General features: G+C 41.7%; 1 protein-coding gene across 1 annotated transcript; it reads right to left on the bottom strand.

The window, feature by feature from the left end:
- Positions 1-19,247: 19,247 nt before the first annotated feature.
- On the bottom strand, positions 19,248-68,561 carry LOC124134374 (protein jagged-1-like). Its single transcript, XM_046499148.2, has 10 exons — positions 67,870-68,561; positions 45,474-45,527; positions 37,234-37,527; positions 26,971-27,031; positions 25,632-25,886; positions 25,126-25,186; positions 24,694-24,824; positions 24,073-24,236; positions 23,361-23,574; positions 19,248-22,136 (listed from the first exon to the last, which is right to left on the bottom strand). The coding sequence occupies exons 2-10, from the start codon at positions 45,525-45,527 to the stop codon at positions 21,544-21,546; spliced, it is 1,827 nt and encodes a 608-aa protein (XP_046355104.2). The 5' UTR covers positions 67,870-68,561; the 3' UTR covers positions 19,248-21,543.
- Between the last annotated feature and the right edge of the window lie 3,528 nt (positions 68,562-72,089).

Raw genomic sequence — 72,089 nt, 5'->3', positions numbered from 1 at the left:
TTTAGCAATATTCCAGCCATATTACGTCAGTCTACAAATAATCTAATTTGGACCAAGCAATCCAGTGACGCACGACATGAGCATCGATCCACGCATTTGAGATGTGATAGCATGTCCACCCGACCCATTTAGTCGCCAACGATAAGCATACGTTCCTGGGACCAGCTGTAACCCAGAAAACCAACGTGTATCAGTGCATTTGCAATATGCATTCTAAAAGAACAGAACAAGAAGCAACTCTCACGGCGCACTTAATTATGACTCTGTTTTCTTTGTTTGTCAATTTGAATGCCTATTTCATCTGCATGGGCGGATACAGGTGTATGTGTGTGTGTGTGGGGGGGGGGGGGGTGGGGTGGGGGGGGATGCGCACCCCCCCCCCCCCCTTTTTATTTCGAAAAAAATCTTTATTTCTGTATAAATTACCACCAAAGACAATAAAAAGATCTTAATTGTGCACCCCCCCCCCCCCCCCCCCCCTCCCCCTTTTCTAAAAAGCTGTATCCGCCCTTGATCTATCATATATTGGACTGTAAGGGGGAAGTTGGTTGCTCTCCGATAGCCTCCATATTGACAGCAATCTGATTAAATGAGCAAAACGTAAGTTCATCTGGGATATAGTAAAACAGTAAATAGTAAAACCTTTTCCAAATTCCCTTTGATGGCATTCACAAATTCTCATTTAATAAATACTCTCTCTTGATTAACATAACTCAAATGTGTTATTATTTGACGCTAATCATCTATTTTAGGAGAGGGCTCTGTAAGTTGTTAGGACTTGAGCCCATTCTTGTGGATAAGATATGTAAATTAAATTCCCCAAAATATAAATGTCACACTATGTTGGGTCAGAGGGCAAATTTCATGATTCTTGCAATGGTCGCGATGTTACCGGAAGTGTAACGAAGGTGTCACGTGACAGGAAGGCACCTGAGCCTGTGCTCGTCACTGAAGACGTCATTTCAAAGGCCGATAACTCATGTGTTGTTGTTTTAGAGTCTGGATCAACTGGAGTACGCTTTAACGTGGGTGTATAATGAACGTTCAATAATCATACAATCAAACGAGATTAAAGAAATTTAATATTAATGTTTTCAGCATATAACAACGGAAACCTGTTGCCTAACAAAGCAGTATTTCAGCAAAGTCACGCGTCAGTCAAATCACATGTGAGGTGAGGTGAAATGAGGTTTAAAGTCGCGTCCATGAGCGACGTGTGTGTGTGTGTGTGTGGCTGCTTGTACTTGTCCGGACAGATGCCGATTTTGTAGTGCTATCCCTTTGAGATACCATGCCGCAGTTAAACATTAATACCCCACTTAGACACAGTATACTGACTCCGAGGCGACCAGTCCTTGTTGTAGACCATTAACATGTATGCCGAGCAAAGCAGATAGCAAAGAATCCGGAAAGGGTCGCAACAAGTACCATCTTTTAACGTCTTTTGGTATGATGCGGCCGGGAATCGACCCCCGGAAATTCAGCTCTCCGGACGGACGCTCTACCACTAGACCACAGAGGCGGTCCAGAAGAATCGCAGAGTCTGACCACCCATCCTCCAAAGATGCCTTGTAAGGAAATGCACGGGATATTGGTGCCCTTTAACATTTTAAGCACATTACAACGGAAGCCTGTCGTCTAACATGGCAGTATTTCAGCTATGTCACGTGTCAGTCAAATCACCGCGCCTGACCATGTTTTCTATAAAGGCGCCTTGTAAGGAAATGCACGGGATATTGGATATATGCTTGTCGTAAGAGACGACTAACGGGATCGGGTGGTCAGGCTGCTAAGCTAGTTGATGCATGTCATCGTATCCCAATTGCGTGGATCGATGCCCATGATGTCAATCACTGGCTTGTCTGGTCCAGACTCGATTATTTACAGACCGACCTTATATAGCCGGAATATTGCTGAGTGCGGCGTCGTTAAACAACAAACAAACAAATTGTTTGAGGTGAGCAACTGATATCCTCGGGTGGCGGCAGCTTCCTTTACCAGGCTTAAAGCTCTCTCGTAAGTAGTCGTCTTCTTGTCTGGCAGTAAAATGATGACAAGCGGGAACATCGGGTCTCAAACCATGGCGTGTAGAGCTGAAAAATCAGTCTGTGAGTTACGTAAAATGCCCCAGAGGGAGCACAGGTGGCCCAGTGGTCTATGGCGTCGCATTTCGCACACAACTCACTCCCATCACCATAGACTGTTTCAGCAGCGCACAGATGTTCAAGCCTAGAATCCTGTCGTCACCATCATTGATGATCAGGAACTGTTGACCGGTAACAGTCGTCTGGTAGCTGTCGGGGATGACGAGGTCTCTACGTTGTAAATGAAGGCGTGGAAGGGTAGAATGCCTGGCATAGTACAGGAAGTCCTTCTTGGTATTCAATGTGGGCATGGCTTCTTCCACACTTCTGCTTTCGGGTGACCTATCGCCGTACTCGTAAGGATACGACTCCTTCATTGTAGAGTGTCAGCAGTGTTAGAGTTATAATAGCCTTGTTTTCAGTACTTATAGGGTCTCTCCACAACATTGTTTTTAGTTGGTTCTAGTGTTATATTTATATATCGTTACACAATATGCAGTGATTATTGGCTTGTAGCGTTTAATATTTGAAGCACGAAATCCTCTGCATTTTAAGATCAGTTTTTACATAACATAATCTCGTACTTTCATAACAGAAAAGTCCCTACCAAAACCGCTGCTTCAAAAGATTCAATAAAAATGAAACATTAAGGTGATGGCACACTTACCAGTTACAAGTTACTGAAAATTACGATAATGATTATTTACAGTGACATATGATCTCCTAGAACAATACAGCTATTGTATTAGATTAAACAACTATTGTATTGGCGTGCATTGATGCAGGGGATGGTCACACATGCAAATAAGGACCTTTTGAGTGGACTCTGATTGACTCGTGTTAATGTATTTTTTTAATTTTGACCCACCATGTCTCTTTCGCTAAGAAAGTGCGCAATCGATATAGGATTGCAATTATGTACGGACCTCGAAAAATGATTTCTTTCATTAAAATAATTATCACATGGTTAACACCTGTCTTTGTTTCTTTTTATGGAGCTACTGAACAAGGTGATACGCTTCTTTTGCCCGGTAGTTTACATTTAACGACATCTACTCCTACAAAGTCGTTCATGACATGCCGGAGGGTGTGTTTACGGTAAGCGGGTCATCAATCAAGGGCATCCATGCAGGTTATTCACACTGAGAATTTCGGAATATAGTTTCATCCATACCCATTTCCGTATGGGTTTACCTTATAATCGATATTTGTACTGTTTCCATATTTGTCGGGGTGTGTTCAATTCTGACTTGTGTGTTGTAAACTTCAAGAAGAATTCCTACTACCCATATCAAAGGCAATCGATGGAGGTATCAAGAATTCCTTCCCCTGTGGTTTATTTGATCTGAACAAGATGAGGAGACCCAAATCACGAGGAGGAGTAAGATGAGGCAAGAAGGCAGTATCTTCATGAAAGTGCGGGCCACACCGCCAAGTGGCATAAAGATGGCCTAATACATGACGGAAGATGCAACCTGGACCATTATGTTCCCTCTGAGAAACCCCAAGTATGATTACCTTCCATGAAGACTTCGACTTCCCTGTTATAAACATCCATTATATACTACAGGAAACTGGGTTCAGGACTTCATCACAAGCGTCACAGAGAATCAGTTAATAAATGAAGCGATCACAGGACGAAATCATTGATTCTGTTGCACATCTATTCGCACGGAACCAGCTTCTGAACTTCATATTTGAAAATACGTCATTCAGGAACCATGGCCGCCATCAGCAGTGGCTGTTCTTCCTGACATGTTTCCTGTTTTTGGGAGTGTATTGGTCAGACTACAACTTGGGTGTTAAAATCCTCGGAGTCAAACAAGTGTGTCATGTGGAAGTGTTCGCTTCTGTTCAATTCCAGCCCTGGGAAACATTATTATTCTAGAAGCTTTCAAGACGGTACATCGGTTGGGCGCGCTGAGGATGGTATCAGGTGCATTTTCTTCTGAGAATTACGGTCATGTGGGCTGATGCCCTTCTTGTGCCGTTATTCATATATCATTTATCACTTCTACCAGACGCATCATACATAACACGGCCTCCTGTAGGTAGTTTCGTCATTCACTGAACATGCATTTTGGTATACTCGTCACGATATGGCTGAAATATTGCGACGTTAAACATTAACTCACTTTTGGTATATATATTTGCTACTCATTGTTTTCTTCATTTTATTGTTAAAAGAACACCACGTGGACCCAAAACGACAAGTTGTCATAGGTGTTATTTGTTTCTATCTTTGCACGAGTACTTTACCTCTTCTGAAGTTGTCATTTTCCTGAATCGGAGGTAAACTGCGAGTTAGGGACCGATCATTTTGATGTCCTGGGGGTGCCTGGAGAAGAAATGCTGCTACAGCTGAAAACCCAGATTTTTTTTTAATAAGAACTATTGGCTTGAATATATTTTTATTTAATAAGCCTCTTGCATCATTGTATTTTTGTGGCAGACAAATTTGGAAACATAATTATATTTTTCAAGTATATATATATTTCAAGCAATTTCAAGTATACATACATATATTATCGATTAAATCCAAGGGCACTGAACTGAGTCGACTGATGGATTCGATCCAGATTCCATTCGTGAAACGGTCATTGCACACAACATTAGAAACAACACCAGGAACAGAGTTACCGCCCCTTAGCGATAACCTGAGCGTTTTTAGACCTTTTATGGGCGCTTAAAATATTTTGAGTGAGTTGCAATAATGACAACTATAAATGTAGTTTTCACAACGCTGAATAAACAGATAAACATATTTTTACACGTGGAAGTCAGATCTTTTATTAATACGATATAACCGTTGCATGTAGATGTGACGCGTGTGTTTAAAGCGATAAAATAATAAGAAAAATACATTTGGAATAGTAAGATAACGTGAACAGCAAACACACACATCCGATTCGTCTTGACAAAGAACTGAGTCATGAGTCGAAGTTCGATATCGATACATTGCTTGTATTCCATAATTAACACGAATTCGTCAGAGCGTACCAGTCTTTACAGTCATTTTGGATGGCCGGTAAATGATTTGTAATATAAGGGAGGTAACTCTGCTAAACCGTTTTTAAGAGCTTTGCTGAGCACAATGTCTTATTTCCTGTTTGTGAGCTTTCTTGTACTCATATGTGATCACAATAATGCAAACATTATTTACCAATCGGCGACATATATCCATAATTTTCATTAACAATAGTCTGTTTTACCCCCAAACTAACAAAACGTTAGCGCTATTAATCAGGTATTAATGTTCACATCAATTTCATTTCCTGACGTTATTGTAATATAATATATTATATTACATGTATATACATTTGGTCACTTGTCATTCTTGTGACATGCTAAAATGCATTATTAATCCAACCCATATCAGTGTACATTTTTTTTAAAGCGGACATGCATACTTTAAATCGAAGCGACAAAAGCTTTCCATATTCCTCAGAAATCTCTGCCACAAATCACAAGTGGACAGAATTGACAAACGGCAAATAACAATCTTTGAAAAAAACTTGTTTTATACTCAGTAAACTACTGATATCTACTCACCACGATACAGTGCTAACATTGGGTTCGAATCCCGGTTCGCCCCGATTATGTTTCTAGGTTTGTCAGCACCATACCCGTGCTCATGGGTTTCACCGAAGTGGTAAACGTCTGAGACCCGCATCACTTTGGTCTTTCCTCCCGCATTAAGCTGACACGCCGCGATATAACTGGAATATTGTTAAAAGCGGTGTTAACCCCAACTCACTCACTCCCTTAAATAAACTTCGACGAGTACCACAAATATTGATCCATACAGTCAAGGCATAAAGTGGATGAAATCTCTTCGAATTTCACGTTACATTATTATCTCAATTGTCTTTCGAAATTTCAGTTGAAGGATATTTTATGTCATGCCAAATATCCACCTGGCCCTTAACTCGAAACGTGTTGGTTACAATTTCCTGCGATTAAAAACTTTATTAAGAAGTTGGTTTAAAAAGAATACGTTTTAAAATCCCTTTCCCTTAAACGCACGAGTGACCAAGAGTAATAAGACGCCACAGCTGGTACGTTGATCGTAGGTTCGAATCTCATATTGTCCCTGATATGATACTTGGTTTGTCAGCACCCTACCCGTGCACGTCGGTATTATCAAAGTGGTAAACGTCTGCGAAGAGGGAAACTAAAAGCTTTCCTCCTACGAAAAACGTAATGGTCTGCTTATTTGAAATACAGTCAAACATCACTGTGTCGAATTTTGATGCGCCGAACTTACAGTTATTGCGAAGTAAAAGCTTTGTCCCTGCGTGTTCCCTCTTTATTCACCCTTTTCGGTTGTGGCGAACCTCGGATAATTCGAAGACTTTTCGTCAGTCCCTTCAACTTCGACACAACAGGGTTTGACTGCATTTCATTCCGTTTCCGTTTATACAAAGCTTATACAGTAAAATACGTTTATAACGAACACGCTTATAACGAACTGACGGATATTACGAATTCAATTTTTGGTCCTTGACATTAACTGTATAGATGTTGTATATATGCTAATAACGAACTACGGTTATAACGAACTAAAATTAGTGGTCCATTTGAGTTCGTTATAACCGTAGTTTACTGTATATACAAAGTTCACGTTGTAGTACACAATATAATATACACTGAAACGTATATAGTTGGTTGAAACACATTATTCACTCTCACAACAAAGCGAGAATTGATCATCCCCGCGCAGATTCGGGTTAGAACTGATCTTCAGCAACCAATGCTTGTCGTATGAGGTGACCGACTGGATCGGGTGATCGGGCTCGCTGACGTAGCTGAAGCATGTCATCGTATCCCAAACGGGAAGATCGTTGTTCATGATGTCAATCACTGGATTGTCTGATCAGACTCGACTATTTACAAGCCGCGGTCATATAGATGGAATATTGCCGAGGGCGGCGTTAAACAAGAAAGAAACGAAACATAATTCATAAATGAAAATACTGGTACAACATTTTTACGCGGAATACACTGAAATATTGTTTGTTGAACGCCATGCGTCATGTGATGATTAAAACAAATGTCCTGAATACGCCATTAAAACACACGCACTTCTTCAAACAACAAGCCCAACATCCCATCCTGATTAGTGAGAAAAATGTTGCTACTTTAATCGCTCTCATCTGCACGCACAATAATTCAAAACAGGCCAACACCATATTATTTCTTAAAGAACCCCGGGTTTGTTTAACAGAGCGATGTTTTACCTGAACTCCAAAACGGAACGCCTTTTGAAAAGAAGCAGACGACATTGTCGTCTGCGCAATATCACGTGCAGGCTGATTAAAGGGAACAGTAATTGTTTATTATGAAACAAAGATGTCCGGGAATTTAGTTTCCCATGATGCCACACACAGTGAGACGGATGTGAAGTGTTTCCGGGTGAAGTAGACTCGCATCAAAGAAATACTGTGTTGGTGAGTGTTCAGGAAAACCAATAAGTTTTTATCAACCTCAGAGCTGTGTGACAGTGGATATATCACACAGTGTACACTGAGTTGGGGTGTGGATAACGAGTCACGCTCTACACTCAGCACAGCCAGCCTCTAACTAAATATCACACGGAGTGAGTGATGGTTTGAATATGGCTGTCAGTAAATAGGAGAGCCTTCATGGTCTCGTGGATAGAGCGGCTGCCCAGGTCGAAGGTTCGATTCCCAGTAGCTCCATACCAAAAGACGTTAAAAGATGATACTTGTTACCCTGTCTTCTTGGCATTAAGTGGATAAAACAAGGACTGGTCGGCTTGGTGCCATTGTACTGTGTCTGAGTGGCTAGGACTATGATACCGGTATTATTCCGGTCTGATACAAGCAGCCACACACACACACACACACACACACACACACACACACACACACACACACACACACACACACACACAAACACACACACACACACACACAAACACACACACACACACACCATTTCACTGCACCCCACATTTTGGCGAGTGGCAATAACACGGGGCAGCATGAATGGACTTCACCACTTGTACCATTCAGGGAACAGAACTCAGGTCTTGTACATGACGGGCGACGCTCTACCCTCCAGGCTAACCCCATCTAACCCAGAAAATAAATGAGGACGTTACAATCTAAGGTCGCATGGGTCATTCCCAGCCCCAGGGAGGACTTTTGTCTCCCAAATATCGAATAATGGATTCACCTGAAACGATAGACCTCGAGATGGCATTGCGGAAGTAAAATATTGCCTCATGTCATAGCCGGACATGCCATCATTCTATAAATCTCAAACACCTGTCACCGTGTTCAAGGAAATGTTTGGTGTTCGATCACACTTTGGCCTATTGATTATATTGAGATCGTATTGCTTTTTGTCCGTTTTTCCTAAAGATGTGACTAACGGGTCGGGTGGTCAGGTTCGGTGGTTTGGTTGATACAGGTCATCGTATCCCAATTGCTTAGATCAATGCTCATGATGTCAATCACTGGATTGCCTCGTCCACATTCGATTATTTATATACCGCCGTCATATATTTGGAATATTGCAGTGCAGCGTTAAACAACTAACAAACACATAGACATAGTGACACCTCGGTTTGACAGTTCTTCCTTCTCAAACAAACGAAAAACACCAATTTTGTCAACATGCATGCAAACATGAACTATATGTATTCTTACTGAGTCACAAACGCCCAAGGATGTTTACACAGACGTGATAGAATGATATCAGGTGTCTGTTCTATGCAGGAATTAGTGTAGACAATTTCCGGTGTCGGCTCTGTAGTTGTGTTATTGTGTTGGAAGTTGAGTTGTAATAATAACCACAATAGACTCGGAAAAAACAGAAACGTGATATGATTTACGTTGCTACTTTGGAGAGGAAATGAGACAAAACTGACCCGGCCTTTTTTCTAAAACAACTTACAAATACACAGATGTGAATCAAACATGTCTGAACATGCAACTTGACAGATAGGGAATTTACTGAAAGAAATGTTGAAAATAAGAAAACGTAAAAATTAAAATTATTTCCTTATCAAAATGAAAAGCAAACAATTCCACATCACCACACTTGCAGCGATACCGTTGCTTGTATCATGTTTTAGGTCACTTGCACGCACACACTACTGCCAGGATTCGCGGTCTCGTAAGAGACAGGGGCGGTCGGGTAGCCTAGTGGTTAAAGCGTTCGCTCGTCACGCCGAAGACCCGGGTTCGATTCCCGACATGGGCACAATGTGTGAAGCCCATTTCTGGTGTCCCCCGCCGTGATATTGCTGGAATATTGCTAACAGTGGCGTAAAACCATAACTCACTCACTCGTAAGAGACAACTGAAATATGCATCGGATGGTTACAATGTGTGACCTAGCCACTCATTCGTCACCACTCGCCCCTTTCCGTAACCCGCTATTCGGATTGTCCCGGAATAACGCGAGCTGGACACGAATGCTAGCCACTGTCTGTCATCACATCCACTAGTTTCTAGTACCAAGCCACTGGTTTGTTAGATTTAGATTCGATCATTTTAATAAAGATATTACGTGCTTGTAAAACGGCTGACTTCAGCGTATTAAAACGTTCATCACCGACTGTTATAACGGTATCTCTTCTCTTGGTCTTGAAAGTCGATTTAAATAATCTTCAAACAAAATTTCAGTTGTGTATACATGTTCAACAAATGATTATACTGATGTAACACAATGCGACATGTGTAGATCATGAAGATCACGATTCTCACTGAAATCCTTGTTGATCAGGAATATACACATGACTGTAAAGAATCACCAAATGATGCTATCTTGTAGTAGTTCTAGATCAATACATAGTGACAACTCTGTTTGTGTGATGAATGAATCACTTCGTTCAAGTTCATATTCACAAGGCAAGACATTTAGGACCGACAGAGATCAAATATTTTTTGAGTGTACACTATTTTGTAAAAAAAAAATGATAAATTCGAGGCGTGCTTAAGTTTGCGTTTTGCGGGAATATACAAAATCAGAGTTTTCAAGGAATGGATCTAGAATTGCACATATTTTCTGAATTTGTGATCATACTATATACATTTTGTTTTCAGAAATAATATTTTAACATTAAGTTCTTTCTCTCTAAATCAGTTATCAGACACAGTATTCATGGCGGAGTGATCAACAGTTTACGTGGTATGAGCAATCTTTCGACTGTATAGCGACGAGAATATTATAGAAATGAGTTAAAACTTAACTTTCTAAAACACGGTCCAAACACTCTATTATAGGGTGTCCAGGCTCTGTGACAAGGGGTTGCTGACCGCCGTGCCTCGGTGGCTCCGGGTGTTACTCATGATAGTAACCACAAGGTTGCAAAAGCAGCTCTCACACTTTGCCGAGGTGGTTGCCGAGTTCTCCCGTGCCTAACTCGGTTAGGGCTCGGGAAGAGACTACATACATACGAGTATCATACGAGTACGCTACGAGTGTGTTACGAGCCCCATAGGAGTCCAATAGGAGTCTAATAGGAGTCTATTTAGAGGTGCATACGCGCACAACGATCTCGATACGAGCTGTACGAGTTTGGTACCACTTTGGAACGAGGTGGCTACGAACTGCTAAATAATTCGGCGGGAATCACACTCGTACAGATCGTATTAGACTCGGTCATCTCGGCAATAAATTTTGCAGACGATCCTCATACGGGATCTGTACGAACACCACGAGGTCGCCACGAGGGTACTACGAGTAGGAGTTTGTTACGAGTTTACTAGGAGTTGGCTGGCGGCACGGGTGTTTTGAGCAGTTCCAAAACTCTCGTAGAGCAGTACGAGGTATCCCGAGTTACCCCGAGTTTCATACGACCTCGCTACGAGCTCCATACGAGTACTCCCGAGTCAGCTCGGGTCCATACTCGGGACGCAACTCGGCAAAGTGTGAGAGCTGCTTAACACTCAATTATTTAGAGTCGGCTGTGCTGTAGCTGGAAAACACTGTGTATACGCCGAGACATTTCATCATGCAGGATGTCCAAGAAGCCATCATTGATTATATAATGTCTTGGGAGCCGGGGCGGTCGGGTAGCCTTGTGGTTCAAGCGTTCACTCGTCATGCCGAAGACCCGGGTGCGATTCCCCACATGGGTACAATGTGTGAAGCCCATTTCTGGTGTCCCCCACCCTGATATTGCTGGAATATTGCTAAGAGCGGCGTAAAACCATATTCACTGAATCATTCACTCTGGAAGACATGGTTGTTTGTTCCATGGCATAGACGCCAGGGTTGATTCTATGAGGACCTAGATGCCATGAAAGACTGTACGATGACGTATAGCGATGAGTGATTGTATAATGTTCTAGGTTCAGCTGATATAAAAAAAAACAGATATTGAAAACTGTAACATTCTAGTTAATAAAATTAAGATGTAGCGGCCATAACATTTCCGAGTCCCGTGATGGGATTCGAACCACGGACCTTCTGGCCGAGGTCGGACGTCTTGTCCACATGACCAAAGAGGTTAACCCCTTCAGCAAGCTGACAAGGTAAGGATGTCATCTGTGAGACGACTCCACGCTCTGCTACACTGACAAGGTAAGGATGTCATCTGTGAGACGACTCCACGCTCTGCTACACTGACAAGGTAAGGATGTCATCTGTGGGATGACTCCACGCTCTGCTCCACTGACAAGGTAAGGATGTCATCTGTGGTACGACTCCACGCTCTGCTACATGGACAGGAATGGAACAATATTAATTCAGGAACCTCGGCCCTGATATGCAGGGTGACTGAGAGAGAGACATTTTTCATGCAGGGAATATAAATATAATCATTATTTCCGGGATTATACATATTCGCGGAGTAAATCAGACTTTATCCGGAATTGTCCACGGATGACCCTTAGTCAAACCAAATCCAGAGCCCCGTTCCTCAAAACGATCTTAGCGCTAAGGTGATCGTAACTTCCATACTTCAGCATTGACTTTCGATCATCGAAGGGCAAAGACCGCTTTGTAGAAAGGGTCTCTGTTGACTTCCACGTTTTACGCTTTGGGAATCACGCTCCATACCAGTTTGTCATACAGACCCTAAAACAAATATATCCGATACAGCCCATGCAAGTCTATAATGTTTGGCAAGTCTAGATTACTACAGTATCTGAAAATGAAGAAAGTCTCTGGGCTCCTTTTTATTATATTTTATAACTAAAATTTAACAACCGTTTTTTTCTGCAAAATATGTTCATTTCAGAGACTTGATGTCAGTCTAGCTCCATACCTGTAATGTACATTAATATATTCTTGACACACTTTATAAGGTATTATTTCAACTGACCGTCTTGAAGCCTGCCATTGATACGATTTTACCTCCGATGTTTCTTCCCAGCCATACAAATACACGGAAACAGAAATGTTAAAGTCCTGCCGTACTGCATTATTTTCAGATGCATCTGCGTGACACTTCCTGCAGCAATTGTGTAAAAAACATGTTTGTTTTCAATGCACTCAAACACACATACTGTCGTAATCTGAAAAGAAATTAAAGTTTTCGCAACAATAAGTCAAGCACAGATCTCCAAGAATGACACGACAAGCAGAGCAGCTCGGAAACCAATCTCCCTGCTTGCAGATCTTTATAAAAACCACGACAGATCCTGTGTTTAAGAGATACGGTAAGAAACGTGACCAGGGCCAAAATGAAAGAAGGAGTGTTTTGTTTTTTCAATCAGCAAAACATATGTATTATACTCTTTTGGTTCGAAGACGCCAATGAAGAAGACCGGGTTTGTTCTTACACCTGGAATAATAATGAAGGCTTATTTAGCGCTTGCGCCTACGAGGATGATATGTATTTCCTTTGCGATAAGGCTTATCGTTAAATTGTCCATCATTTTCTATTTTATTGTTTCAATGCAAATAAATACATGTCTAGATTGACGATGGGTTTACCAGAGGTACAGAGGTGTTCGTATCATATACTTAGTGGCTGTGTTTTCTATGAGATGGGGAAAAACAACAAGACAGTTAATGCAGATGATGTCGATAACAATGTCATAAATAAATTAAAAACATTAAGAATTACACACCCCTCCCTTTACCAAAGCATCTTAAGATTATTTTCAACTGTACTTAAATTAGTATCAGATATTGTGTATTAATCAACTTTTTTTATCAGATGATTGAGTCGAAGACATCTGAATTTCTACCCTATACCTACTGAGTAGAACGATAGCTAACACGGATCGATCAGTGGGTGAGTTTCTACATAATAACATTATATATATACTATGTTGAAGACTAACACTTTGCAAACTTTTCTTCAAAATAATTGTATTTTTGTGTATTGAAAAGAACCTTTCCTCTTCTACTGTTTTCATGTGAAATCAAGTTACTAGACTTGGTTTAGTTTTAAGTAGACTTGCCGAGGCTAAATTTATGGCTGACGCTCTCTCACTAGAGCACGGAGCCGGTCAGTAGTAGTAGTAGTAGTAGTAGTAGTAGTGGTGAGCGTGACTCCTGGGAGTTTCTAGGGCTTCGGTCCTGCCCCACACTTAAGCACATGTAGCACATGTGCTGTCACCTTTGGCAAGTAACGTTTTTTGAAATGTGCCTCTGTTCACCCAGCAGTGAGTGGGTACCCGGTAGGATGAGATGGAAATATGACTGTAGTAGTATTAGTAGTCGTAGTAGTAGTAGCCATGGTAAAAGAAGCCCCTCGCATTAATCGAATCATTTGTGACCAACTCTTGTTATTCCGGGACAAGCCGAATAGCCACTCGTGCCCCTCTCGTGGCCATTTTCTTCCAACTAGGTTCCGTCTAAACACAAACGAGCATAGCTAAAAGAATTGTCAACTCGTTGCGTAATAATTCATGTATATTTTCCCCATATATATATTTCCCAGATGCTATTTAAAACACATCTGGACTTATGGTATTATACAGCTGTGAACACATTTAACTGTATGTTGGGTATATCTTTAGATGCAAGACATATGTAAATGCAAAAATTATTCCTGAGGGTTTCTTTGACTGAAGTACTTGAGTGAGTGAGTGAGTGAGTGAGTATGATTTTACGCCGATGTTAGCAATATTCCAGCAATATCAAGGCGGGGAACACCAGAAATAGGCTTCACACATTGTACCCATGACGGGAATCGAACCCGGGTCTTCAGCGTGACGAGCGAACGCTTTAACCACTAGGCTACCCGACCGCCCCCTGAAGTACTTGACATCATACGCTAATTTTCGCACATTACATTCAACGTTCGAGGGTGGGGATGGGGGGTGGTTAGCATGGGGCGAGTCTTCTTGCAGGTTGCGGAAAGGGGCGAGTGGTGACGAATGTGGAATTAAAATTTCTGAATAGATTGAATGTGTCTGCGGTAGTGTTTAGAATTGTCCCCCCTTTGACCAGTGTTCCCCTGAGCAATAATAAATGTAGAATTGGGCAACATTAATCGTAGGATATAAAACTCTCCCAGTTTCTCTATGAATTGACGCATGAATATAAAAGTATAGTTCAAGTCGACACGTGTACATTGCTTGAAAAACCATGAATACAGAGGATCCCACGAACACACGTCACTGCATGTAATGTGGGAAACAGACCAAGAACACCGGAACAGCTGCATAATGGATTAACAGTAAACATGCCGATATGTTGCGAGTCAGTGTGCTCAAAAAAGTCATTTGATATGGCTTGAATGCATTTATAGGTTATAAATCTGTCAATGGCCGTGCCATCAAAACCTGATTCACAATCATGATCAGGAGTTCATTCAAGACGGTAGCTGGATGTTGCGTACATTAGGAAATTGTAAGGGGCCAACCTGTTTTGGCGGGAGGGTGCAGGTGGCTGCTTGTATTTGTAAAGGAAATTATCCTTACATTTAAATACTGGGAAACTTAAACATACTCCATATTTTGAATAAACATGTTCACTGAAATGTATAAATATATCCTGAAAAAATGTGGCCAGTCCAAAACAGTTTGTGTGGCTTCAAGCAGAGCCCAGAATAATTCTTTTATTAACGGCAATCTAGACTTGAGTTGTACTTCTTTTTCAATTTTATTCTCTCGGGTCTGGGAGAGAGACTATCATAGATGAGCCAACTCGTAATTGTCAAACAAGGTTTATAGAGCGGACATGGAATATTTGGAAATATATTTTTCATTCACAACTATTGTCCATTGCATGCAACGAGTAGATAATTGTTTGCCGGTTGCGTGCATAGGGGAAGCTGTATTGCCCGTTGCGTGCATAGCAACAGGCAGTTGCACAGATTGCGTGTAACATATGTGTAACGTTTATGTCCGCGTATAGTGAATGTACGATGCAGGTTTGTGCGGAGAACATATAATAGATCTATTATATGGTCTCTGGTTTGTGTTGATGCCCGCCTATATGCCAGTAACATCGCTAACACAAGAGTGTACGCGGCCAATAGCTTGAACAAAATCGTGTTCCCTCAATACCCCAAAATAATTTCATGTATGGTTTTATGTGTGTCTGTGGGAATGCCATTAAAGTGAAATGTCTAAAGGTTTACGATTGACTTGCTATTTCCCAGATACGTTAACGTTTGTTTGCTTGTTTGTTTAATCAGATTGGTTCGTGATTGCAGTCTAACAGAGCAGCACGCATCTGCCCCCTTTCATTCTCATTATGCTAATTACTTTATAGTCGAACTGAAATAGAATTTCAAATTGACAAAACAAACAAAACAATTTAACTGGGGAGGAGTATTGTCCCTACATGTTTGTAAACATACCAGCCGGACGATTTCGAGTAAACTCAACGGAACCTGCCAAGCACGGTCGAGAGCTGTGAATGGTGGCAGCGATAGTAGAGAGAGCTCCACGAACGGACTATCGCTGTGAGGAGCTTGTTACAAGAGGTGTTAAACCCTACTCACTCACTCCAGCGTCCGACAACCGGTCGTGACTGCACCTGGGTCACTGTAACCTGCTCCAGTAGACATGGATCTAAATATACTGCTCGACTCTTTACTGTTCAGCTTCAATTATGAATGAGATATCATTACATCTCTTCAGACGTGTCTGTTGAATGAGCGGCATTTTGTTGATTCCAATGCCACCATTTCCTCAGCTAGGTGTGGGCATGTCGTGGAACCCGCTGTGATAAGTCTGTTTGGTTTACCCACGATCCGTGTTCTGGTTGTTGTCAAAACGGCCTCATGTCAGAACGGCCTCAAAACTCAAAAGTCAAAACGGCCAGAAAAAGTCATAACAGCCACAACAAAAAAGTCAAAACGGCCAAAATAAAAAAGTCAAAATGTCTATGATAATTATATATGAATATTCCATGTCAGCAGGATGGACCAAGGGTTAAATATGTGATAGTGCCGTGTTAGTGCTGAATTAGGATCTGTGTGCATATGGTTTTTTTTAATTGTTATACAAGGCATATAATGCATATTATGCAATTAATGTTACAAAAAAACATCTTGACTGTACCTTTTGAGGCCGTTCTGACATGATGCCACTTTAACCCGCTCCCCTGTATTCCCACATTGACTTATCGCTTTCTGGTAAATCATGATTCCTCGATATTTGCAGAGTTCGAAATACGCGCCTGCCCGTAGGCCCGTGCCAGGTAGACTTTGTGTCGGGTCCTTATAACTTAAAATAAATTTAGGTGTCGATTTATTTGTGACAATAAGCTGCAATTTTGTTTTTAAGTGAGGGCCTGGAGAGTGTAGTCAGGACCTGCGACTTCTAAATTCTGTGAGTCCTGATGGTAGCCTGGCAATTCTGTTTATTTCAAACACTGGACATGTGTAGAATAATTGTGGTTTGATAATCTGTCCAGGCAAGCAGCACAGGGAGTGATTGTATTTGGTGCAGCCAGATCAATACGAATTTTGTTGTACACTGTAACCTCGTTAGTGCGGACCATGTTTGCCCGGAACCCGGCTTCCGGGCGATCCTCGAGGGAACGCTGATGTACGAAGGTGGTTGAAAGATTCTATAATGGCCTGCGTTGATGGAGTTGGTTGCTAATTATTTTTCAACATAATCCCCTCCGAGGTGACCACAACTTCTGCCAAAGAGTGGAGTGCCTGGAGTGCCTGGAGTGCCACGGGTGTAAAAGGCTTCCTCCTGGTGGTGCAATACGTCCTCTACAGAAATAACGTCATCATCATTGGCATAACGCTTGCCGGACATTTCTTTCTTCAGACGGAGGGGGCACGGGTGGCCCAGCCGTCTGAGGATGTGCAGAGTTGCGTCCCTTGGGCACGCCAGAAACCTATGTTTGTGGGTTCGAATCCCGATTCGTCCCGATTATGTTTCTAGGTTTGTCAGCACCATACCTGTGCTCGTGGGTTTCACCGAAGTGGTAAACGTCTGAGACCTGCATCACTTCGGGCTTTCTTCCCACATTCAGCAGACACGACGCGATATAACTTGAATACTGTAACCGTTAAAAGCGGCGTTAAACCCAACTCACTCACTCACTTTCTTCAGACGGTGACGGTGCCTAATCTGGTGATTCCGGAGGATGTTCAGTGAGTTGAAAACCAGAGTCTTGCATTTCAGCCATGACACAGACTTGTGCACGGGGGCATTACCTGATGGAACAACACACCGGAAGCGAGTTTTTTTACGACGTTTAGCTTTGCTGGTCTCGTGTAGTTGCCTAGGCAGCTTTGTATAGTATTGACAGTAATTGTCTGACCTTTCGGAAGGTAGTGCACCAGTAGGATTCCCGTGGAATGCCAGAAAACCGAAGCCATCATCTTGTGCCCTTCGGGGAGGTAGATGTTAGATGTTTCCACTGCTTTATTGCTGGCTCATAGTCGTAAACAAGCGTTATTAAAACGTTACTAGTCTGAAAGCAGTCGCCGAAGCACAACAAACTATAATACCCGTTTCCTTTTTGCCACCACCAAACATGGACGAATACTTTGTTTCACCCTGCAGTATTCCGTAGGGCGGTCGGGTAGCCTAGTGGTTAAAGCGTTCGCTCGTCACGCCGAAGACCCGGGTTCGATTCCCGACATGGGTACAAAGGGTGAAGCCCATTTCGGGTGTCCCCCGCCGTGATATTGCTGGAATGTTGCTAAAAGCGGTGTAAAAACATACTCACTCACTCACTCACTCACTCACTCACTCAGTATTCCGGTTATGTAACGTTGTGTCAGTTGATGAGGGAGGAACGCCCGACATGATGCAGATCTCAGATTTTTACCACTTTGGGAACACCTTTTTTAGTTCTTTTATGAAATATTTTCCCTTTGAAATCTTGTGGTCAGAAATTCATATTTCTTAAGTTCTCTAACATTTGATTGAATATGCTGTATGGCGTGCAATGTCATCGTTGTATCGCAGTGTAACATGTCTTAACCTACTGTCTTGTACCTTAAACATATTTGTTGTGTTGTGGTGAAGAACGTCAGTTTGCATTCGGCTACGAAAATAGTGTAGTGCAAACAACATATATATATTCTTTAAAAAAAACACATACACAATTATAACTTTTACATAACATTTATTGAAAATACCATCATTTATTTACAGATACGTACAAAATTGACCAAAGTTCAATATTTTCAGCGCCAACACTAAATATAGCAATTCTCAGTTCGACATTTTCCATTCATGTATGGCTACCCAACAACCCTCGTGGCGTACCCGTCACTGGTCGTCGTGGTGAGACAATCACCAGTTCCACTTCACTGTCCCGTTGTAGCAGTGCTTTCTGATAACACTTCACCACGAATCGCCCATGGACACCTGTATATGCAGGCTGAGGCGACTGATATCGCCCATCGTATCACTATGAACATGACGTGTTACAAAACTATGTCGGCAGAGGTGGCAAACATATTCACAGCGATCAAACTAAACTAGTGAGTGAGTAAGGTTTTACGCCGCTTTTAGCAATATTCCAGCACTATCACGGAGGGGAACACCAGAAATGGGCTTCACACATTGTAGCCATGTCGGGAATTGAAACCGGGTCATCGGCGTGACAAGCGAACGCTTTAACCGCTAGGCTACCCGACCGCCCCTCAAACTAAACTAAGAAGCAAAAGAAACTATACCTCTCAGTTGATGTTTAACATGTTTGAAAATAACTGATAAGTTAGCGATATTATGTAAAAAATATCTGCACTGGCGCTTAGTCAGCACTGAAAGAATACTTCTACATGGTTTTAGTTTTTTTTAAATATAATCTGACTTCAAACTTTTCAAAAATGTTTAAAAATCGCATAATACATAACAGATGGGCAAATTCATTTCTTACCCCAGTCTTCATTGAACCGATTTACTTTTACACAAAATTACCCAGCCACAGATTCCTTTTTACAAAGTGTTGGAGAAAAAAGTTAAATAGGCATAATCAAATTTAACAACAGTTCCTTCAATTTTCAATTACATTAAAAACAAACTCGGTATACTTTCTTTTGTCCCTCAGTATATGTCAATGGGGAGTTTTAGAAGCAGAGGACCGCTATCACATCGTTCGAACGAACGAGACAACGGGGTGAGTGAGAGAGGTTTCATTCAATTGAAAGCATCATCTGTCATCAGTTCGGGAAAGAGTGTGTGTTGTTTGGTTGTTGTTTTTTGTTGTTTGTTCGTTGTTGTTTTGTTGGGGTCTTTTTGTTTTATATTGTTTTTTATTTGTTTGTTTGTTGTTGTTATTTTGTTTTGTTTTTTGTTTGTTTGTTTGTTTGTTTGTTTGTTGTTGTTTTGGGTTTTTTTTGGGGGGTCGCCAATCTTGGTGGTCTTCGCTGAGAGTGCAGAGAGTGCAAAGGAACCTGACATCAGCGTTACGAGCGAACATGGTCACCACAAGGCCAATTATGGGATGATCGATTGAGGTATTCGGCATTTAAATATCACGGTGATATGCCGTTGTTCTTGTCAAATCGTTGAACTATCCATACTAACATGTCATACTTTCATACCAGGAGTATATACGTCCCGTCATCCGACTTCCCACACATACCTCAGATGAACTGACCTACCAATCAGAAGCCTCGTCTTGTGGCGCGTCGTGGATGTACTGCCCGCTGTTATTGTCGACAGGGCTCAACATAAAACCGCAGAAAATATAACCAACTGCAGTACCAAACATGGCCGATAAATTAAAATTGTTGCCGGACAAAACATTCTTTCCTAAATATAAATGTATTTACTTGGGTAAAAGTCTAACTGAAGGTGTGCGGAACTGTACAGCCGTCTTATCCAGGTATAAGAGTTGAGCGAGAAGCGGAATAAATACATCCTGGTTCAAGTTGAGTTATGGTGTGACCTTTGACACACTCCCAAATACACAAGGGAGGAACTCGTAACGGCCACTAACTGTTCCCCGCATGGGTCTCGTCCCTCCGTTCAGACGTATATGAGAGGTTTAAACCCGTATTCAAAGGGAGACTACTTGCACACAGAAAGACTTAAATCTTTAATTTTCAGACGTTCGATCAAAGCAAATGTGATTTTGCTAATAATTCCACATATCAATTTTCACATTTTTTGTCTTGTAAACGCTCATGAAATTGACTATATTTCGGTGATTGAGAAATATGTACATCACATTTTAAAAAAAACAACATCTTCTAAATTCGAACTTCAAACAATATTTTATGGAACTAGGTTCCGACGTCGATACAGCTGTCAACGTTTTAATGTAATTCATTCCACTTTATAGTTTCGTTCGCACTGTTTCGAATCGAATGAATGGATGATTTTATCTATTACAAGATCCTTATTAAATAAATACTACACTAGATATAAAAAACAACAGTATATACATGTTAAATAACAGTCGTTTAAAGAGTATACGTTTATCACTGTACAAATTACATAGGTATTATGACGCATGCCTACGTCATAGTCAACAATGAGATATGTATTATGACGTAATGATGACGTCATCTGCAATGGGAAACAACAATGAACCTCTGCTGAATGAAATGAACAAAGAAAAGACGAAATATTACAAACGAGAACAACATTCGTAACACTATATCATTCTCTCACAACCACACAAGGAATCTTAACTATAATAGTTTTCCAAACTTAACAAGTTGATGGAGCTCTGCGGTTTCAATAACACTGCCAGTCAGGCGCAGAATACGATCACACAATATAACGTCAGAAACTTAAAATTTGGAATTGTACTGTTAGGTATATTCAAACCAAATATATAATACTACCATATTTTCATTAAGAAATTATATTTGAAATATAACACTCGGTAACACAAACGTAGGTCCAACTATGACCACTTGTATTGATCCCAGCTGCGGCTGTTACCGTATCCCCTCATCCCTAAGACAGACCGAAAATAAAAACCGGTATGGGGTTTAGAAAACAAGATGGCGGCCCCACCGCCTGTTTTCGTTTTCGATCTGGTATCATTATTCAAAGTCCTCTTTCAATGAAAGTTCAATGGAAAAACACCTCGCACGAACATTTACACAAGTCAATTTATAATCCTAATATTCCTCCTCCTCCTACCTTCTGGAAACCAGAATCAATGTCCTCGAAACCACCAACGATAACAATAGAGGAACACTTGTTGAAAGTCTGGAGGCACCATTTTCTAGAGCTTGTACGTTATTTGGGTGTTTTCCATCCGTTATTGAGTTACCCCAGGGTTCGTCAGAAGCGAGGGACGTTTCACAAAGTTCCCCCTCAAATCCGGGTTCACATATACACAGAAAGGAATCCGTGTATGATTTACACGTGCCGCCATTCCGACATGGTGAATTCTCACACGAGCTCTCCGTATCCCGTCTCTGACAAAGACTTCCGGTATATCCCGGAGCGCATGCGCACTCAAATGTCAGCTCGTTGATTTTCTTGCACGTCCCTCCATGAAGACAAGTAATCCCGTAACATGGATTGAGGGGGGTCTCGCAACGGTAACCCGTGAATTCTTCCCGACAGAAACATTTAGGCGTGTATTGGCCTAAGATTCGACAAGTTCCGCCATTAAAGCACTCGAAACCTTGGCATGCGTTGAAGACGTAGTCGCAGACCTTGCCGGCGTACCCTTCCGGGCACTCGCAGTGGTAGCCGTTCACCCGGTCCCGACACATCCCGCCTGAAGGTAATATATTGGAAATCATTAAATTATAACAACGGATAAGTCTTGTTGTATACATATCTCGGAGAATCATTTATGAAAACTGTCCATCAAATCGTGTATATTTTGTTATTCACGAAGCACTTGTCTTCAAAAATGTTAATTTGTTGTCCAGGGTAGAGTGAAACTTTGTTACCTCTCAGTCATTGTGACCTTCAAATATACAGTACAATACGGTTATAACGAACTCAAAGAGACCACTAATTTTAGTTAACCGTAGTTCGTTATAAGCATAGATACAGCATATTTACAGCACATATTCAGGAAATTGGCAGGATCAAAACACCTTTCGTTATATCCGTCAGTTCGTTATAATCGTTATAAACGTAGTTTACCGTATATTACGCATTCCGAGATAGACTGATATTAGTAAAAGGATCCGGAGGACCAGCCGTAATTGATGCTTCTGATAAAATACCTACTGGATCCGGAGTCGGTCTTTGCGCTACAACGATCTAAACTCCCATACGCAATATATTCATGATAGTCGCAGCGCTAGGATCGCTTTGTGCAAATGAGCGCTGGTATGTAAAACATGTTTTTACATGAATTACCATTTGTTAATAACGACAATTACATCCCCATCCAGCTACTAATAGCCCACCATCGGGTTAGAATAGATCCCCATAAATCAATGCTTCTCGTAAGAGGCGACTAAATGGATCGTGTGGTCAGGCTCGGTGTCATCGCACCCAAACGGCGCGGGACGTTGCTTATAATATCAATCACTTGTTTGTCTCCCTAAGACTTATATACATGCTGCCGTCATGTAGCTGGAACATTGCCGATAGCGGCGTTAAACAAGCAAACGTCGGTCGTTCAGAATACTGAAATTTTGGGATCGCGACTTTCAGCAACAGCGCAGTTATATCACTTCGGCAATATGCTTTACTGTCTGAACAAGGGTCCACGCCTACAATACCCATGACACAGAATCAACCAGGATGCCGTTCTACAAAACAACCTCAGCGCTACGAATGTTAAGATATGGGAGTTACGATCACCTTAGCGCTAAAAATCGCTTTGCACCCAGGTCACATATTCCGACCACCAGATCTCCCTTAAGTCGGCTTCTACGACAAGGGTTATTTAGATCTGTTTTGGTAACCTTATCGTTAAACAATATTCACACAATCTCTCCCCTCGTTCAGAAAAAGGAACCACACCAGAGAACGTACTTACCGTTTCTACATGGGGAAGATTCACACTCATTGATTTCGACTTCACATCGGAGGCCTGTAAAACCAGGAGGACATAGGCACCGCCAGTCACGTGACTCTCTCATGCACGTGCCGTTGTTCCGGCAGGATAGTTCTCCACAGGTGACTTCCTTGTGTTGACACCGCCTACCTTGGAAGCCTCGCCTGCATCTACAAGTTCGACCTTCGGCGGTCTCCTGGAGATTCAAGGATTAGCATGTACGTGAGGCTATCCAGCGCGTGCGGCAGTAACGACAGCTAATGCTTAGGGGCAGAGGCTTATATTCTCGAAAAGGCTGGAAAATATCATTGTACCAAAGAAATATAACGTTCACCGGAAATGTTGGATGTTCTGAGGTGAGGTAAGGTGAAATGGGGCTTAACGTCGCGTCGAAGATTATTGCACTTATATAGCGACGTGCATGCACGTGTAGGTGCGTGCGTGTATGTGTGCCTGCTTGTACAATCCGGACTGATGCCGATGTAATAGTGCTAGCCCACTAAGGTAGCATGCTGCAGTTTTACATGAATACCCCACTCAGACACAGTACACTGACTCCGAGCCGACCAGTCCTTGTTTATCCCCTTAATGCCGAGCAGACAGGGTAACAACAAGTACCAGTCAGTTCCCACGAAGTATCAGCTACCGAAATATTGCACAATTAATACAATCAATACATTTATTCATAACGTACCTCACACGCACCGCCATTGAGGCAGTAACCACGGAAACAGGTTTCAAACTGACATCGGTTTCCGGTATAACCGGAAGGGCACGTGCAGGTGAAGTTGCTAACAGAATCATAGTTGCACGTGCCACCATGGAGACAGGGCTGGTAGGAGGCGCAGTAGTTGTTGTCTGAAGTACAAGATACACGTATTCATACCTACAAATATTGACAGACAGATTGTACTAGTCTGGACTTACGCCCAATGTGACACCATGCCACAGTTAACTTGGAAAACTCACTCAGACACAGTATACCAGTATACCGAGCCGACCAGTCCTTGCTTTATCGGAGCGCAGGCAAGGAAACAACACGAACTATAAATTAACGTCTTTTATTATGACGCGGCCGGGATCGAACCACCTGACAACCTGACGCTCTATCCCCTTGACCACGGTAGGTATACCGTTGCTCAAGGATGACGTTGCTCGTAATATCAAGCACTGGTTTGTCAATAATGCACTAGGCCGGCGTTGAAGCGGCGTTAAGCAACGTTCTCTGACTCATTTTTAATCGTTCTGATTAAAGGGGCAGCACTTCGCTGAACATAACCTGCCTGCTATGTTGCAGTAATGTATCAGAACTCACCTATAGAACAGAGTGATCCGCTCCACCCGTCCTCGCACAGACACTGCCACGCCTCGCGACACGTCCCGTGAAGGCACCCCCGGAACGTCACGCACTTGTCGCAGTTACTTCCCCTCCATCCGAAGCGACATCTGGCGGGAAAACAAGATACTGTTTTACTTTCCATCCCAAAAGATATAAAATCAGTAAACATTCTAAAAACATATACATGTACTGTTTAGAGTGAGTGAGTGAGGTTTTACGCCGCTTTTAGCAATATTCCAGCAATATCACGGCGGGGGACACCAGAAATGGACTTCACACATTGTACCCATGTCGGGAATCGCACCCGGGTCTTCGGCGTGACGAGCGAACGCTTTAACCGCTAGGCTACCCGACCGCCCCTGTACTGTTTAGAAATTCGAAGTTCAAACTAACAGTTGATATACTCACTTGCACTCATAGGGCCTGTCACAGAAGCCATGCGATTCCAAACAAACGTCTGTGCAACGCGCTGAAATAAAAACCACACGTTTGAGATTATTTAAACGTTATAGTTGAGGAGATATACTGATCATATATTGTTCAGTTATAACATTATCCGATGCATTCTAAAGTACCATATTGGGATATATTGAGACAATATACAGATTGCCACTAGTGAGTGAGTGAATGTCGTTTTACGCCGCTTTCAGTCAAGCAATACCACAGCTAGGGAAGATTTTCACCACTTGTCTTCCTTGTCTCAACTCTGAATTTACACGTATTTCCAAAGAAAAAACTATAGAACAGCCCGTAGTTCTGTGAAGCCACAAGGCAACATCAAACTGGTTCAAAGGGAGCAGGAAAGAGAACGGCGATACGCAGCTAGGCCAGCTTTTGTTCATATGAAGACTTAACTCCTGAAATATCGAACAGAGTTTGAGGACCCTTGTGACGGCTAAATCCAGATAACCTACCTTTATCACAAAACTCGCCCACCCAGCCGTCCATGCAGATACGGCTGCCGTTCCTGTCGCAACGGTAATGTCCGAACGTGTTGTCCCTGGGCCGACAGAGCCGGTCACACCCGTCGCCATAGTAATGGGTGTCGCAGATGACGCGGTAGCTGTAACGGATGTCTGCGGTCATCGTTATCTGAGACTCGTTCTTCCAGATCGTCGATGGCTTGATCTTCCCAGCTCTTCCCGTCCGTATCACAATATTTCTCGGATCTGCAATATCACAAAAAATATTATAATTATTTTGGTAGTCTCAATGTACGTTGCATATTGGTTAAACATAAATCAATTCAACCGTCATTCCAGTCATACATATGTCTATAATACGTTTCCAACAAAAGTCTAAAAATATCAAATCTGTGGAAATATTCTCGTAACTTTTGAGGTACAATCGAGCATTATCTTTCTTCCAAGATTTCAAAGAGCGTCATACGACTCTTGCTCAGAAGTTGTTTGATCAAGTTTACAACATTCAAGGCCTCAGTAAAGCTTTCAGAAAGTTATATGGTAGACATGTGGAGGATATTTCCACATGTGACGCATCAATTACAACAATGATGTCCGATGCAGTTCCTTATTTTGACTTGTACCATATGTTCTCGTGTTCCTTCAGGTAAATTGACTTGACTGTGCATGTGTTTGTGACGGGTGTCACCGGTGGGGCAGGATACGCTCACCTTTTCGCAAACACCTGAAGTCATCACGATGTGATAGTGATTCATATACACATGATCCTGACATAGTCGAAATGGTAGAATCGACAGAAAGTTCTTATGAGTATGGAAAAGGTCTTTTCGCTTATATTAATGATACACATCTTTCATCTTACTTCCGAGTACCCATTTATAAGCCAAACGCCAATATTATACAGAAAAGAGCCGATAACACCCCCTGAATTCGTCCGGATTAATGTATTTCCGGATTAACGAATCACGCGTACTGAGTTATGTCATTGCATACATGTAAACGTTCCCGCAGTCAATGTCTTGAAGATACAGGATTCGGATTAACAGGGTCCGGACTGAAAGGTTTTATTTTATAAACCTGTAACACAACCGTTACATTATGTCGAATATACCTCAGCTACTTTACCCAAAACTCCAACATAAATTTGAACTGAAAGATTTCAAAATTCAAGTGGATGTTCCAAAGAATATGTGTGTTTGTCGGTTTGTTTGCTGAATCCATTTGTCTAATCAGATCTTTGGTGTGGCATCACTCTATACAAATTAGTGGTCTGTTATTCCCTCTTTGATATAATGAGGGTGTTGTTCAAGATAGAGGCAAATACACCTACCGGCTCTGCTTTCATTGCCGTGGGCGTCGTGCCAGGCTTCCACAACCACGGCGAAGGATTCCTGAAACACGTGGACAGTGATTGACATGAAACATACATGACATGTACAACGCTCTTGACGAAAGAATGTATCTCCACGTGCATCTGCCTCCGTCTAATAAAGGGCGGGTTGTGGAGCAACTCTGGTACAGATTGACATGAAACGTCCATGAAATGAACTACGCTTTTGAAAAGAACTTATTTGCTTGGGATTTCCCCAGGTGTAGACAAAGAAGTGACTGTGGTCTTGACGGACATGAAACATACATGCAATATACATAGCTCTTGTTCTGGTCCATCTCAAAACACGTGTTTGTGCAACAGTACAGAATGAGTTTTGTTTCTGATTTGTTTGTTTGTTGTTTAACGTCGATAAAATATCCTCTACAAGTATAAATGTCAGCCTTGACCGAAGTGGTCAGATCTCGTCCTTTGGTCATTGTTCCTGGCAGCTTGGAAGCGCAGAATTTGAAAGTTTTCTTTGTGGAACTATAAATTATTTCATTGATTCAAAATCATGGTTAGTTGTTTATTTGTTTACTGTTTAACGCCGCACTCATCAATATTCCAGCTATATGACAGCGGTCTGTAAATAATCGAGTCTGGACCAGACAATCCAGTGATTGATATCATGAGCATCGATCCACGCAATTGAAATACGATGACATGCATCAACCAAGTCAGCGAGCTTGACCACCCGATCCCGTTAGTCACCTCTTCCGACAAGCACAGTTGCCTTTTATGGCAAGCATGGGTTGCTGAAGACCTATGCTAACCCGGGTCTTCACAAGCCAGTACAGAATGACATGAACCACGTCTTAACTTAACAACCTTATGGACATACAGTGTCTTGTTGCCACGGACGAGAGCCTGCTCGTCTAAGGACAACGTGTTTATTGTCTATGTGAGTGAGTTAATATTTAAAGTCGGCAATATTTCAGCCATATCCTGACTATAAAAAGTTTCACATTGAGGCTATAGGAAAACTTGTCAACAATGGACAGTACAATAACTAGATTTATCTTAGATTTTATTTAATACTAGCACATGATCATAGAAATATATCACTAAACATAACAATACATCATACAAACGGGCTAAATATCGATAGAGACTGAAGGCAGGTCACCATGCGCTGGCCCATGGGGACTTACAGTACCTTTTCTACCTACATGGACCCCAGCAGGATTAACATCATCCCTTCAGGTGTTGGAGACTATTGGCAAATTTAGCCGAAATTAAAAGAACACAATCCTATTGTCTATGTAGTCCTGCACCATAAACATTCAAATTAATCCAAATAATACAAATAAGCAAGTGTAGATAGATGTATTCGTGTGAAATAAGCAAAACAAATTTCAATTAGAAAAAGGTGTTGTGTGCTAAATGTTCTCCGCTACAGCACGTCAGAAACCATGATTTTGGGTTCGAATCCAGGTTCGCTCCGATTATGTATCTTGGTTTGTCAGCACCATGTACGTGCTGGTGGGTTCCACCAAAGCGGAGACGTCTGAGACGTGCATCACGTTAGGCTTTCCTCCCACATTAAGCTGACACGCCGTGATATAACTGGAATACTGTTAAAAGCGGCGTTAAACCCAACTCACTCACTCAATAATATATGTAAGTCTAGTTCGGGTGATCATAAAATAAATATTAATGTACGGCACATCTAATGAAGACGTTCTCCTCTCGAGGAGACCGCCTCCGTGGTCTAGTGGTAGAGCGTCCGCCCGGAGAGCGGAAGGTCCGGGGTTCGATCCCCGGCCGCGCCATACCAAAAGACGTTAAAAGATGGTACTTGTTGTTACCCTGTCTGGCGCTCGGCATTAAGGGGCTAAAACAAGGACTGGTCGGCTCGGAGTCAGTATACTGTGTCTGAGTGGGATATTCATGTTAAACTGCGGCATAATATCTCAGTGAGCTAGCACTATAAATCGGCCCGGACTAGTACAAGCAGCCACACAAACACTCACACGTACATGCACGTCGCAACATAAGCGCAATAATCTCGGACGCGACCTTTAAACCCCATTTCACCTCACCTCACCTCTCGAGGACTGTCATATCTGAGATTAACTACACGTGACTATGTCGCATCTTGCATCCCTGAGTGGGCAGGGTGGTGTCTTGTCGCCGCTTGTAGCAATGTCCCACGAGGGGGACAATATGAATGTTCTTTAGAAATTTTAGCGTGGTGGGAATCGAACCCCGATCGGCGGCGTGAGGAGCGAAAGATGTGACCACCACGCTACCCTGCCGCCCTAATCTTTAGCGACAAACATCATAATCACAATCTCGCGGAAACTTGTTGAACTTTATTCTTTTGGTCAAACGGCGAAAACTGCACAAAACCAGAACAAGGAAATACTGTAACAGTTAATATTGTTTACATGACGTGGCAACTACAATGAGTATACTGTTTAATAAATAACTGATAACGATTCGGGGGTGATCCGGGACTTAAACACGTGGTATTATCTATCTATCTATCAAAAAACGCATGAATGAGTTTCCATACGTTTGTATACCAAAAGTAGCATTATCAGTTTTCCTGGCAACAAAAAATCCGACTACCCTTAGACAATTTACCGAAGTGCAAACAACTTGTTCTTTCAATACATACCATTAAATAGAATGTTTTGTTTTTTCTTCAAATGTAAACATAAAGTGTTATGTAAACATATAGATTGCACATTAGTCTCAGATAAACATGCAATAAACATATACATCTGGAGAGCGGGTCGTGCAAGTGCATGGCTCCCAATCACGATTGTGCACCACACGTGCGTTTTATTACATCACAGAAATCGAGTGAGTGAGTGAGTGATAACAAACATTACGTCAGTTTGCAAGATATACCGTGTTGTATTGTAAATAGAACATGTCATGGAGTTAAAACATGTCATCAATATATCAAAGGTGTATATAAAAGCAATTTGACAAACATATTTTGGCATGATAGCATGTTTATATTTATAACCTGTCTAAACCGGCCTCTGTCTAATCCGGCACCTTGTCCAAACCGGCATGATATTTTAGTCCCGGCAGACTGTAGTGAGTGGGTGAGTGAGTATTGTTTTACGCCGCTTTTAGCAATATCCCAGAATATCACGGTGGGGACACCAGAAATTGGCTTCATATATTGCACCCATGTGGGGAATCGAAATCGGGGCTTCGGTGCTGTGTTCGATTTAAGCGCCTGCCCGTAGGCTCGTGGCAGGTAGATCTTATGTCGGACCCGTAACTGGCCTGCAGTTAATGTACATGTCGATTTGTTTACCACAATAAGCTGCAGTTTCTAAAGTGAGGGCCTGAAGAGTTTAGACAGGGCCTGCAGCTTTCAGAATCTCTGAGTCCTGATGACAGCCTGGCATCTTGTTTATTAGAAACACTGCTTCAGCGGAGCGGTCGGGTAGTCTAGAGGTTAAAGCGTTCGCTCGTCACGCCGAAGACCCGGGTTCGATTCCCGACATGGGCACAATGTGTGAAGCCCATTTCTGGTGTCCCCCGCCGTGATATTGTTGGAATATTGCTAAAAGCGGCGTAAAACCTCACTCACTCACTCAAATATTCTCTGTGTAATGGTTTAGGTAAAGTGACATATTACAAACCCAAACAGAGACATTCAGAGACATTTGCAGATCTCAGTGGTTGTTCAAATATTTTTTGGCGAGTGAGTGTTGCGTAACGCCGCAGTCAACAGTCAAGGCACCAGATTTCTTGTTAATAGTTATATATGATACTGCCCTGTGACAAGCTCGGCAGTGGATGAGGAACTCTGGAATGACTGCTGACCACACAGTTTTATTACCTGCTGACAGTTTTATTACATAAGAAGATCCTCTGGATATGGACTTTCTGCGAATTGCACTGGAATAGTTCATAGTCCATGAGGATAAGAAAATCTTTTTCGTTGTATTTTGTTTGGGGAAATGGAATCTATCACTCGACATTGTTTTCCTAAGATTGATAAGATGAACGGAAATTAAAGGTTTGATACAAACCAAACTAGGGAAGCAAATTTCTTGCAATCAGAAAACGGATAACCATCGCTAAACATGGACCTCGGAACATCACATCGTCACAAAGACGAACGATACCCCCAACACCGTATGCAACAGATCAGACATTTGCATTCTCGCGAGATCTCGTATTTTAACACGTGCGTTGACAGATATGTTATGTTATCGCAATGGATAAGGCCAATCTACAGGCAAGGGCAACATGAAGGGTATCTGTGATGTTAGGTCACCAAACTCGACCCTGGCGTTAACAATCTTGATCAACCAAACCATCTATCAATAGAAAATGGACATTACATGACGCAACGATGACGTGTATTTCAAAATGGCGACGGGTTTTGATACGAGACTGATGACACTGTCGACTTTTCCAAAACTGACACTCCCCACGTGCGCCTTAGAAAATATTCCATCTGACCCGCCTCGTTAATTCCGAGCCATTCCTCCGTCCTTATGCCCACTCTAGACCCGGACCGTGTTTGATAGGCTCAAGGAGACATGTAATTGATAGAGGATATAAATTGGGTTGGGGGTTTTAAGTCAGCGTGGACGGAGAGGTAAATAAGATTCTCATCTACGTGCAGCATTTAAAACTGTAACGTTCGGTACGTGTGTATCTCGAGTGCATCGCAGGACATATGAGAAGATGTTCGTATCATATTCAAATATTTACACAAGCAGTCGAAGTATTTAGCTTCTTGTACATATTAGCGCCATGAGAAGGATCTGGGACATTACATCCTTAACTTTTTAACAAGCAGTGGTTCAAAACGTTTTCCCAACTCTAACCGATTTCTGTGATTCGTTTGGATTAGTAAATTCTAAACCACATGTCTAGTTATGTGAGGACAACGTTGTAAGATCTAGAAACTGCAGGTGTACAAATAAACTAAGTTGACAATCACGACTTTAAGGCCTGTCAAATGAATTTGTTTCAGATCCAAATGAAATTTAATTTTAGCAGTACACCTGAACAAATATGTTTATCACGTTATCCCTTTCCCGAAGGTCTAAAGAAAATGTTTTGTTGACAAAAAAAAAAGGAAAATCAAGCAACGTCAGTCGTTATATGTCACATGTTCTTTCCCCGGTGTGTCACTTTGCGAATGAGATTAATCGAGATTTCACGTGGATCACAGAAATGTTTGATGTGATCGGAATACATTAAACACCATGAGATGCGGTCGGCCAACCTCGTCACATTCCGTTACAATCGGAAGTGTGGGAGCTGGTGCGAACTGAATTTTGTAAGCACGTTTCCGTACTTGATAAGCAGCTTATGCGTTGATGCAAAGTCTAGATGGTGCTTTTTCAAAGAATAACAATTAAAACAAAAGTATGATGATATATACGGCGTTATAAGGCGTTAAATGTTATTCACCCATATAGCGACGAACGTGTGCGTGTGGCTGCTTCAACTAGAGAGTGAGTCTTGTTTTACGCCGCTTTTAGCAATATTCCAGCAATATCACGAAGGGGCACAACAGATTGGGCTTCACACATTGTACCCATGTGTGCTTCAACTAGACTCATGCCGGTTTCATAGTGCTAGCGCACTGAGATACAGTGCCGCAGTTTTACAAGGAACCCAACTCAGACACATTACACACACTTTTTTACGCCCTAAATGTCGAGCGCAAGGCAGAGTAACAACAAGTATCTTTCAACGTGTTTAGGGTATAACGTGGCGAGGGGATCGAACCACAGATTCTCCTGGCTGGCAGACGCTCTGTCCATAACCCCCCAGAGCCGGTTCTGGTGATGGCGCCAGTGATGGTGGTGGTTGTAGTAACCGAAGATATACACAGCGTTAGTGTCCTCACGATAGATAAAATCAATTAAAGTGTTACCTCGTAGTGTCATATCTGCAAGCGGCGGAGAAAAATATTGTCCCTATCACAATTCTTGCAACTAAACAGTCTTGTGTCTATGAGCACCAGGGCCTCAAAAGAAATTTCAAATTATCTCCATTTTGTAAATGAGAGGTGTTTCTACACTGCATCGCACCACTATACTTCTCTGTGTGTGGTACAACTATTTGTCTGTCAGTTACCGTTTACTGCCGCTGATGACAGTTTGATGGTATGACGCCATCAGCGGATAGACTGGGGTTTACCCTCGCATTAACCCGTCAAAGCAATGGCGACGGAGAAGCGGCCACCGCTGAAACTACAGAATGAAAACTTGTTTTTTGACTCTATGATGAGAGGCTGATTCAACAAATAGCCATATATACATAGCCGGGGTTGTTTCGGTTGTCTTAAATGTGGTTACACTGTCGTATATTGTCTGCCTCGTCTGGGATATGAGTTCGAAACATGCGCCAGCGTTATCATGACGCCCGCAAGGTGGCAGTATGACTGCTCGCGCGGTGCGCGTTGTCTGGTGGGATATATTCCACGCAGGCCGTTATTCCCGCTTGATGGAATAATAGCCTACTGACCTTCAGAAGAAAATGTATAACTCCATAGTTGCGCTTGAGAAAATTCATTTGGATAAAACAGGTAATGGAACATGAAGGTCAAACTTAATAATATTACAAGTTCTCAAATATCCATGGAGAGTTGGTAGGCTAGTCGTAAAGGTCGTTGAAGCCCACGGTGTTGACGTTAATAAGGTCAATGACGTAAACTCCGTTTTTATTGATGCAGTCGAAAGAGCAGCGCATAATCTCGAACGCACACTGCATCATAAAATGTGAGTCGTCTTAATAGATACTCCAATATTTTATGTGTCAGTGTTTCTATTAGTTTTAACGTCGCTCGCAGCAATGTCGAAACTCGACGGGAGAGCACAAGAACGTGCGACACACATTGCACACATAGAGGGCACAGAACCCAAATCCCCTACCACCGTGTTCATTCCCAGACTATACTTCGTCCCAGTAGGAGTTGGTATATGTCAAAAGCACCCATAGGTCGCCAAGACTAACTAGCCTTGCTTAAATGCTGTACTGATAGATGGATGTAAAGTCCATGGACGTGTAATAATTTTATCCTTATAATAAACAAGTTAAGCGGAATCAAAGGCTAGTCATTTATAGGGATAACTTATTATATTTTTATTGATAAAATCTAGAAATTACGATTTAAATTAACAATTATTGCCTCAGAGACTTGCGCACGTCTAAGTCCATGACGTGACAAACACCACGCTAGTTTCATAAATTAAGTAAGTCTTCGGGTACAAGATACAGTGATGTATCCTGTCAGCACACCAGGGCTCCTCAAGTCCCTGGTAGTACTTGCTTGAACGGATCGAGATCGGGATTGGCTGGTTATAGTGGGGAACCCGCCTGACTGTGATTGTGCGTATCTCATGTTATCAATGACTGGTTTGTCCGACTCAATTATACACAGACAGGCTAAATAGGACTGTTAATGTTAACTCAATGGCACCACAAATTGAATAACCACCTGTAACTTGATTATTCCACACTGGATGTTTGAGTGGGTGGTCGGGTGAGTGAGTGAGTGAGTGAGTGAGTGGGTGGGCGGGTGGTCGAGTGAGTGAGTGAGTGAGTGGTCGAGTGAGTGTGTGTGGGGGTGGGTGGGTGAGTGAGTGAGTGAGTGGGTGGGTGAGTGAATGAGTGTGTGTGGGTGGGTGGTTGAGTGAGTGGGTGGGTGGGTGAGTGAGTGAGTGAGTGAGTGAGTGGTTGAATGGGTTGGTGGTCGAGTGAGTGAGTGAGTGTGTGTGTGGGCGGTTGAGTGAGTGAGTTAGCGAGCGAGCATTTGAACTGAACCCACAAGATATAGAAACAAAATAATGCAGACCGATTATACACTCATAAAGCCTAAATGTGTGACAAGAAAGGATGTATGCATAAATAGACTAGTTCCTGCATCTTACTGAGGTTCACTGTGTGGGTGCTCTAAGTATTTCATATAATGAACAGATAGGTTCACTTGTGCGTCATGAACGGCGGTGCCACATTGAGGACGAGGCAACACAAATTACGTAATCAGGAAATACTGTCCAACGGGAATGGCAATGTGTACAAAATGCACTTGTTGTATCTAAAATAATCGAAACAAATCCCAAGATGGCATTAAATATCACTTCAAATCATCTTGAAAGCAGTTCGAGGAAGAAAAACCTTGTAACGTGATTATTATTAAAGTCTCGCCATGTATACCCTATAGACGAACATTGGCAACAGAGAACTTTCAAACATACTATTGAGACTGAATATTTTCCAAACATTAGAGAAAGCCAAATTTCATTTTCCGTTCCATTTTGAAAATGACTCAGTTTATTCTGATTTATTTTCCACACACTCGTGTTGGCAATGGCGCTTTCTTTAATAATATTTTCCTAAGAAATATTTCAAATGTATTTGATACCAAGGAGCCATGCAGCAGATTGTCGATGTGTGTGATAATCATTATATCTCACTGTGTAAACAATTTAACAGCACTTTAAACAATACCACGCTTGTTATCCAATTCCATCACGTCAAAGCGCCCTCTGGGATCTAGTGTTTCACGTTTATCTCCCTTGAATGACACGTGACATTTACAAGGGAGGAGTCAATTCACGTGGTATCTGTTTCATTATTGTTCCGATAGGATGCGTAATTTGCTCTGATACAGAGTGTTTGGAAACTAGGTTCCGTGTGTACATTGATCATTTACGTTTAGTTTTATTTATTTGGTTAACTTCTCACAGGAGTCGTTTTCCAGTCGGCTATCTCTGCTGTTAGCATCGTGTGTCATATTCAGACTGGTCCCACTCTTCCAATGCGCAATTTAAACAGAGTGTTTAGTCATTAGCAACGGTGCGATGTTAACAGGAACTATTTAGTCATACTCTCAGAGCGCCACAACAGGCCCTGACACGGCCATTGTCAGACACGTGAAAGACGAATCACGGATTATCACATTGTAGTAATTGGCCGTTTAACTCACAGGCCATAGAAAGGATAGCAGTGGCATAGTGATGACGTAACAAGTCTATGCTCACATGCCATGGAGAGGATAACAGTGTCACAGTGATTCATAACAAATCTATGCTCACAGGCCATAGAAAGGATAACATTGCATAGTAATGAAATAACGCCACGCCCATCGCTTATAAAAGGTATAACAGTAGCTTACTTATGAAATAAATAGTTCACGCCCATCAGCCATAGCAAGGGTAACAGTAGTTCACGCCCATCAGACATAACAAGGATAACAGTAGTTCACGCCCATCAGCCATAGCAAGGATAACAGTAGTTCACGCCCATCAGCCATAGCAAGGATAACAGTAGTTCACGCCCATCAGCCATAGCAAGGATAACAGTAGTTCACGTCCATCAGACATAGCAAGGATAACAGTAGTTCACGCCCATCAGACATAGCAAGGATAACAGTAGCTCACGCCCATCAGACATATCAAGGATAACAGTAGTTCACGCCCATCAGCCATAGCAAGGATAACAGTAGTTCACGCCCATCAGCCATAGCAAGGATAACAGTAGTTCACGTCCATCAGCCATAGCAAGGATAACAGTAGTTCACGTCCATCAGACATAGCAAGGATAACAGTAGTTCACGTCCATCAGCCATAGCAAGGATAACAGTAGTTCACGTCCATCAGACATAGCAAGGATAACAGTAGTTCACGTCCATCAGACATAGCAAGGATAACAGTAGTTCACGTCCATCAGCCATAGCAAGGATAACAGTAGTTCACGCCCATCAGACATAGCAAGGATAACGGTAGTTCACGTCCATCAGACATAGCAAGGATAACGATAGTTGTGAGATAACCGGCCTGTACTCACCGGCCACATAAAGATACCAACAGCATAATGATAATATAGAGAATCTCGTCCTCGTGTCTTTTGATAGATCAACGAGACACGAGGGGGAGATTTTATTTATCATCCAACATCATTCTTCCAACTTTTTCAGTTTGTAGACAGTTATACGTAGTGTCTTAAGTGTAAAAAATACTGCTAACAGCTTCAGCAGCAGCGCCATTAGTGATGTCATTTGATTGTGACGTCATGGTAGCAATGACGTCACAACGGTCTGCAAAGCATTGTGATGCAATTTCATTTAAGCCATATCTTAAATGTAGATATCGCTTGATCTCACCCAAGCGATATATCCTATGGGAGCCAGTTTTGGATGGTAAATAACAATCCTATACTCACCGGCAATGAAAGGATAACAACCGTAGCATTGTGATGATATAACCAGTCTATACTCACCGGCCATAGAAATGTCAGCGGCACCCTGATGATGTACGGCCCGTCGCCGAGCTCGTTCCCCACCCCGATAGTGTTGCCCCCTATGACCGGGGTAACCTCACTCCCGTACGTGCAGGCGGGGGACGGGGGGATGGGGTTCTGGAAGTGCAACAAGCACACAGACACAAATATCCGACACTCCTCGGAACATGACGATGTTGTCCGAGTACCAGAGCAGCAGTTTCCGTCGGCTGTCTGCCCTCGGTCGTTGTATAGCGCTCTGATCTTCACCTCGAATACACCAGTTGTTGTTGTCTGAAATAAATATATAAAACCTCAATACGAAAACAGTATGAGTGTTCATCTGTCTGAGTGTAATATAGATAAAGTAGACAATATATTGCCGTATGAAAACATAATCATGTTATCTGAATGGTTTCTTCCAGATACAAACATTACGTGTATGAGTTGTGTGATTTATGGCTGTGTATTCTTGGTAAGAAGGATGTCCATTATAGCAACACTTGAAGTCTGTTTCACTTGTCTCATGCAGATGGATTAATGGTCATTTAATAACGTGCGTAAACTAAGGGTTAATTTCGACGGTAGACTGACGTTTAGTCCTAGAAATAAAGTGATCTTATTTAAGATGTATATCTACAATATAAACAAAATAAAATCCAAATGGAGCCCAGATCAATCCTTAATTCCCTAGAGTTGAGGCAATCTAGACTTGAGTTGGACTCCTTTTTTGATTTATTCCCTAGGGTCTATGTTACATATCCTAACAAGACTCACAAATCTGGTCTGACTTGCAATTCTGTCTGAAAGAAATGTTGACATAATTATGAATAAGTCGATGTGTTCTCGAAAATACTTATGAACAAGAACACTCTTTTCGCTTAACATTCACATACAAGACGACATCATTGGAAACGATGGGATTCCGCAATTGGGTCTTTACGTGATTAAATGTTGTAGAGCATGACGCCGTTTCCAACATAACAGCCGTAGTGTTACTATCGTAGTGTTGACGTGTGATGGTGGTGAGGTGAGGTGAAATGGAGTTTAACGTCGCGTCCAAGATTATTGCCCTTACGTTTGTGTGTGTGCTTGTACTAGTCCGGACTAATGCCGATTAAATAGTGCTAGCCTACTGAGATACCATGCGGCGGTTTAACACGAATACCCCACTCAGACACAGTATACTGACTCCGAGCCGACCAGTTTCTGTTTTATCCCCTTAATGCCGAGCGCCAGACAGGGTAACAACAAGTCCCATTCTTTTAACGTCTTTTGGTATGAGGCGGGCGGGGTTAGAACGCCGGACCTTTCGCTCTCCGGGCGGACGCTCTACCACTAGACCACGGAGGCGGTCCGTACGATGGACGCAGAGTTGCTGTCACTTTGTGAAGCGGGACTCTTGTTATTGTGTATGAAGCCGTCTCTACATACGAAGGGCGAAGATAATCGAAGATTTATCAAAACGTCCAAAAGACCGAGCAATCGCGTGCCATTTCGCTTTCAATCGAAGGAAAACGACCCCCCCCCCCATCCTCAACCCTGAGATAGTCTTGTTTCCTCAGAAGGTTTATTCGCTACTTACGACTTGGAGAAAAGAGCTGACAAACAGTGACATCAGTGCCTTCTATTTATTAACAGTGCTGAAGCAAGTATGCGTTTGTTTTCGTAGGTGCAGGTTTACTATTTCTTACACTTCACAAGCTTGGAAACCTTATCAGGCAGCACATACTGTGAAGTCTTATCACAAACCCAGTACACAATATATAGAATTACCTTTGTGTGAGAAGCGAAATGATAATTCTCCTACAGTTATCTTTTTAGCTTCCTTGCAATTTTCCAATATCATTTCAGCAAATTACTTATCTCAAACAATGTGAAGCCATGTTCAGAAAGGACGGTCGGGTAGCCTAGTGGTTTAAGCGTTCGCTCGTCACGCCGAAGACCCGGGTTCGATTCCCGACATGGGTACAATGCGTGAAGCTCATTTCTGGTGTCCCCCGTATCGATATTGCTGGAATATAGCTAAAAGCGGCGTAAAACCATACTCACTCACCATGTTCAGGAGACAGGTGTTTTAGCCGCTTTGCTTCCTGTTCAGCACTTCCGGTGATGCCACACAACGCCATTGTTTAAAGATATGCGCGACATTTTCGGAAATGTTCGAAAGAACAAACAAACCTGACAAAATGCGTATTTCCGATATTTGTGAGTCAATTAAATTGAGATGAAATTTACATTTGACATTTCAACCCGCTACAATTCCGTCATCGTGTGCCGTAAATTCCGCTGTTACATGTGGTTTCTCGTTTCAGAAGAAATATTTTCTCGAAACAGGATTTTCATCTGAGCACGCGACAAACGCGTGTAAACGGTGTAGTTTGGGGAGGGATCAGCGGGTCGACCGGGGGTTACGTCAACAACGCGGGAGTGGAGAGGGAGAAATACAAAGTGCTGGATTTTAGCACATCTTTGATCACTCATGCGTTGCGACCGACAACAAAGTGTCATGTCGTCGGGTTTTGTTTACCTCTGCTACAGGGCGGAAATACATTCAGCGATGGCATTTGAATACAGATTAAACTGATTCAGTTGAAATGTATTGTTTTGGTATTTTTCAGAAATGAGCACCACTCGAAACCTGAAATTACGTAAAACGTAACTGCGGTCCATTTCTACATAAACATTTTCGACATTCTTTAATATTCATAAATATGTTGATTCCGAATTAAAACGGGTCCCTAGCAAACCATGCTTGCTTTACTAGGCGACTTAATTGAACAGGTGGTGAGGCTCGAGGACTATATTGAACACGAGCCATCGTAATTCAACGGCTTTGGACGCTGCTCATAATATCAATCACCCATTTGTCTGGTTCAGGCTCGATAGTTTACAGACCGACGTAAAGTATTTAGAATGATATTATTGCTGAGTGTGGTGTTAAACAAGAAACGTAGGAATCGGTCGTTTTATTGTTTTAAAGGGATGTAATTTTCTTTTGAAACATTTTTTTGTTCGTAAATATGATACCTGTTTAACTGACCAAGATATTCATAATATTTATGTAGTAGCATATAGGTAGCATTAATTGTGTCTGAACAGTTCACACGCGCGCAGCAAGTGTCAAGCTGACATTTCAAGAGGCCTATTAACACCTCTGACAAATCCCGGCAGGTGATGAATTTTCCTCCTTACCATTCTTGCATCATCTTGTGTAGTCGGACTTATCACATTACCTCCCCGCCGAGCGGATATTTATTCCACGTCTCACACAAACACGCTTACATGTAAACGGAACATAATGTGATTAACACACACAACAGGGGCAGTGTGGTTGGGGTGTAGGTTTGGGGGTGGGGTTATCGGTGTGGGAGTGGGGTTATCGGTGTGGGGGTGGATAGAGGGGTGGGGGTGGATATAGGGGTAGGGGTATTGTCTGGAGAATAGTTACCCTCTGTGTGGTCATGACGTCCCCCCCCCCCCCCCCTCGTACAAGCTGAGTGTTACAGCCCCTGCTCGGAGAGGAGGTAGGGTGCGATTTATACAGCCTCTATATACATAACCAAACAACACATTGTATCCACATGAGGATTCGAACCCAGATCCCCAATTTTACATGTCCTGGCTGCCCACTAAGATATAACCGCCGTCGAATATCTTGTGTTATAGCCTTCCTCAGGCCTCCGTTTAGACACACGCAAGCAATGTATGCAATATTATGCAACATGCATAACGCATTATCATCCAGCATCGCATAGAACAGTCTGTGTCTGTATTATTTCCCGTTCCCCAGCCCTAATTGTAATGCTGTAACCCTAAATGAAGCAAGTCTAGATTTTCCTCGGGGCGGTGGGGTGGCCTTATGGTTAAAGCGATCGCTCGTCACGCCGAGGATCCAGGTTCGATTCCGACATGGGTACAATGCGTGAAGCCCATTTCTGGTGTACCCCGCCGTGATATTGCTAGACTATTGCTGAAAGCTGCGTACAACCATACTCACTCACTCACTATATGTTCCTCAGGTTCCATCTCACTTGGGCTCCTTTTCAATTTATATGTTTCTTGTTCTTTCAGAATTATATTTTTTCAGAGGCTAAGGGTTTTAAGATAGTAGTATTTTTTTATTTTACAAAAGAACATTTCCTCTCCTGCTGCTTACATAGTCAAGGACACTGGACTTGGTTTAGTTTGAACTTGTCTTGCCTAGGCTTTTAACATACAAAAGTCCAACGTTGAGCTGTACCATTTAATAAACCGGTCTCACGAATGTGATTTCCTAAAGAAATTCTATGAAATTCTATATTCCACAGTTATGGCGTCCGACAAATGCTTTCCAGACGATTTCTTTTGACATTTCATCTTTTAAACTCATTGGGAAAGAGGGAAAGCTTCAAAGTAAGTTGGAAGCATCTTCCCAAGGCAAGGGAGTTAACTGACCATTAAAGTCTAGTTTTGTCCACGTGGGAACTGGACTTTTAAAGTCAGTTAACGCCATTGCCTCTGGAAGATGGTTGAAAACGGTGTGGAGATTTCAAGCTTTCCATTTTTCAAAAACAGAGTTTGAAAGAGTCAAAAGTTACCGGAACTCTGATAGAACCAGCTATATATATCATAGTGACACGTAATCATGAAACAGTCCTGTGATTTGATAATCAGGAAATGTGTACAGTTCGTCCGGGCTTTTTCTGGCGCTAATATGATTAGGAAATACCACGAAACATATTGATAAAACAACATTTAAAACACGTAAAACGACGTCGGAAATATGCAAAATCATCACATCACGTCAAAACGTCATACACTCATCTTTACAGCTAAAATAAAAATCTGCACTGAGGCAAAACAGGGTAAGAAAAAGGTCCCGTTACGTCAAGCACGTGCAGCACGACCCAGCACGTGCGCAGGCCTACCGTGTTGTGGGTTCATTCATAATGTGCACGTGCAGAATGAGCCTACGGGTAAAATGGGTTGTGCGTGTCAGTTCGTGAGGTGTGCATATGTATACACGTACTTTGACATGTTTATCTCCGGAATGTTTAACCTTGATGATGTTGAGTTGTGCAATAGTGTTGTTTTTACAGGCAAAGTAGCTAACACTACGTGTTGTAGAGGAAGCCTCAAGCAGCATCACGCCTTCGCCGATAACTCGTTTGCGTGTGTTTATGTAAACGAAAAACAAATTCAGCAAAGATTCCATAAAAGTTTCATTACTGTATTAAGAGATAATCTAGTTGATGTTCAGGCAAATGGATATATTTTTTTGGTAAATACTTCGATGTTATTTTTCGACATTTTCATCTTTTGAGCTTTGTCATAAAGTTATAAATTCTATTTTGCAACAGTAATACCAAAAACGAGTACATTTTTAACTGCAATACATTTGTGAATCCCATCCTGGAGTAATATTTTAGCTTAATAAAACAATCAATTATTTGCATACTAGAAAAACGTTTCCCAAAGCGGCGTTGTCACGTCTGTCACAATTGCCGTACTTCTTAACATAGCGAGTGAGTTTGGTTTAACGTCGTCACACTTAAATCACGGCGTTTCAGCTATAACATTGACGTGTGTATGTGTTTGTGGGGCGGTGTGTAGGAGGCTGATAAGCCCGCAGCGACGCAAGTGTTAGATATATACCACACCATGAGCTGGGATTCGACCACATCATGTAAGAGACGCAACTCTGTGTAGTAAATTACGGAGCCTTAACATCGCCGTAATCAGCGCTAAGATCGCATTGAGAACCAGACGTCACGTCTCATCACACATCGGATCTAAATGTCCCAGGGATAACATACGTCTCAATGTGAGGTTCCACAGTTTGTGTTTTAGTCTGATGGAAACATATCATATTTCAAGGGACACAATTGTCAGCTTGGACGCACGTAGAGCAGGTCAGCGTGACCGACAACTCCAAGAACGTATTCGAAAAACGTGATATTGCCAACTCGAATTTACTTCAAATCTCAGAATCTCCAGACGTGTTACACCTTCATTAGTTATGCCAGGAGCCGGTAACCTTGTTACCACGGCCGCGGGCGTGACACGTGAAGGTCAAATGTCGCAATAATTTTAACTATGGTAACAAGCAGCTGCACGTGCTTAAGAAGGCGATTGAGACCAGATGATACGGTGAGGTATATGTCGACCACATGTTAGGGGGTGGTGGTGGTCTAGGTTGGAAAGCGGTGGGGGTTTAAATTTAGGGATTTTAAGGGAAAATATGACAGTTTAGTGGGAGCTGTGGTCGTTGTGCACTGACGTCAGATTCCATGTTATTGCTAGATACGACCTATTTACATGTTTATCTTATATTGCAAAGTGATGCATTGTGGCAGGAGTACACCGTGGTATATATGTCAACTCTATTGAGATGAACAGCTTCGATCACGCTTTTTAAAAAAGAGTAGAAGCACTGCAGTGTTTCACCATGGTAGTTACAACGGGGAATACACCTTTACGGGAATGGAGAGGTTCATTTTGCGATTTGGCAATCGGTAATCGCGTAACATTATGGAAACTAAATCATCAAATTGGTAATAATGTTACTATACGTTTAGTTAGCATACCCGAATGATCATGCATAGAACCGAATGTTTAAATGTTCAGCATGTTTCAAAAACGGGGCGCGCGATGAATGGGGTCCACGCAATTGGAATACGATGACATCAAACAAGTCAGCGAGCCTGACCATCAGATCCCGACCTGTGAAGTTCCGGGGCAGAATAGGTCTTCATCAAACCATGCTTGCCGTAAAAGGTGACTATGCTTGTCGTAAGAGGCGACTAACGGGATCGGGTGGTCAGGCACGGTGACTTGGTTGAATCATGTCATCGATCCCAATTGCGTGGATCGATGCTCATGATATCAATCACTGGATTGTCTGGTCCAGATTCGATTATTTACAGACCGCCGTCATATAGCTGGAATTTTGCTGAGTGCGGCGTTAAACAACAAACAAACCAACCAACCAAAAACGGGGCGCACCCCTGATGATGATGATGATGATGATGATGATGGTGGTGGTGGCAAGAACTGGAATGAGACTGTGTGCAATGGTGACTGTCGTGACAGTCGTACTAGACTTGACTAGTTACAGCAGAGTTAGATGTTAAAGTCGATGTAGTAGGTGTGTGGTGGGGTTGGTCGCCTCTTAATTACTCAAAAGTTTAAAGTGATCAGCGATAACAGCAAAAGCATATATCAATGTAACCTCTCCATAGTTCTCAGTGTGGCAGATCATGGCGAGCGTTCACGTCACCTAGTTGTGAATACAGTACGTTTCCTTCATCGGTGCAATCTTTGTAAGTGCGCTGTCATTACTTTCAGACTTGGTGCCAAATTGTCCCGTTTCCTCCTCGCCCCAAACAGCTTTATTTTAAGCAAATATCAATTCACATTTCTTATAACTGACACGCTTATACGAGGAACAGATACACGACATGCATTTTAGCCTTGGATGTTTGCCCATTTGCCAATAATTATTGTCGGAACTGAGTGAATACGTTTCCAAAACAAATTTGAATTATATTCTTTGAAGAAATTGGTCGTTTATGCCGGTTTTGCTTGTGATAAATTCGATTGATACAACAAGACGGCCGTTAGGACTATTAAAAGTGATGGTACATCAGATACGTGTATTTTTAAAAAGGTAAATGTATTTTAAATTAAATCTTGTATTAGTCTAATTTTGTTAAACAATAAAAAACATATTTTGTGTTTGGTAAACGAAATTGTTAAAGTAGACATAAACTCATTATAATACACTGTATCTCCATCACAAGAAACAACACTCTGTTACCGGAATGAGGACAATCTTTGATAATTTCACATAATGGTTAGACAGATTATTTTTATTGCATTATATTGTTGAAAATAGATCTTCAGAGAAGACAGTTGCGGCTTATGTTTGTGGCTCTCCAAAGTAAAGCCATGTAGGATGTCATTTTCATACAGTGTACAACCAAAATCACATTTACAGCGCATGGGCGCTCAACAATTGGTATAATGCGTCAGTGCTTTCCTAGGGCATGTTCTTTCATCACAATTATGTCTTTGCTAAAGTGGACACCCACAGCAGATGCACCCTACATAATATCACGAGTTAAACTCTTCTGACAGCTAATCAAATTACAGGCGTTATCGGCTGAGTGATGCTCTTCCGTTTCTACTATGGATAAATCGCATCAAAAAACGGAAACCATGTCAGAATATAAATAAACAATTGAATAAATACTTACCTCTTTCACACACAGCACAAAAAGGACCGAGAGAAGAATGAGTATGTCCGGCATCTGGAACGGCAAGATGAAAAACTCATGAGAAACGAGAAATGAAAGAAGTGTCGTCTGCTTCTCATAAGCAGACGATCGTTGCTTCGGTAGACAAGGCCCAGAGTAAGTAAGCCAATTGAAAACCAGGATACGTTTCATGGAAATACAGTGAGCCAATCAAGTCACTGTTTTTCTGAACGGGTAATTGTCGTCTGCAAAGTCGAACAGATTAACAAATTAGTCACGAATTTTGTGCTTGCACCACGTGACCACTATAAGCCAGTCAGAGAAGGTTTTGTTGGGGAGGTCGGTAATTCGATATGCGTGAAGAGAAAATGAATGACTGGACCGGAAAAATATCCGAAAAGGGATAAAAAGTGATTGAATTTGAAGAGGCACTGTTTTTTTTAATTAGTTTTACTAATTTTCAAAGACGAAAGGAATAAGAAATATTACTGTGTGTTTCATAGTGTGCGTGCAAGAGCATAGCATACCCGCAAACACTAATCACATGACTAACTGCGAACTCTTTTCGTCCGAATCTGAATTTTTACAGTGCAATTATTCATCATTAAGCCACTAAACAGTTTATATCATAAAGGTATTGGCATTATGCTTCTGCCTGCGGATAGCACAATTCAGATGTTCCCACTGTTCGGGAAGCTTCAGCGAGTGGAACTACTCCCAAGGTGGCCGCCATGATGTAATTGTCCACCATTGTGTACGTACTTCATAAACATCTGCAACCCATCAGCTTACTTTACCATTGACCACATCAGCGAACATCCAGGAAGTTATACACTTTTGATATCGTTATGGGTTTATTTCAAATGATATCAAGAATTTGAATATTATATTGATGTAATAAGTTGCACAGTCTTCCAATTTGAGGCAGTTTCTATGCAAAGAGCAAGCTGACACAAACGTCCCTGACGTGAAATGCTGCTTTACGTTGCTGAGAGAAATATTACAGCAATATTACAGCAACATCACACTGCCTAGATCTCGAGTCATCAAGAAGCTAAAGCAAAGCCGTATGTATTGTGATTGACGAGTAAAGTGATTTTCAGCAAGACTGACCCCTATCCACAAAACTATCATAACACATCTTTGTTGGTACACGCGCACCCTACACGATATAGCCGTATGTATATCTAAGGCCCATTCTTACTGAAAATCTCTTGATTCGGTCCAAATATAAATTTCAAGGAACCAAGCGTCCTTGACTTAATAGTACCCCTTGCTTGACATCAGGCACTGATATGAATGGTATATGTCAAAGACATAATATACAACCGAGACACATGTTTCAAGATAGCCTCCACTTTAATCCGCCCAGTCCTCTTATTAATGAAACCCGACCCCACGACACTCCGTGAGCAAGCTAGGTGTCAAAACCTCAAGCACCCCCTATCGAGATCTTTGAGAGGTGTGATCACGTGTTGACCGAAAGGTTAAATATTCCTTGTCAATCATACCACATCTGCACTTGTCATCACACGAAGGCGTTCTGTAAGAAAGCATTGATTCAGAAACAGATGGCTCATAACTTTATGACACATATACACCGTCAACTTATTTTTTAACAAACTGTTTAATGCAAAAAAGTCGGCGCTCACGCTCTAAATCTGTACTCCACACTGTCGACCACTGGGCGGCCTGGTTTTGTTTCTCTGTTGCGCTTTCGCCTAATCTTTTTTTTTTTTTTTTGGGGGGGGGGGGGGTCGATATTCGCAACAAAAAAATGGGACCAGAAAATATAGGATGGGTAAGGAGAGAGGGAAAGAGACAAGGGGGAAGAAAAGGAATGAAGGATAGAAAGAACGAAAGAGAGGGGGAGGGGTTAACTCGAGTAAGAAATGTAGACAAACAAAGAGAGACATCTATAGAGTTTTTTTGCATGCACGTGTGTATGCGCCTGTGTGTCGCTGCTTGCACTTGTCCAGACTAATGCGGCTTTATTGTGCTAGCCGACAGATCAGGGGCACCCTGCTCAGACACATTATATGACTACGAGCTGGGCAGTCCTTGTGTTATCCCCTAAATCATGTTAATGTCGAGCACCAGGCAGGGTAAGAACAAGTACCATCGTTTAACGTATTTTGGTATGACACGAACCCCCGACCTTCCACTCTTCGAGCAGAGACCTCAGCCAGTACACTACGGAGGCGGTCATGTGACAAATAATAAGGGATACTGTTTGCTCGAGATAGTGCGCATCAAAACAAATTAAACCTTTTTTATTCATATCCCGTTTATTTACTTAATTGGGCAAGGTCGAGTGGAAGTTAGCCCCAGAGAACGAAAACCTTAAATCGAGAAATCGACACAAAACAAAAACATTTTTTATCGCAATTACTATCCAGCGCTTATTTAAAAAAATCTTATCTTTGATGAAACTACTCAGATCGCATGTACGTTTCCACAAGCCTTACCTCAGCCCCCAGCCTCAAAGTCCGTCGCCAACAAGCGCGTGTAACGGGACCCCGATCAGAAAGAACCCGCCGACAGCGCTGAGCAGTGATATAATTGTGTCACAGATGAAAGCCCGATTATTTCAAAAAAGCTACAGTCATATAGATGTAATTAAGAAACTTACAAGGGCGGGTTGTATGCATAAAAATGAAACGTGATCCTTCATTTCGTTAAATATCATCTCATATCTGAAGAATCAATGAATTCAAAACGAAACGTGTGGGCTTGTGTAGGTTTGCAGTGCAGAAAAAAACTTACAACATTCATCATTTCACATTTATTTTCAAATGTCATTCTAATGGAAGAAAAGAAACTAATTTCACAAGTCGAGATTGAAGCGTATGTTTGGTTTGTAGGGACTTCATGCAAGTGCACCCAGAGATCGGTATTATTGTTGTTTCGTCAACGCCCGTGACAACACAACCAATCTGCTGTTGAGGGATCAGAGAGCGAGAAACACAGGCGACATGGTGTGCTTCCAAACACTGCACGCACACGCCTACACGGAATTCATAAAGAGTACTACCCCCGCATGTATTATCAGTGCATGTGTGACTGCATATTGTTTGACGCCGCACTCCGCAGAATTCCAGATGTATGACAGCGGCGAAAATATCCCAAACGGAATCCCCTTTGAGGGCGGGGTCCATCGTAATAGGTTTGTTTGTTTGTTTGTTTGTTCAAAGACCCACTCATCAATATTCCAGCTATATGATGGCGGTCTGTAAATAATCGAGTCTGGACCAGACAATCCAGTGATTGATATCATGAGCATCGATCCACGCAATTGAAATACGATGACATGCATCAACCAAGTCAGCGAGATTCTGTTGTGCCAAGGACGTTTGTTTTGCGTGTTTAACGCCACAATCAGTAATATTCAGGTGAGTGACGACACCTGTAGATAACCGAGTATGGACCAGACAATCCAGTTATTGGCATCATGAGCATCGATGACATGCATCAACCAAGTCAGCGAGCCTGACCACCCGATCCCGTTAATCGCCTCTTACGACAAGTATAGTCACCTTTAACGGCAAACATGGGTTGCTGAAGATTTATTCTACACCGGATCTTCACACGTAACAACGCGACAGTATTTTGAATTCCGTCGGTGGCGTCTTCCTCAAAGAGAAACCTCATAGCAAGACCTCATAATCATAACACACTCGACAGGGATTAAATATGAATAAGAGACCGATATTAGTTAATGAGACATATTGGTCGAACTCTGTGTCGAACTGTCCTGACATTTTCCAGTTCCAAAGGATTTTGACTTTATGATTTGATAATGGTAAATTAATTTTTTGCCATACATTTGTGAACCGACGCGACAGTTTACGAGATCACTGGGAATATGTTTTCGTTTTATGTGCATTTGTTCAACAAAAAAGTACAGTTTCAAACACTTATCGGATTATTTAATTCTGGTTAATGCCATTTCTTGGCATTATTTGCTCTGGTAGATATATAATAATGTATATACTTTCTCCAGACAAAATACACAATAACAAAAGTTAACCAATTATAAGTCCACACAAAACTGAGTATTCGTTCTCCCAAAAAACATTTAATGGCGAATTAATTATCAGTGCATACCATTAATATGACAAATTAGTGTGTGAGTGAGGATATTTTATGCCGTTTAAGCTATATTCCAGTTCAACAGGCGTGGGAAATTAGAAATGGACTTCCATGACTTGAACCCGGCTCCCGCGTGGAGAGCGAATTATTTAATTACTTGGCACTCATTACTGATGTTCAATAAGATGACGATTAAACATAAATACTACGGTTATAACGAACTCAAATGGACCACAATCTTTTGGTCGTATTAACCGTGCTTTAAGCATATATACAACAAATGACCCCGACTAAAAAAGAAGTTCATTATATCGGTCAGTTCAGTATATGCGTGTTCGTTATAAACGTAGTTTACTGTATAAGGTAAAGAATACCCATAGCTCAATCTTTGAAAACAAGTAAATCTTCAAATATATTTGATCATCGAGGTAGTACTGTATGTTTCTATGCAGTCAGCAATATTCAAGCTAAATGACGGCGGACTGTGAGAAATCGAATCTGGAACAGACCGGAAACATTAGGCCCATACAACGTCGGGGTACAATGTCACGTGATTAAACTGTTTCGAGTCTTTGAACCGGGAGACCCTATATATATACATTAACATGTATAGTGACCAAAGAATGCCCTCCTCAAATTCTCCGTGCAGAGGTGTCTTTCGTAGAAACCACGATTTGAATCCCGGCCCGCCAAGATTATTGGCTTGTTAACACCATACCCGCCCTGATTGTGAAGTGATTAACATCTGAGACCTGCATCACATCGGGCTTTCCTCCCACATTAGGCTGGCACGCCATGATATAACTGAAATACTGTTCAAAACGTCGTTAAACCCAACTCACTCACCCACTCACGACATCACTCGTATTCACATTCTAACTTTGGACACCAAAACGTTAACAAATAAGTAATAACAATGGCGTCAAACAATTCATGTTCTCAAGAACAAACCATGAACGGTCCTGACAACCACTTCCCCTACACAAACCGAAGAATCTACTTCAAGAATGAGCTCTACTCAATCAACGCCTGCAATACACACTCCATTCAGCCCAGCCACCGGCGTAACACGGACATACCACATGTCAAACAAGCATCAGCGGGACCTTTGATGTATTGCATGCCTAGCACGTGCAGCACATGCCAAGGAGGTAGAAGTAAATCTCAGTGGCGCATGTGCACCTTGCACGCGCTCCATGGCAGGTGTAGTGTGACCCAAGCTGTTTGGGTCACAGCGACTGTTGAATGCTGGCCCGGAAGCTCGGATTGTTTCAGTGAGACCTATGAACCGCTAAGTGCATTGTGGATAAACGAGCATTAATCCGTTTATTTTTAGTGCAGTATGTGTAATTATCTAAAAGAGCTGAAAAATAAACTCAAGATACATATGTACAATGGCTTTCATTTAGAAAATGACACACGTTGGGATTGAATTGGATCGAACGCAGTTCATTTGTGTCATAAAATCATTATTTAATGTATTGGTATTTGTGTTTCATTCAACACATGTAGGTCACGTTCAATGGTAATAGTGGTTTGGTGGGGGGTGGGGTGGGGTGGGATTGCATACCCACGTGCGTAGAACCGGTTTAATACCATCGTTATTCTTAAGTAAACAGACCCGTGAACATCCGTGGTAGAAAAGGTCTTCACAAACTCATGCTTGTCGTAAGAGGCGACTAACGGGATCTGATGGTTTGTCTGTTTGTTTGTTTGTCTGTTTGTTGTTTAACGCCGCACTATTCAAGCTACCTGAATATTCAAGATAATTAAAGCTACCTGAAAAATAATCGGGTCTGGACCAGACAATCCAGTGATTGACATCATGAGCATCAACCCATGCAATTGGGACCGATTACATGCACCGACTAAGTCAGCGAGCCTGACCACCCGATCCCGTTAGTCGCCTCTTACGACAAGCATAGTCACCTTATAGGGCAAACATGGGTTGCTTTTCTGCCCCGGATCTTCACGGATCGGGATCTGGTGGTCAGACTCGCTGACTTGTTTGATGCATGTCATCTATCCCAATTGCGTGGATCGATGCTCATGATGTCAATCACTGGATTATCTGGTCCAGGCTCGATTATTTAAAGATCGTCGTAATGTAGCTTGAATATTGGTGAGAGCGGCGTTAAACAACAAACAAAACAAAAAAACAAAATCTTAAGTAAACAATATCTTATGGCCGAACTGAATATTACGCCAATAACATCACAAACATATATACACATCGCATCACATCACATCGATTAAGCCAGTTGTATGTGTTATTTTATTAAATGTGACGTCATACATAATTAGATGACGATTATTTATTTCCGCCATCGCATCGTACATTATTGAATGTGCATTATGAATCCCGAGTACCATGATATTTCAATATGAGTCCCATTGCTTACCCCTGAATCCCAAATACAACTTCACACAAATCTCAAAAGCATTACTTTTTACGTATACCATTTTTATGTTGAATCTGCGAACCAAACACGATTATATTTGCGTCGCGCGGATTCTACTGTTGAGTCCCGAATACCCCTACAATAGACTCAGAATCCCGCCTACCCAAACGTGGTTGCCAGCCTCATTATGCTATCATCAATGTCGTCATTCATCACCTTTACGTAATTTGCAATACTACTTGAAACGACAAACAATACATCAAAAAGACATTTTAAGCAAATAATATGACACCTAATCGAAAACATGTTGGCCCAAAATCAACTAATTACCTTATTGCGACGTACCCATGCCCGAGTTTGAAACTTTGAAAACGACATCCGAAGGTTATTAATGATTAGACACTTCAGTTTCAATTAAACGTCTCAACGTCATTCGTAAACCGACGATTGCGCAAACGCCTGTCAGATGTGAAGTCTTTGACACTCAAAGGTCACTAGGTCGGCCTGACTTATTTCCGATCTGTCTATAGTTTATTACGAAATCTTGGCACCAGTACACAATAATCTATCAACCAGTCCTACACCAGAATCCTTTCATTGAGAGAGGTTCTGCGTCTGAAACAAACACATCTCCCGATAGCATCACTCCCTGTCTCCGTATCTCACAAGGAGGAGTAAAAATTAGGTCATTGTGACGTTATCTCTGATTGGCCAATCTTAATCTCGTCTGGTCGCGTGCCGCAGCGAGATCTCGTAGCGGCATACAGGAGTCTCTTTGTCAGTATATTTGTTGTGTGTCTCTTAAACTCGGCGATAAGACCGAAATCAATTAGACGAAATGAATGTACAAGTGGAGCGACTCAATTATATAACGGTCACGTGATACGCGAGCGTCTTTATCTCGTGCGTAATGGTGTACGGGATCCACGATAGTAGTGTACTTCGGTTTAGACATCATGATGTTTAACAATTTGATAAATATCATTCTAATTAACTGAGTTGAAAATCAGAAATGTACGACATATATTTTTTGATCATGTCGTTAACGTGACTGCGCCCGTGTTTCTTGTCAATGTGAGAGTACTGATATTTTAAACTATAGGTTTGTGTTGGTTTATTTATCAAATATTATCATTATCAACGATTTTAATAAATGAAAATGTGATTTTCCTCTTAGAGTTTCAGAGCGGCTTATATCATATTTACTGATGTAAAAGTTGGTTACAGATGTAACAGTGACAGTGTTTGACGTGAGTGATTGAATTGTTTTCAACGCCGTTTTATGTTTGTTTGTTTGTTGTTTAACGCCGCACTCAGCACTATTCAAGCTATATGGCGGCGGTCTGTAAATAATCGAGTCTGGACTAGACAATCCAGTGATTGACATCATGAGTATCGATCCACGCAATAAGGATACGATGGCATACATCAACCAAGTCAGTGAATCTGACCACCCGATCCCTTGGTCGCCTCTTACAACAAGTAGTCACCGTTTACGGCAAGCATGGTTTTGTGAAGACCTATTCTAACCCGGATCTCAACGGTCACTTTCAACAGTATACCAGTAACAGCTTATTATGGAATGAAAACGGAAAATGTTAAACGCCAACATCACTTTGGGCGTTCTTCCCACATCAAGCTGACACGTGATATTACTAAAACCAAACCAAACTCACAAAACTGATGGTTAAACCGTTCGTTAGTCACACAAAAGTTACGGGTTCGATTTTCCACACGGGTACCACATGTGAAGCCCACTTGGTGTCCCTCGTCGTGATATTGCTTAAATTATGTTATAGCGAATAAAACGATATTTACTCACTCAATAATTAGTTTAAAGGTGTTAGATTGTGAACAATGGACTTTTTCTTATGATTATGGAAATGGTTTGTCACTTTTATTTCCATTAGGCCGACTGTTCGTATAGAATGCATGGGTGTTGATGTGAGGTGAGGTGAAATGGGGTTTAACGTCGTGTCCAAGGTTATTGCACTTATACAGCGACGTGCATGCACGTACGTGTGTGTGTGTGTGTGTGTGTGTGTGTGTTTGTGTGTGCGTGCGTGTGTGCGTGTGTGCGTGTGTGTGTGTGGCTGCTTAGTCAGAATTTTGTAGTGCTAGCACACTGAGTTACCATGCCGCAGTTTAACATGAATACTGTACTCAGACACAGTATGCTGACTCCGAGCCGAGCAGTCCTTGTTTTAGCCCCTTAATGCCGACAGCCAGTCAGCCAGACAAGGGCACACGATGCCAATAAAATGACCACGATAGAACTCCACGCAGCGACATAAACAAAGCTTTTCGGAAGATGAGATCTTACATTTGCAATTTCCGTGCAACATCCTTTACGCATACACGACTTCTCACAAAACAGCGAATACCACAAACTCCTCACATCGCCAGGGGCCACGTTATTACACATATTTCCACCTCCATGGATCAACGGTAAACAGTTCGGATGCAGAGCACATGTGCAACATTTTTGTCAATATCAGCCATCAGCCTTGGGTCACGTGACCCCACATTCTCTGGCTATCAAGGCGAGGCTCGGAAAATGGATTCCCGTTTATAGATTCTCACCTCACGTCTATATTGATTGTGAGTCCGAGTTTGTTATAGTTGGTCAGTTTCATGTGAGGTTCCTTTTCGAGAAATACAACAGGCTGACTGTTTTAAAATGGCCCAGCTGTAACGAGAACGGCAACTATTATCGCCTCGAGAAGGGCATAAACGTTCCATTCCGTTAGAATCCGAGTGCAGAAGATATCCCAAGCCGTGAGTTGTATGAGCCGATTCAAATGGGAGTAGGGTGACTCCATTTATTCGCCCGACGTGTCATCGCACATGTACCCGATGGCGTGGATCGTCTCTCGTGCTCAATCACTGGTTTGTAGGGGTGTCACGATAAATCGAAATATCAATATATTGCTATTGGTAAGCACTCGAAGTCAATAAATCGATTGTTAAATTAGTTTCCGATCAATAGTATCGATTTCAGTTAGGAATATCGATAGTTTCGATAGTACATGCAATGCTGTTCAATTTTTTTTTTCTTTTGATCGTGAGTGGTAGTAATTTACACATGGTAATGTTGAAGTTTCTTTTTCTGCAATTATTAGGGTAAAGAAAAAACAAGTCAGTCATATCTTAAACTTTACCTCTTATTTGTTGTGGTTATCATATTCAAAGGCAACTTCCAAGGTTTAATTCAACTCTAAAATCCATCTAAAATGTTACACTGAAAACTATCGATATTTATCGCAATAGTCGCTTGTAATATCAATAGTTATCGCAATAGTTTCTTTCAATATCAATAGTTATTGCAATAGTGATTTCGAGACCAATACCAACTGGTTTGTGAGGTCCAGATTGGTCCATGGGCCAAACATGTCAATAACGGTAAACAATAGCTGAATTACATGTAATGATTCTTGTAGTTACACCTTTGGGTTTGTTCAAAAATAGGATTTGAGTTTTGAGCAAGGCAAAATTGCTGGTCCGTAGTTACGTATGATTGAAACTTTGAATTTTTTACAACTAGTTGTCATTTTTCCTTCCTCAATATGCACCCTTGAAAACAGCATGTTGTAAATGCCCTTGACCGAAACCCGCCACCAGGCGGAGGGTTTCTAGACAAATTGGTTTCCAGAATTAAAACCGAAAGGGTTTCATTCTTTAACAGACCCGAGGCCCATGATTCTAATTAAATTCATTAATATTATTTTCTTTCCGATAACAGATCTTTCAAAAGTTCGTTACCTCTGTAGTAAAATCACATTTAGTGCAATTAGACTTTTAATTCAATAATGTTTCAAATAATATTAATTTAAGCGCGTAAAAGGTTTAGCGAATGATTGGGTTTGATAACAATTACATTAGAGTTTATTTCATTAACAACTAACTGTAGCTGAAACATGTGATATCTTGAACAAGCAGATTAGTGGGTGATTACGTTAACATGGATGGCACCGTTAGGTTCAAACTATAATAATTTTTAATTTGAAGTTTACACGATACAAGGCTTTTCCATTGGACGAGAAGTCGGTCACATGATCGCGAAATTGACGTTCATAAGTGTATGAACGACACAATTTGACGTTCATACGTTTTTCACGAGACCGTGTTCTTGAAATGACGTAAACACTGACGGACTACTTCCACATTCCTGGGGAAACCCCTGGGAATTCCCTAGCACGAAAACATGCATAAGCGTTCTTTCTGATAATTTAGAACCTTTATTCTTGGTCTCAGCGTTTCAGTATACATTGAGAAATGTCAGAGAGCGTGACTGCATGATTGTTCACGAATATCCTCGCTACGGCCCATCCTAATGAACAAACGAAGAAATGCACGTCTAAACTATCGTAGTATCGACTCCATCCGTGCCTAGGCTGACATTGACCGTCTCCAGCAATCTATGAATTTACCTTTGTGTCTGTTTGACGCATCTTTATTCACCTTTCAATGATCGGCCAGTTGATCAATGATGACTAATACATGTAACCGCCAAAGGTTCATCAACAACTTCGGAAGTCTCTCCAGTCACGTTTATCGTGTCGGCCATTTTGACGTCTTGTACTTGATGTAAATGTATTACGCTGTCATTGTGACTGACTTACTGAGGTAGTTCTTTACAGACCTTTCTCATCTAATGAGGATATGATTTGAACACATGTGCTGCGTAAGATGTTTCTGGAGAGCAAGTTGTGCATCCATACGCCCATGTCACCTCTCTTTTGAGGAACTATTTTACTCCGCGATATAGCTGGTTGTTGTATGGCTGTCAGTGTAAACATGGAGTCACACGTACTAAATAAAATTGTGTTTAGATCTAGGCCTACATCTTTTGAGGTAAGAAATTGTGATAAAAAAATTATAAGAATTATAAGAATTGACCTTCGCTCCGACGTTCATACAGTTTGGCCCTCACTCTATGAAGGTTCATACTCCAATGAACTCACACAAAGTGAAGGTCAATTCTTAAACAACCTAGCTACATGTGTAGCATCATCCGACATGTCAGTTTCAATTTAGTTACAAGTAACATATACCAGATCGAATTATAAAAAAATACCTTTAGGTCACTGTACTTGGGCACTAATCATTTCAACTTGCCGCTATCATCGTCTCCGATGAATAATATTAGTTCAGAGACTGAGCTTCTCTCTTCTGATAACTCCTCGGCGACTGCGCATTATTACAACAATACTAATTAAACCAATTTCCAGAACTCAAGACTGGGCTTCTGTCAATCATACAAATGTGAACAGCACAAGAAGTAACTTTATATAAATTGCCAATCACACCATGGAATTATATTTATAAAGATTTTCAAAGTTTAGCGCCTTACCTTTTGTGTTGCGTTGAAACGAAACGCGTTCTACCTTTTGTGTTGCGTTGAAACGAAACGCGTTCTAAGACTTATTCCAGACATTACTATCGGCGAGACCCATAAGGGTGGGGGTCAAAGGTCGACATGGAATGTAACCAATCAAAACTGCCGACGATAACCACAGTGCCTTCATATATCTGATTTCGCTGAAACATACTCATGTTTCAGAATAACGAGCGCGATGATTGACCGTTTTCGCCAGCCAATGAAACACTATCAGCAATGCACGTGCAAAAAATGTATGCGGATTGACGAATATGATATTTAAGAGATCACCGATGGCCGTTAAAGGATATCTTGGAACCTGATACCTCTGTTTTGTAGGTTTTTATAGTTCATGTGCAAGTCAAACGATTAACTCACACTGGCAGTAGTAAATATGATAACAGTTCCTCTTATTTTGACAGATGTTCTCGTTGTATGTCGATTCGGACTCAAGTATTGTATTCCCGCTGGGAGACATGACAGCTTATACCATTTCAGAAAGTTAATTTCTCGAAGGTAGATTCTGTTGTGCCATGGACGTTTGTTTTGATTGTTTAACGCCACAATCAGTAATATTCAGGTGAATGACGACGCTTGTAAATAACCGAGTATGGACCAGACAGTTCAGTGATTAGCATCATGAGCATCGATCCACGCAATTGGTATGCGATGACATGCATCAATTAAGTCAGCAAGCCTGACCACCCGATCCCGTTAGTCGTCTCTTACGACAAGCATAGTCGACTTTTACGGCAGGCATGGGTTTCTGAAGACCTATTCAGTAGACTTCACACGTAACAACGCAACAGTATTCTGCGTTCCGTCGGTGGCAATAATACGAGCATTGATACGCAGTCGGGGTAGGATGACACACACACAACCAAGCCACCAACACTGCCACCCAGTAGCATAGGTTACTGGGGGACCTGTTCAAGCTTGGATCCCAGAGGGGACAATGGAAGTATTGATGACTGTGAGGCAATTAACAGCGTTTCAGTTCAAGTAAACTGCCGGTGTGTGTGTGTGTGTGTGTGTGTGTGTGTGTGTGTGTGTGTCGGCGGCATCGCGTAAAGAAGTTGTATACGCGACTATGAGACTTCATTAAATGTAGCGACCTTCCTTTATCACCTTGACTGGATTCTCATAATGATTTGCATCGACAACTGCGTTTACGTCTGATTTCGATTTGAGATAACATTACGCATGTTTATTCTCATTTGTATATTTGGCAAAGTAGTGACGTCACTGATCACACTCGTCTACCCCTGAATCTTTGGCAAAAGGACCATTCCTCTTTGACAAGATGTTTAAAATAACACAGAGAATCTATCCCAGCGTCAATCTACGTCTGCTCTAAAACAAAGACCTCACATCTCCCGTCAATTATTATTTAACTGCTAGCAGATCTGTTAAGCGTTACTAATGCTGCTGAGAGCAGGTGGCGGCCATTCAGTTAGAAGTGGTATCAACAGCGTGCATTAGACCACTGTTAACTGAACCCAACTGTGTTGTTATGTAATTCGCTGTAATGTGAACATTTATTTGTTATGGGACATTAATGCTGCTTTTGATGTTAAAACATGGATCGTGTTTGCAGCGTCATGGGTCTTGCTTGTTGGCGGCCGGATTGTGGGTATCTTCAATGGCTGAATGTCCTATTGCATTAACTTGTGAGGAGACTCAGGGATTCCATCAGTACGAACGTGTTGCGCTTTTCAAGGTGTCGCTGGAGACGTGGTAGTGATGGTGGTGGTAGTAGTAGTAAAAGTAGTAGTAGTAGTAGTAGTAGTAGTAGTAGTAGTAGTAGTGATAGTGGTGATGCTAATAGTAATTGTAGTAGCAGTAACGAGATTCAGGGATTCCATCAATACTGACGTGTTGCGCTTTTCAAGGTGTCGCTGTAGACGTAGTAGTGGTGGTGATAGTAGTAGAAGTAGTAGTAGTGGTAGTAGTAGTAGTAGTGATAGTGGTGATGCTAATAGTAATTGTAGTAGCAGTAACGAGATTCAGGGATTCCATCAATACTGACGTGTTGCGCTTTTCAAGGTGTCGCTGTAGACGTAGTAGTGGTGGTGGTAGTAGTAGAAGTAGTAGTAGTGGTAGTAGTAGTGAATGTAATAGTAATAGCAATCGCAACAGAAGCAGTCTGGTTAGGTAAAATGGTGTTTAACGTCGTGTTCGAGAGTATTGCACTCGTGCATGCACGTGTGTGTGTGTGTGTGTGTGTGTGTGTTTGTGTGTGTGTGTGTGCTTGCACTACTCGGACTTGAGCCAGAGTTATAGTGATAACAGGCTGAGGTACTGAGGTAACATGAATATCCCACTCAGACACAGTGTAGTGAATCCGAGCAGATCAGTCCCTAATGCCGAGCGCAGGCAGGGTAATAACAAGTGCCATCTATTGACGTCATTTGGTATGCGGCGGCTGAAATCCACCACCGACCTTCCGTATTCTGAACAGACGCTCTATCCACTAGACCACGGAGGCGGTCCAGTAGTAGTAGTAGTAGTTGCAGTAGTAGTAGTAGTAGTAGTAGTAGTAGTAGTAGTAGTTACTGTAGTAATAGTAGTAGTAGTAGTAGTAGTAGTAGTAGTAGTAGTAGTAGTAGTAGTAGTAGTATTGTTCTTTGTTTTACGGTACCATGCATGGTAATAAGGCTACGCTGGCTTCTCTGCTCGTACACTGGTTCATCAGTTGCAGTAATCATCACTAGATCAAGGAAGGAAGACATCCCCTTCCATCTCCAAATGCTGATCCTGTTTGAAGAGGATCAATATGAGTCAACACCGGTGTTTGTTGGGGAGTCGCACAGTCTGGTGGCGCTACACAGGGGCATGCCCTTCAGGTGAAGTGGGTATTATAGAAATAACGAACGAGATCAAAATATAAATCAGATTGATTCACGTCTAGTTGAAATGACAAACAGAAGTTGATGAATGGTCAGCTAGTGGAGATCAGTGACGACTGGACAATGCAGTGGGGGATGTTACATTCATACCTTCTCAAGGCAAGGGAGTTAAGTGACCATAAAAGTCTAGTTTCCAACCTTGTCGACCTAGGCTAGATTTCGTGGCTCGATCTCGCCACCAGTGGCTATTACCAGTTCTATGTTCTTGTCATTGGCCAATCAGATACCACCTCTCATATCACATGCATTTGATTCAAACAAAATGGCGGCGCCCAGTCAAGACGATTTGATCGATAATCAAGATTTATAATGAAATTAAACAAACGCGTCTTACACCTCGAAGTGCATAAAATCACGTGAGCACGATGATTAATAGCATAAAAATATTGGGAAATGACCCCGACTAAAAAGGAAGTTAGTTATATCGGTCAGTTCGGTATATGCGTGTTCGTTATAAACGGCCCGCCAAGATTATTGGCTTGTCAGCACCATACCCTCCCTGATTGTGAAGTGATTAACATCTGAGACCTGCATCACTTCGGGCTTTCCTCCCACATTAAGCTGACACGCCGTGGCGTTAAACCCAACTCACTCACTCACTCAACTGGTCTTTACACAGGCAATCTGCAACTTCGACTCATTTACCACATACAGACTACAAAGAGGGGAAACCTTTTTGTTAAATAATTTGTTGCACAAGTGAAACCTCGCTCTTATTTTGGAGCATCCATTCCGATAATACAAAAATGGTTCTTACTGTTTATATTCCGTTTCTCACTTCAGTGGTAAGTATTCTCCTTTTATATGCTACGGCGGTCAGATACTTGCATTTACAAACGAATCCCCTCTGTATAAATCACATCGATTGGATCAAGTCTTATAAATGTCATAAATCATGGACAAAGGTTTGATCTCTACCGCGGTCCCTACGCTTCATCAACAGAGCATTTAACCCCAGAGACTCGGGTTAAGACATCAAGTCAACGTGATATAAATCGTGAACAGAACATTACCGGAGTGTGTTTCTTATGTATTGGTTTTGAACGATAGTATTGTATTTGAGCCAACTCTTAATAAAGATGTTTGGTTTGTTTATTTATTGTTTAAAGCCACACTAAGCATATTCAAGCTATGTGACGGCGGTCTGTAAATAATCGAGCATGGACCAGACAATCCAGTGATTGACAACATGAGCATCGATCCACGAAATTGAGATACGATGATATGCATGAAACAAGTCAGCGAGCCTGACCACCCGATCCCGTTAGTCGCCCCTTATAACAAGCATAGTCGCCTTTTACGGCAAGCATGGGATGCTGAAGACCTATTCTAACCAGGATTTATATAGATGTAGATTTACAACGTTGTGCTTTATAATAAATCTGTCTCCTGTTGAGAGAAAACGTGGACAAATCTTCCCTATCAGCTTGAGGGAGTCAAGCCCGAAGTGATGCAGGTCTCAGACGTTTATCACTTTGGAGAAACCCACGAGCGCAGGTATGGTGCTGACAAACCTAGAAACGTAATCGGGACGAACCGGGATTCAAACTCACGATCATAGGTTTCTGGCGTACCTAAGGGACATAACTCTGCATAGCGCATTGGGAACCCTATACGACTGAACCACCCGATCAGCTTGACGTGGAATGTCGTGGTCCAGTAGACTCTCAAGCAGGAGACCTGTGTTCGATTTTAAGGCCGTGTGTGGTGTTTTTTGACAGATCATGAGGCAGCTTGGGGATAATAACACACACTAACGCAGCAATAACACACCCTCACTTACTCTTAATTCATCATACAACATCTTCGAAAGAAGCACTACAACCACCATCCCACGTGATCAATATCGGCGTAAACCGACGGCAACAGCAGTCTACATCAGCAATGCCACACAACCAAGCTATCACCTTCAAATCGTAAACAGTGTCATCTAGCTATCCAAAATTCCTTTAATCTTTCCTCATATCGAAAGCGGCCAGTACCAGTTCAACGTGGAGTTAATTGCCTCTACACAGACGCAGTTATCCGAGCGAGCTGATTACAGTCTATTAGTGAAGTCATTAGCCATTAGCAGCGCTTCCTATCACAGACACGGATCCACGAAGGTACATCCTACCTTGATAATTACAGCCTTTCATCGCCCGCAGCTCACGGATTGCATTTAAAAGCTTTAAATTGAATTCTGAGATTCTAGGATCTCTAAAAACAATCAGTCCTGACCGCTGTTGAGGGTTGCTGCTTGTATCGATTGGCTGAAATATACATGCAGCTATTTCTGGTTCTGTGATGGACTTGTCGTTGTCAATTACTTGTGCTGTGTTTCTGTGAAATGTGTTTTGAAAAACATGGCTCTTCCAGTGCAAAAGGTTGAAATATTTTACTGTCATATATAGAAATCTCATTTAAAAGTGATGATAAACGTTTACAGTAAATATATAATCAACTCAAATAGAAACACGGAGATGTTGCGGTGATATAAATGGGACGAATAGTAAAATTATAAGATGAATTAAGTTTTAATTAGACAAAATTCCATTTTATCTCATATAGCAACATTTACCAAAAACGCAACTTGCAATAACTGCACGAACTTCTCTGGAAAGGACATAACACGTGGATCACTCTATATTACCAGAAGGTTTAAGAGCCTATCAATTGATTTATTGGACTTCTTGTCATCTGGTCTCAAATAATAGATGTTAGTTTTGTAGTTTTGGTTATATTTTGACACAACAACACCATGTCCTGTCTACCGTGGGGAATCCGGATGAGGGCAGTCTGTCCAAATGAAGGAGGATGGAGCATGCCACGAGCTGCCAGGCACCTTGGTGTCCATCCTTCCACAACTTACAGGCTTCAGGAACGTCATCAGTCGACCAACAGTGCAGGGATCGACAAGAAGCGGCCGACCGCGGGTGACGTCGGATAGACACGATCGGCACATAGTGATGTCACATCTACGCGATAAATTCCAACGTGCAACCGCAACTTCTATGGCTAACGCGTAACTCAACAGTGGATCGAACCCCGGACCTTCCGCTCTCCGGGAGGACGCTCTACCAGTACATCACGGAGGCGGTCGCTTTATACAGTGTTCCGTTATGTCACGGTGTCTCATATTGTCGTGTTAAGAAGGCCCTTGGAAAGTAGAGGTTTACCATTTTGGTTAAACCCACGAGCACGGGTATATTGACGACAAAATCGAACCGACGATCGTAGGTTTCTGGCACGACTAACAGGCTAAAGGAGAGCGAATTGCTGTGCCAATTCAGCAACCCGTGACCCTGACTAAATTGAGAATCGGGTGACAACAGTGTAACTGCCGTGTCATAGTACCCCTACGACGGATCCTTGCTCGTGCTATCAACCACTGGTTTTCCCAGCCCAGACTCAACTACGTATATGCCTCAGTGATGGCGATGGGTTTAACTGAGTGTCATGTAAAACAACATTCAACGCAACTACATTGACAGAAACATATGTTCCCTGTTTCAAAAGGCTCCATTTTACAGGTACTTTGAGCTGACAACCTACAAGTGGCTAAAAAGATTTAAATGTGTTTCATTTAATGTGCGATTTTGGTTTAACGCTGCTTTCAACCATATTTCAGCAGCGTATCTTAGAAGCCAAATGTGAAAGTCTAAACGCAGGCGGTGAAATCCACGACGACAATGCGTCAACACCAAAGAGAGGGTAAAGCTGGGATTCGAACCACGACCAGGAAATGGAGGGCTGCTTTATCTTTATTCAACGGTCTCGTTGAACACGACACTTGTATAAATACAGTTCATTCAGCAGTTAAAGTGTCGCAGTCATCTCGTGTTCATATTGCCATCATCTTAATACAGTTAAACCCTGACAATCAGGACATTTTCATTTCAACTGAATGTTTCAGTTACAAATATCCTTGGTAACGCGAGTGAATGAGTGTGGAATCGAACACAGGCTTTCGGCATGACGATTGAACGCTTTAACTGCTAGGCTACCCATGGATCTACACAATTACGATGTCATGCATCAACCAAGTGAGCGAGTCTGACCTCCCTGTTCCCGTTAGTCGCCTCTTACGACAAGCATTGCTGAAGGCTTTGAACCGGATCTTGACTGGAGCTGAATAACGGGACCGAATTAACGAGGCTACACTGCATATACAGCCGCTGTTGTGTTTGACCTTCGTCGGAGTATAACAGTACTTTTACATGCTGAGTTTGTATTTTCATCTGTGTATCGAAAGGGGCTATTCTGAGTCTGTTATTTCCGACTCTCAAAGCCCGCCAGTGTCAACACCCATTACTGCCAATCTTCAAGCGACTTATAAACCACGTGTGAGGATATCCTGATATATGCTTAATCTAAGGTGGCCACTGAGTCGGTACCGCCAAACCGCCAACATCCCATGCCAGACATGGAACGACAAAGAAAGGAAACGATGTGCATCTGGTTAAAAGAAATAAAACGCCTTTTCACAAATATCATTGTTCTTACAATTAAAATTGATTTCTGGAAAACATATATCATGCCTTAGATCTTAATGATAAGCGTATCTTTTTCTTCAAACGGGATTTAATGACAGTCTGGAAGGTGTTGATGCGGGACGTCACGGGTTCTACTAGATTGGGACAAAATACATTCATTTCAAAAGATACTGGAAGACAGCAAATATTTCAGACGTCCAAGTGGTTCAAATGAACAGTGAAAGACGTTGACCCTTATCACGCGCGGTGAGGTGATGTCATTGAACTGCCAATCCCGGGTTAGTGAGTCAGTGAGTGAATTAGATTTAAAGATGCTTTGAAAAGTATTTCAGTTGAAGTAGCATGAAAATTCTAAATGATGACGTTACATTCATTTTTTTTATGTTTACGATTGGTTTGTATGTTGTTTAACGCCTCAAGCAACAACCAAGTCAGCGAGTCTGTCCACCAGATACCGTTAATCGTCTCTTACGACAAACATAGTCGCCTTATACGGCAAGCATGGGTTGCTGAAGACCAATTCTACCCCGGGTCTTCACGGGTCTCTTATTTTATAGAGAAAGCTAGTATCAGGATACGACTCACATATTAAGTGTAAATGTTAATGTTAAATGCAGTGTGGTTTTGGCAAATTGATCATAAACACTAACTGACTCGACACTAGAAACAATTAACGATGTATTCGACATATAAATATATACAAAACCATGACAGTTGCGTCTTCATAGTATTTAAACACACACTGTGTCAACTGTAACACGTGCCTATACCTTGAACGCCTTGGCATGTACAGAGACATATTATGTATGTTCTCGCCGTACACTGTCGGTATGAGTGAGTGAGTGAGTGAGTTGGGTTTAACGCCGCTTTTAACAGTATTCCAGTTATATCACGGTGTGTCAGCTTAATGTGGGAGGAAAGCCCGAAGTGATGCAGGTCTAAGACGTTTACCACTTCGGTGAAACCCACGAGCACGGGTATGGTGCTGACAAACCTAGAAACATAAATGGGTCGAACCGGGATTCGAACCCACAATCATAGGTTTCTGGCGTGCCCAAGGGACGCAACTCTACACAGCGAATCGTGGCGCCTCAGACGACTGGGCCACCCGTGCCCCCCTGTCGGTATGAAGGGTTGCTCATTGCATCAATCACTGGTTTGTCTGATCCAAACTTGAAGAATATAAATCCGTCGCGATAAAACTGTTCATGATTGTGGAATAAAACAAGATTGTAACCATCCGGTCTTTTAAGTCGATTTTTACATCATGGTGCACAGGGACCCATTCTACCCTAGAATCAACGTTCAAGGAGAAATCTTCCTTTAAGAAAACCATTGGATAAACTTATTTATTCATATCTCAATTCGTTATCTTTTCCGAATTACAATTACGAGTTTACGAAAACACTCGCGGTGTTTGTATCTATAGTCGTGAACCTGCACCTTAGATATTGGCGTCTTAATAATCTTCACCGCCAAAAACCTGCGTGACGTCACATACGCGACGGATAAGAGAGGCAAGTACATTTCTTATCGTTCTTACAAAATGAAAGTTCTTTCATCATGCTATGTCAACCCCCATAGTAGTTGACGGACGTTAACCTCACTTTGAAATACGATATGTGCTCTATGAATATTTGATAATATATTACAATATTATTATTTTCGGGAGTTTCCGTTAAATTACACTTTACGCGAAACAGCAAGATATTTTCTGGAGTTTTTTTCTGATCTTAAACTTTGATTTTAATTTGGGTTTGATACTTTAAAAAGGGTTTACGAAAAGCAATTGTGTCTACAAAATCAAATGTTTAAATAACATGGTAATACTAACAACCACCCACATTGAAATCTTAATAAAACGTGAGCTTCAAAAATATCTCTATATTGACTCTAAAATATACAAAAATTAAAAAAAATGACTAATTTATCAAAATGTTGTTTCTAAAAAGTTATTATGTCGCAGATTTTAGCAATAAACACGACAGGAGACACCAGAAATGGGAACGATATATTGGACACATGTAAAGAGTAGAACCTGTTTTGGCGTGACACATCGATAGTACAACGTGCACAAGCATTAAATAACGGCAAAAATATTTGATAATAACAAAAAAAGGTCATCGTGAAAAGTCCTCCATTGCTGATCTGGACTCGCGCGAAAACAGTCTGTGTCCCTTTTCCCAGTTTCAATTTGACTTTGCTATTTCAGGCTAAACCTATCAGATTGTATTTAATGTGTTTTGTTTCTTGTCGAATTCCGCAGCTCTCAATAATCGCTTGTCAACCAAAACGTAAACCTCTCTGGATGATAAGCTTAGCACGTTTTTTCACCGTAAGCGCATGTCAAAGAGTCACGTGACAGAATTGATCGCGCTGCTCGTGCAGGTGGGGGAAGAGATGTCACTTATTCACAGAGACAAATCCCGCTATTTCGGTATCGACGTTGTCCCCAAGTCAGAAGGTTGAACACTTATAGGCTGAATTCCCTTTGAGATAGTTTTACGATTTTCTGTTGACGAAGCGTTTGAAAACTTTAGCTTAAAATTTCAAATCTAAATGAAATAATCTTAAACTCGACCTGAGACACGGAACGTATGAAGGCGTATTCTCTTAAGTGTAATACAAAGTAATATTTACATGTGACTCAAGATATGATCTGCGGTAAGTAAGTATGTTATTAGGATCGTTTTCTATACAATTAAGGTTTCATATTCAAAATTTAATTTAATATTTATTTTAGAAAATATATTAACGCTTATCAAATAAGCTTAAAAATTGTTTACAGATCATTTTGCCTTATGGCATAAATGTATATGCATACAAATAATGACATACATAGATGCAGTGTCAATGTCCATCAAACACTAAAACTCCACAACACTCATTAAAAAAAGAGAGTGTTTAAAACAGACAGCTTATTATCAGTTACAGCTGATAAATGAAACCATTCACAAAATATTAAAAAACAGGTCGGCAAATTTTCCTTCCTAAAGAAACCGATTCATGACAAAAACAGAAAAATACTTTAACATCAAAGTAGAATTAAGCCATTCATATCACTGTTTATATAATCTCTAATATTATATATAAATGTTTAACTGTACTTTAAAAGTAAATGATTATAGATCTACTTACAGCGATGACAGATGTCCAAGGTACAGATGGGATACAGCAGCTCTCCGCCTTACAACAACCATACACACTGCTTCCAACTTCAGATTTCCACAAATTCCCTCTGTGTCCTTTAACAAGCCGCTTTCAACTTACATCATCAAATTAAAACCAACTTTCCATTCCGACACGACGATTCAGAATTTCCCTCTTGAAGTCTGACGCAACAAACTATGTCTTTCCCAACTGCCCGTCATCAAGTGTTTCCCCAACCTAAAGCCGAGCTCTGTTTTCGTAATAAAAATTACGTTTCGATTTGCTGGCCTGCCTCCAATTCCTGCCGACAAGCTGTGGCTATCCAGGGAGAGCTAGTCAAAGAGAACTCTTTCGTTTGGAAGGCCGGGAATATGTCCGTATTTTCCCGTCCTCGCCCGAGCGCTTCAGACCAGATTGTCAAACACGGCCAGTCGCTGTGTTTCTTGCTACTGTTTGGCGCGCCGATCAGCAAATACTCCCGACGCTTGCACTGATTATTTTATCCCTTGACAGGAGTTTCGAGGCGATTCTTGAAATAATTTTAAAACAATGATCGTCTTGTGATTGGGAAAATTGGTTTGTAAACGGTCAATACCAGAAAGTGCTTTCAGGTAGTTAAATGGAAGTTTTTCTATAAGAATCTCCTGCCGGGAATGCTGCCTTGCGCATCAGAGATGGGTCTGAGAAATCGGAACGCACTGCAGTCGATTGTATCCGCCCTGGGGGTACCGTGTCAACAGCCCGGCCCTCGGGATTCGATAAACAAACAGATGATAGTTTTCTCGTAAGCTAGCGCAAAGGCTTTCATCTACGCCTCACTGTACCGCTTCCCTTCCCGATTAAACGTTACCCCTATGGATCGGGATAAGTGATAGTGTGCAACCGTACCCGCCCACCTGCCTCACCCCAGGAGCCAGGTCACGTGATACCACCTGTCCGCGCATGACAAAGGTGAAATCCATTAATTACTTCAATATCAAACACGGTTTTGAAGGCTCCGTACAAGCGAACCGCCTTACAATGCCTTCGATGACCAGTATTATAACTGACCACTCTGTTATCTAAATCCGACTGACCGGTGCAGATCACATGACCGGGCACGCGCCGTAACAATAATTATTACTCTTCAAACTTGAAGGGGCGATTTGACGACGGCCATCTTGGCCTTTTCATTAACGAGCGTGGAAAAGAAGGGTTTGAAGACGTCAATTCAGAACGACATTTATGACCATTATAACCTCGGGTTTACCCCCGGCTTGTGTGGGAGTGGACCGTGGTCAGTCGGTGTTTGACCAGTTGGCTTTAGCCAAACAATTGTCAAGAAACCAGTAGTTAAAAGTCAATTATCAACCCCCCTCAAACCCCCATGATGATAACACTTATCACCAAACAGCTATCGACGCGTTTTTCAGGCATCTGGCCCGTTTTAATGGTTCACAATTTAATATCTCTGAATGAAATGGCAATTCATCATCCCGCCAATAGAAACCTAAATCACATGTATACAAGTGGTGATTACTTTGCGGCTTTGTTTTGAAACGGCTGCTGAAACAAATCCATAAACCGGTTCGAGCAGGTCTTTTCACATCTTTGACCGAAGCTGAATAACGAAATATATATTTGTAATACTTTTAATTTAAAACTATGGTGCTTTTGATTTAAGGCCAAAGAAATTAAATTATTTTACTCTGTTTATAAACAAAGTCTATTTTTATTTAATTTGTAAGTCAACCAATATTAACTCGCCCCGTTTAAAAATATCGAATTTAACGAAAATTGTACTTCTATTAAGCTAAGGGACTGTCACCTTGTTTGGGGAGGGAGGGATTAGGGGTTGTGAGATTGGTCTCAGGACTGTCTCATATTTTGACACCACCCCCCAACCCCCACTCCCCTTTTTTGGTAACATTTTCTTATTTTACATTCCCCCACCCCTCCCCCAATACACGTGACATGTTTTTTCATGACATTCCTTCCCTATAACAAATGGCCAGTCCCTAAATAATGTTTAAATTTGTAAAGTAATTGTTTTTGAAAAACAATACATTTGATTTTTTTCATGGCCATCCCACGCATAAATTTAAGACCCCCGTCCTTCTGTGAGTCATTTTTTATGGTCCCCGTCCCCCGTAATAAATTACCAGTCCCTAAAAAGAGATTTCCAATTGCTGATACATTGACGATGTGACATACCATTTACCCCAATGACGACAATCTTTGCCCCAAATTAGCTTTTTGTTTTTAGTGATCGTGTTATTTGTTTACATGTGTAAATGCGAAATATGGCGGCATATTTAATTTAATGCATCCGTAAAAGGATGTGTCATGTTGTGGACGTTGACTTATGGTCATCAGATTGTGGACTGACATTTTTGTAATAATGAAAAGTCGACAGTCTGTGTGATTTCACAATATTTACTTCACAGGCGAGGCCGGGTTGGCGTTTATGTACTGGAATACCCAGACTGGGACATGTCGCTGATGTTGTCAATATAGATTCTAAAATTTTGATATTTATCCCAAAAAATATTTCATCCCTGTAGATGTTACAAATATCTGATGATCGATAAGGCGTGAGTGCAAGGGCGCGGAACAGTACGCTGATTGTCCATACACGCGTATAGTGTTCTTTGGTGAATTGATTTTGTTAAATAGTAACCCATTCCTCCAAAGTTTTATCATTATTGAGAGAAACTGTTTGAACAATCGCGTAAAAAACACTTTCCTAAAACATCAAACTCACAACAAATTACTACTTCAAACAAACTTATGATGCCTTTCAAGTTAATGTTTTTGTGCTGTAATACCACGGCTAATATTATTAACAGAATTTTAAAAAAGTGATCATTTTTATCAAAAATATCCCCGACATTAAAGGGTAAGGAATATCTCTCAACTTAATGACCTCAAACAATCCGATTTATGTGATGCTCTGAAGTGCGCCATCTTGAAACGGCGCCTGGCAGTCTCTGAAGGTTTTACTACTGTATTTAGCTGTGCTAATCCCGCGACGTCGTCGTGACGTTGTCGACGTAGCTGTCAATGGTTGTTCTCCAGGGTGGAGGCACATATATCACTTTGAGGTGACAGGTGGATTTTACGGCAGGGTTAAGAAAAGGTTTAAATTGGTTTAGTGTGTCAACTGCATGGATAAACGTGTTGTACCAAACTTTGTACTGTTCCGTGATACACGATAAACTTTGCCTTGTTCCACTTGTAGGTGGTGATTCCCCGCTTTGTACATTGTTTTACATCCATTTTTTGTGTCCCTGTGGTGCTATTTCTGGTGTACTGCTAAAAACGGCGTCAAACCAACTTGTAGGTGACGTTTTAGTTGGTTGGCTTGTTGTTTTACGCCGCACTCAGCAATATTCCAGCTATATGACGGCGGTCTGTAAATAGTCGAGTCTGGACCAGACAATCCAGTGATTGATATCATGAGCTTCGATCCACACAATTGGGAGCGATGACAAGGTGACATGTAAATAGCTTACACGGGTATCATATAGCACTTCGGACCTTAAGTTTGCAGTGTTTCGGTGACTGTTTTCAGCCTAGTAACGTTGTAATAACGTTTCTAATTTTTTGGTCAAATCCAATTTTATAGTGTATGCTTTCTTTTGTAATTGTAGGGCATTGTGTCTAAATGGCGATGTGCTTTCTCTCGTTCTGATATTGCTGGAATCTTGCAAGAAGCGGCGTAAAACCATACTCACTCACTCACTCTAAATGACGAAATGTACGATATAAAAGTGTGCAGAGTTGATTAAACACGAGTTGCTAAAAGTGGCAAAAAAATTGTTTCCACTTTTATCAACGAGCGTTTGATATCAAAAGACACGAGGGTGAAAATCTATTTATCATCCAATTTCATACCTAAATCGAAATACGTGAAAAAAAATCAGCGATTTATAAAAGCGATATCTTCAATGTAGATATCGCTTGATCTCATCCAAGCGATATCTCCCGCGGGAGCAAATTTTGGTTGATAAATAAACAGTGACGTGACAATGTGTACGATATGTATACAGTGGCGTGACGATATGTATAGTAACGTGACAATATGTGCCATATGTATACAGTGACGTGACAATATGTACGATATGTAAACAGTCACGTGACAATATGTACGAAATGTATACGGTGACGTGACGACATGTATACAGTGACGTGACAACATGTACGATATGTATACCGTGACGTGACAA

This window comes from Haliotis rufescens, unplaced genomic scaffold, assembly GCF_023055435.1.
Source record: "Haliotis rufescens isolate VD_foot unplaced genomic scaffold, xgHalRufe1.0.p SCAF_35, whole genome shotgun sequence".
Taxonomy (NCBI): domain Eukaryota; kingdom Metazoa; phylum Mollusca; class Gastropoda; order Lepetellida; family Haliotidae; genus Haliotis; species Haliotis rufescens.
The sequence above is the reverse complement of the archived record's forward strand: the minus strand, read 5'-3'. Positions and strand labels throughout refer to the sequence as shown.

Bases quoted from the DNA above. Each gene is read 5' to 3' on its own strand.
- LOC124134374 (XM_046499148.2), bottom strand. From the start codon at position 45,527: ATGCCGGACATACTCATTCTTCTCTCGGTCCTTTTTGTGCTGTGTGTG. The intron at 37,528-45,473 runs GTAAGTATTTAT...TATTTATTTCAG, and splicing joins TTGTGCTGTGTGTGAAAGAG to ACAACAACAACTGGTGTATT. The intron at 24,237-24,693 runs GTGAGTTCTGAT...CTTGTACTTCAG, and splicing joins CGGATCACTCTGTTCTATAG to ACAACAACTACTGCGCCTCC.